The sequence below is a fragment of the Pagrus major genome, chromosome 3 (assembly GCF_040436345.1).
Source record: "Pagrus major chromosome 3, Pma_NU_1.0".
Classification (NCBI taxonomy): Eukaryota; Metazoa; Chordata; class Actinopteri; order Spariformes; family Sparidae; genus Pagrus; species Pagrus major.
Window position 1 is genome coordinate 2238865 of NC_133217.1, and position 71150 is coordinate 2310014.

General features: G+C 43.1%; 3 protein-coding genes across 9 annotated transcripts in view; 2 read left to right on the forward strand and 1 right to left on the reverse strand.

Annotated features, from left to right (window-relative positions):
* Window positions 1-5141: 5141 nt before the first annotated feature.
* On the forward strand, window positions 5142-21958 carry LOC140993488 (cell division control protein 42 homolog). Its single transcript, XM_073462942.1, has 6 exons — window positions 5142-5223; window positions 8833-8937; window positions 15718-15790; window positions 16037-16146; window positions 16743-16940; window positions 18289-21958. The coding sequence occupies exons 2-6, from the start codon at window positions 8833-8835 to the stop codon at window positions 18376-18378; spliced, it is 576 nt and encodes a 191-aa protein (XP_073319043.1). The 5' UTR covers window positions 5142-5223; the 3' UTR covers window positions 18379-21958.
* Window positions 21959-40399: 18441 nt separating this feature from the next.
* chd4a (chromodomain helicase DNA binding protein 4a) lies at window positions 40400-65393 on the forward strand. Of its 7 annotated transcripts, none has more exons than XM_073462837.1 (40): window positions 40400-40546; window positions 43736-43845; window positions 44221-44463; window positions 48420-48538; window positions 48796-49061; window positions 49356-49486; window positions 49592-49730; window positions 50682-50851; window positions 50969-51202; window positions 51288-51491; window positions 51586-51794; window positions 52522-52653; window positions 52747-52846; window positions 54348-54539; window positions 55833-56033; window positions 56143-56280; window positions 56459-56580; window positions 56733-56906; window positions 57021-57162; window positions 57346-57477; window positions 57626-57743; window positions 57964-58088; window positions 58212-58304; window positions 58570-58711; window positions 58794-58963; window positions 59192-59381; window positions 59541-59630; window positions 59881-59972; window positions 60091-60224; window positions 60417-60561; window positions 60724-60877; window positions 60985-61082; window positions 61174-61438; window positions 61989-62054; window positions 62143-62349; window positions 62451-62559; window positions 62698-62830; window positions 64083-64278; window positions 64760-64935; window positions 65052-65393. In XM_073462837.1, the coding sequence occupies exons 1-40, from the start codon at window positions 40486-40488 to the stop codon at window positions 65064-65066; spliced, it is 5937 nt and encodes a 1978-aa protein (XP_073318938.1). In that variant the 5' UTR covers window positions 40400-40485; the 3' UTR covers window positions 65067-65393. The 7 variants fall into 7 exon arrangements, with proteins under 7 accessions (XP_073318938.1, XP_073318940.1, XP_073318941.1 ...); XM_073462839.1 differs by having other exon boundaries at window positions 62146-62349; XM_073462840.1 differs by having other exon boundaries at window positions 59192-59369.
* A 2390-nt stretch (window positions 65394-67783) lies between these two features.
* LOC140994115 (uncharacterized) overlaps window positions 67784-71150 on the reverse strand; it is a 21818-nt gene continuing 18451 nt past the window's right edge. Inside the window, exons 4-5 of the mRNA XM_073463681.1 lie at window positions 69139-69211; window positions 67784-67944 (exon numbers count right to left, since the gene is read on the reverse strand). Of these exons, the coding sequence (XP_073319782.1) occupies window positions 67784-67944; window positions 69139-69211 (234 nt within the window). The remainder of the gene's footprint in view (window positions 67945-69138; window positions 69212-71150) is intronic.

A 71150-nucleotide genomic window follows, 5' to 3' on the forward strand; every position in this document is an offset into this window, starting at 1 on the left:
ACCGCTCGTCTCTCTCCGGTGCTGCAGTGGGGTTCAGCCGATGTATATACAGTTACATAATCCATCCTTCAGCACCACACTCAGACGTGATGATGCTCCACCAGTGTGTGTGTGTGTGTGTGTGTGTGAGCGCTGAAACAATGCAGCAGCAGAAACACATTTAAAAGCAGAGAAGACGCTGTGTTTTAACGTCTGTCTTGTTGGTCCCTTCACCTGTAGTCCATCCAGGTACAAGCTTCAGGGTTCATTTATTTATCATCCTATTCACAAAACTAAAAACAAGCTCGAGTGAAGGTGTCCGACAGCCCGAAGAGGCAAGATGGAAACTAGCATCAAGTCAACAATCAAACGTTAAGGCTGTAGTTTCAACATTTTTTGGAAATACGCTCTTTCAAATAGTGAGATAAGAAGACGGATATCAGTTTCATGTCTGTGTGTTCTGCAGTTGGGCGTGGTTAGCCTAGCTTAGCATAAAGCCTGGAGAAACGTGGGGCTACAGCGAGCCTGGCTCCTAAATATAAACCACCTCTGTAGCTCATCGATCAACACGTCTCCTGCGGTTCATTTGCGAAGAAACGACAAGAAATAAAAGTAAAGATGACAAATTCAGCTGCACACAGTGACTCAGCACAGAGGGGTTGCCAGGTTTTGTATCAGAGCACAAAACCAGCGTTCAGCGACCGTATCGGGTTATAAACACTGAAGCCAGAGACGGAACAAAGAGGTCACCTGATGGGTGTCAAAAACAAACCACACAGGAGCTGCAGCTGCTGCACGTTAGCAAAGTAATATGACAAAATGTAGCCTCACAGAGTGAATCGTAAATGTATTTCTTGCCTCAATCTATATGATGCAAAGTGAGATATTTGTCGCAATGTGATCGCAGCTTTTAGGACCAGTTGTTATTTGGGGAAGTTAAACCACAACCCGTCCACAGTTATGCCGATCTCACCGTGTATGTCATTTTTCTGTTGCCATCTTAACAATAATTATATTAATAAACTTTATTCATATAGCCTCTTTAAAAACAGAGTTTAGAAAGTGATTTGACAATCAAGCAAAAGCAGGAAACTCAGGACGACAGCAACACAGAATAAACACACAACAGTCGAGACAAACACAAGGAAGTTAAAACAAGAACGCAGAACTGAAAATGTAAAAACACAAAAAGTCATTATGAGTCATTACAAGTAAAAGGAATAAAAGAGTACAAAGGTATTAAATCAGTAAAGGATGACTTCACATCAGAGGAATTAAGACCAGATAAAAAGATTATGAGCTGTAAACAAAATAAAATAGATTAAAAATAAATAAAAGCTGTAAAGGACGATAAGAAAAAAGAAAAAAGACGAGGGAGGAATTAAAAACAGATAAATAGACTGAGAGCAGAAAAAGGAATGAAAGATGTCTTCAGATTAAAGAAGGTCTAAAAGTGGGTTTATGAAGTTATTTAAAATGTAGGTCAAAGCAGGTACAAATCAATCTATCTATCTATCTATGTAGGAAGATGGCGTCTGCTGAGAGACGACTGAAAACGGGCCACCAGAACTACTGAAACAAAATGGAAGATGTTAGCAAAGAGCAGAAGCACATCGACGCCGCACGGTCCAATGATCCACAGTTTCATGATCTGTGTTTGGGTCCAAATCCTAAAAACTGCTCATAAACCTGACCCCTAACCCCGGGAACATATAGGACCATGCGTCATGTAGCTAGGAGCTAGCTAGAAAAGGAAGCTAGCTCACTGTAACCCATGGAGAAGTTAGTCAGCGGCTAACATAGGTATGATTATGTGTAACTGTAGGTCAGCGTCAGGAGCAGGTATTTCTCTGCGGCCCCGTCTCATTGGATTACAGTAGTTTTACGTATATAAAGAATACCTGGGCTGAGCGATACGACCTTAAAATAAAAACGTGATATTAAAATAAAATAAAACGTATCCTGATGTTTTTGATTCCCTCAGAAGCACTGGGGCGACAGATACTGATACCACAGCACCACTGTGGGGCTGTAGGTGGAGCACAGCTGTGCCTGTATCATCCTGCACATTCACGGCGTTTGGCAGCTTCAGTAAACTGCGTTTCAGATGAGATTTCTCTTGCCTCCTTTTGTTCGCTGCAGCATCGTGTCGAGCTGCGTCCTCGCTGCTCTAAAAACAGGCTGGTGAAGTTGTTAATGCCGACTGGAGGGTGATACTGATACACATTGACAGGGCAACGGGGTGAAGCCGGTGTGTGTGTGTGTGTGTGTGTGTGTGTGTGTATGTGTGTGTGTGTGTGTGTTCATGTCTCTGCGTGTTACCTTTGTGTACGATAAAATATCTCTGCATGGGCGAGAGTATTATCCTGGTGCACCAGTTCCTGTATTTCTGTGTGTTTGCTGTGCACCTGCTTGTTTCTAGATCAATTTTTACGTGTGTGTGTGTGTGTGTGTGTGTGTGTGTGTGGGTGAGTGTGAGTGTGTGAGATAATCTATAATTAAATTCCTGAGTTTAATGGGATTATCTTTGGGAGACAAGCAGCACAACGTCCTTGACATCCATCCCCCCGGTTAGTCACGGGTGAGCGACTGATAGAGACACACACACATCCAGAGAGAGAGAGAGAGAGAGAGAGGAAGATGAAGAGGAGGGTGAGGGTGAGGGTGAGGGAGAGGAGAGGAGGGGGACCAGGAGAAGAAGAAGAAGAAGAAGAAGAAGAAGAAAGAGCAGCGAGCAGAGATCAAAGTGCGATGAAATGCTTGTGAAGCGGGGGAGCAGGAGAAGCCGTCCGGAGGGGAAGGCTAATGGAGGAAGTGCCACGCATCGTAATTATCTCATTTTCTGCCACGTTACCTCTGAAGGTCGACCGGCCTTCACCTCCAGCACAGAGCGGCCAAAACAAACACGTTCAGCCCCGTTAAAGAGATAATACACACAGGGTCTTTATTATGTAGCCCTCCATAGACCTCCATTGATTTGTTGTGGTTGAGCTCTCCACAGCTGCTCATGAGAAACTCTCACAATATGATGACATCTTTGATCGACTTTTACTTCCAGACAACTTGTTTTGATACAATCCAGACAAAATCCATCAGACGTGTTAGTGTTAAGACCGCTGATAAGACACAGCAAGGTGTGATACTAGACTGTTAATTTCAAAGGCTCGAGTGAAGAAAAGTCTCTGATGAATCAAGAACAAGATACGTTTTAGTTTTGTGACTTAAATCATCTTCTTTCTCCTGGTAGATTGGTGGGTCGTGGTAAATGCAAACACATCATTATGGATCTGAACCTGTCTCCCGCTATACCTTTAATAAAATAACATTTTTAGCGATGCAAACGTGTCCTAAAGCAATACCAGGTGTTCACGCTGTCTAATAAAGATGAGATATAAACTGGCACAAGTTGAGAAAGTCTCCTTTGGTCATCATTTGTCTTCCGTACATCTGAACACAGGAGTGTTTATCAGGTGAGGCCAGTTTTACAACGTACAAGGAACGCAAAACAATGTATTTCATAAAAAATGGAGCGTTGAGGAGTCTCACGGCCCGATGAACCCATCTTTACCTCACATTATGCACCAGTGTAGCCAAAATACTGCTCATTTTGATTTAAATTAACTCAATATATCATCCTTAAAAGCTCCAAGAGCATTTAGTTGCAATTATATGTTGAATGTCAGGACACATTTCAGGCTGAATGAACAGGATACAGTTTATCTTGAATGTAAACAATAATTATTATTATTAATCAAAGGGACGGATCGTGACGTATAGTTGATGTGTACTGAATGTGAGCTGTGTGCAAACATCACAGCTCACCACAGATCCATGTGAGGACGGATGTGGAGTTCACCGAGGACAGAGCTCATACGACAGGAATGCCGTGTCACCGCCCTTAGGTTGTGCTACAGCATCTAAAATGGCTTTGTGCTGTCGGTGATGCAGTGACCCTCACATCACTAACACTCTGCCCTTCACCTCCCTCTGCTGGCCACTGAGGAGCAGACACATGTTTCAGTCTTGAGTCATCCTCGACAGTCCGGATGGTGGTGGAAATACTTTGGATGCCACTTTTTGTTGTTTTGTTGTTCTCATAAATAGCTCGTTAATGTAATATGTTAATAAATTAAAGGTCGGTTTTAATGCAGATAACAGGTCAGATACTCAAAGAAACACAAACGTTTGGTTGAAACTAACGTGAACCTTCATCAAACCTTTAATTGATTAATCTACAGTCAAGTTCAACCTGGAAAACTGTCTTTATGGGCCTGTCTTTGTGTCTTTGAGTCCCAGATTGTTTAGATCGTGTGAAATATCATAGTCTGCTGCAGCATTATGTTTCAAAGAGGAGGCTCATTGGGAACAAACAGCTGTGACTCATCTTCTCAACTCAATGTTCACTTACCAGCTTTTTCCATATCGTACTTCCTTCTTCTGCTTTCTACCTGCTCAGGAACTTGTTTATTACATAAGGGGTTTGTTATTATATTATATTATATTATATTATATTATATTATATTATATTATATTATATTATATTATATTATATTATATATCCATGTCAATAACTGCCAAAAAATACTATATATTAATATTATTTCAGACTTTCACTGGGTTACATTTTTCAACCAACATCAGTCCTGATAATAACGACCAAATATTCATTCATTTTCAGGATTTTAACCCTTTAAATACCAGTTTGTTTACATGATGCCACTGTTTTTGTTTTTGTTTTATTATGAGGCAAAACCCTCTATAGGACACGAGACAAATATAAATTGCCCTGTCTAGTAGAAAATAGTTAAATAAAATTACAAAAACTCATCCAGGGACAGAGAATGAAAGCCTGATAACATGGGATGCATGATTTTATTCTGTAATGACAGTGGGATGAAAAATAGTTTTATTGGCACAGTTTAAGCTGTCTGTAAAAAAAAAAAAGACATAAACAGTTGCGTGAGGGTTAAAATAATCTGACTGTAAGATCTAATAGCATAAACATAAAGTCTGAAATCCTGTAAAACGTTTAAAAAGTGAAAATATTTGTTGTCGGAGTTGAGAAAAATTCGGAAACCGGAAATCACTAAATTATCGCATACATTTACAACAATACATCTAGAGGAACTTGAACACACCCCACGTCATATTTCCGACTTCCGCAGTGGACGAAGGTGGGGAGCACGGGAAGCACCTGAACGCGGCACAACATTACCAACACTCCGGCGGCTGAGAACAGACAAGGTAGTTTCTGTCACCGTGTTTACCTGCGATTTACTGTCGATTAATAGCGAAATACCAGCACGGAAACAGCATTTTACCTTAGAGTGACTCTTTTCATTGTAAAATATGTGACTGTTAGCCGGCTGACGGCTAGCTATGCTAACCGGCAGCTGTCAAAACAAACGATTTCCTTTAGCTAACTTTGCTAGCTCGGCTCTGAAATCTCTGCTAAAGTTTTACCGGTGTGACTGTGTTGGCTTTCAGTTTATCTCTTGGTTTAATACACATCCAGCTCCTAAAAGTGTTGTTTAGTCGTCGTATTCGTTTTAAACTTGTTCAAAATGGGCATTTTTGTTGTGGGTGGGGGTCTGGCGGATGTAACTTCATGCTAGCTACCGACTCGACTTAGCTAACGTTAGCTAGCCTCGCAGGAGCAGCCTAAACTTTTCAGCAAGGAGCTTTAGCTGCTTGTAAATGCTGTCAACAGGTTACAACATCACCCTTTCATAACTTTAGCTCTGCTTAAACAAACTAACTGACGAGCTGGCCCGTGATAAAGACTGTACATAGGTTTTAGCAAAGGTTTTTACCACAGTTTTCTATGCGGAAGTGACTAAAACAGTGTGAATATAATATAATTTGTAGCTCAAAACCTTAGTAGAGTCACATTTAATCCTTCTGTGGTGAGTTAACTGGGAGTTAACTGGGAGCTTTATTGAAGGAAAGATGTTATCTTGTTTACCCTGACAGAAAATTGATTTATTACAGCTTTGATAGTTGATTTCATGTTTGTTTTAGGATGATAAAGCGACCTAAAGGCCGGTGGTTTGCTCTCATTTCACATTATGAAGATTTACTTTCTGTTTACATGATGAATACTTTGAATTTTTTGGGCTGTATGTAAGAATAGCTTCCGGCTGGGATGAGTAGATGACTGATAATTGATTGAACACTAGTATTCTGCGGTTACAGCTTCTTGAACATATTGATTTGCTGTTTTTATTTGCTTTATGTCATCGTGATGTAAATATATTTGGGTTTTAAACAGGTGGTCTGGTCACATGAGGTTTCACAGCCTGCACATGTTCATGTCTTACAGGAGAAATGTGTGTCTCCGTATACATTCATCACAAACTTTAAAATTAACAAAAGAATATTTTAATTATTAAAATAAATCTGCTAATTATTGTCCTGCTCTGGTGATTCAACCGAGCCCAAGTTTAAGACGGTTTCTTCATTGGCCAAACAGTCTGTGTTTTGGGGAACTGGAGGAAATGATGACAAACATTTTTGCACATTAATTAATCGAGAAAACAATCCTCATGTTGAGACACGATATGTTTATATTGATTAACCTGTTAATTCATTTTTTAGTTTAACAGCAAGGTGTTGTGTTCTTAGTATCGTTATGAAGAAGCCTTTTTGTGACGTAACGTTTGCTTTCATTTCTCTCCGGTTTCATAATGAATGCTTTGAATGCTTTTGGCTGTAGGTGAGAATTAATTAGAGCTGAAATGGTTAATCGACTTAGTATTGATTACTCACTAACATCCCCTGGTTACAGCTTCTTAAACATTAATTGCTGTTTTATGTGATTTTAAAGCTTAATATAATTTGGTTTTAAATAAATAGTCTTGTCACAAGAGGGAAATTAGTTTTCACAGCCTGCTCATGTTCACATCTCAATAAAAGTCAAATGAATTCTGTCGTTCGACTAATTAAATCGCACAACTAGATGTGTTATTGACCGTTATATCCAACAACATGACAGACGCTGTGTTTAGACGAGTCGATCAATCATCGGTGTCAAAACCACAGCTCGTCAGTCTTCCTTAAACTTGACACTTGACTGTACTAGACTTTGTTCACCAACGCTCAAGTAAGGTCGAGTTTCTAGGAAGTCGAGTCTCAGAGGAGTCGAGTTCAAGTCACATTTCAATATTTCGTTTTTGTAACTTGTAAGATGAACTTGAGTCAAAGTTTCAAGTCCGCAGCTGCTTTGTTGTGATCAGAAATCTTCTTCCTGTTGTGGTAAACGTACAGACACGACGTTGTGGGTCTAAACGCAGAAAGTTACCCACATTATGAGACACGGCAACAATCAATCTGTTGATTTATGAGCCCAATTTGACATCTACAGATATTCTTGTTTTTCAAAACTCAAAGATACAAATAATAATTAGAGAAAAGCTGCAGATCCTCACATTTGAGAAGCTGAACATGGCAAATATGAGTCATCTTCTCTTGTTGAACGACTTGAAAGGATGATCATATTTGTTGTCTTTAGACAGATCGGTTGATCTCTTCAGCAGTAATCCTCTGGATGAAACCTCACAGAGTTAAATATAAACTGACCCATTCATGAAAATAATCAGCTGCTTCATCTGTGAAGGCCGCTGGTGTCAAAACAGGATCAACTGGATGCAGATAGCAGTGTGTACAAGAAACAGTGGAGCACTGAAAAGACGTTGTTGCTTCTCGACGCTCCATTTTTCCAGAACGATCTGCATGTGAATGTCTCCTGAGGAAGGAATTTCGGAGACATAACTGGTGTCGTGGTCCTCTGCAGATGACCAGTGAACTTGTGCCTGACTCAGCAGAGTTCAGCTGCCGCGGCCAAAAGGCCTAAACAAAGAGGCAGTGATGAAGTGGCGGCCCGTAGCCCTTCTGCCATTGTCCCCCTTAATGAAGTGGCAGCCTGGGTATGCGAGCTGCTCAGCGTCTGGATGGTCACAGGATCTCCAGCACAGTGTGTAGTAAACACGCTGCCTCACACAGCTGCCACTGTGTCTGCTCACCGACGCTCGACCTGTCACCTGATGGATGCAGGCTGCAGGCTGCAGGATGTTCACATGTGGCTCAAACACACAAGACCAGAAAAAGGGCAGAATTTGTATTTGTGTTTACAGGCTGCAGAAACCCTTTTACTACGCAGCTCTGTGTTGAGGATGTAATACGATCTTTAAATGACAGTTATTATCTTTAACACTATTTATATGTACTTTAGTGTTTTATTTTCATTATCAGTTCATCTGAAAGTTATCTTCTTGATTTATAAATCTATTGTTCAGTGCTTAAAGGTGCACTCTGACTGATTTTTATACCTGAACAAACTAAATAAACAAACTGACCTTAAAGGACAACACAATATCATACTGGCGGACCCTGCCACCTTTTTTCCAGCTTCAAACAGTGGTCTGGGGACCTTATTTTCCTCTGAGAACAGCTTGTTTATTCTGTCATTATTCCTGAGTTTTCTTTATTACCTCGTTAATATTGTAAACATTAAAATTCTGGGTTTGAAAAACTACACAGTGCTGCTTTAAGATGTCAGAAAATACAAAAAAAAATTGCTTATCCCTATTGTCAAACAAACAACACGTCAACAAGTCTTCAAATGACATGTTTTGTCCGACAGATATTTACTTTTAAAAAACCTGAAGCATCTTTGTTGGGGCGTTTGCACTAACATGGAACTGGTCCCTTTCCGGTCGGCACTTCGACCCAAAGATTAAAAATGTGAAGGTGTTCCAGTGATCCTGTCGATAACCAACGACGTTCTCCATCTCCCTCACCTCCCTTCTTACTCTGCTTCCTCCTCCTCCTCCTCCTCCTCCTCCTCCTCCTCAGATGCAGACTATAAAGTGTGTGGTGGTGGGTGATGGCGCCGTGGGTAAAACTTGCCTCCTCATCTCGTACACCACCAACAAGTTTCCCTCTGAATACGTCCCCACGGTGAGTAACTGACAACACAAACACTTTCTCCTTCCTGTTCACACAGGAAGTGACACTTGTTTGTTTATAGTTTGTTTGGATTAAAGTGACATGAAAAGACTGTGTAGTTTACATGAGCAGCGATCTGTCACCAAAACTTAGCTTCAAATAAAATGATAGTCTGTTTGAGCTGTTCTTAGTTACAACCTGTTGATAGTAAACACGACACTGTTGTCGTTGATCGGAGTGATTGCAATATATATATCTATATCTTTTATCAAGTTTACCTCAGTAAAAAAAAAATACGACCATACTTCAGACTCCCAGTCAGCGCAAGAGGTCGAATTTCTTACGCTGCTTTTCCACCAACATTAGCGGGTCTACAAGGGTTTTTTAAACGTGGGTCAACCTGCTAAAAATCACCTGTTGGCGTTCACTTTTGCTTTTTCCAGTAGGAGGTCAGAAATGTCTTGAAACAGCATTAGTCGTCTCCGGAGTGCCGTCACTCTTCTGCGTTTTCATTGATGCAAAACAAACCCACGTTGCAGGTCTTGTTAACTTTGGTTGATGCTGGACAGTATTTACCGAGAGGTTTTCAAACGCAGCAGTCAAATGAAATCAGAAGTCAAGTTTGAAACGTTTAAAACAAAAATAATTTCCCACAATGTCGAACTGTTCCTTTAATGTTATATTTTGATCATGTTTCTGAAATGATTCCAGCAGTTTGGAAAACAGAAGTTGTTGGTTGTTTGTTTGTTTGTTTGTTTGTTGGTGATGACGAAGACTCAAAGTATCTGCTGCTCGCTGTTTGGGTGGATTCTTCAGAGTGTGTGTGTGTGTGTGTGTGTGTGTGTGTGTGTGTGTGTGTGTGTGTTGAACAGATGTATACTGTATGTGTGTTGTTGCTCATTTTCCTGTACCTGCAGGTTTGACTATCAGAGTCCGTCTCCTACACTTCCTGTGCGATCAGTCGCTGTTTCAGAGCGTTGTGTCATGCTGAAGCAGCACGGTGTGGAAGTTTCCTCCCAGGTTCTGCAGTGTGATATAAAATGTGATGCTCAACTCCTCAATGATCCTGCACACTCTTGACTTTTTTGGGGGGGTTTTGTGACAGTCGGGAAACGGCTGACTGACGGTTGACTGGCAGGACTGTCCTGCTGGACATACCTTTAAAAAAAAAGCCTAATTGATGGGCAGCCTCGCTGACTGCTGACTGCAGTTTGATGAGTAATTCTCTACTGTTTTCTATCGGTACTCTCTCTGTCCGTCCGTCGCTCGTCAGCACAGTTTGATCAGAGCGTTGCAGAACCAACAGTGCTGACTCAGCTCTATCATCCTCTTCCTGTCTGACTATCTGTCGCTCACACCTCCCCCCCCCCCCCCGCCACGATATTAACCATTTACTATGAAATTATCAGAACTATCTCCCTTTTTCATCACGCATAGATATTTATTACGATGACGTGTTGTTGTAGCTAACCCCGAAGTTAGTGTCACCCTGGTTCCCTCGACAAAAAGCCTCTGGGATTTATGAATTGCAGTTTGGATTATTGCAGAAAAGTTTATGATACTGACACGTCTTGTTCATCGAGATAATCTTCACAGATGAACACCACTTCTGTGATTTTCAAAGCGTAAATTAAATCTCTAGCAGTAAAAAGCTAATGTTCGGCTATAAATAGACGACATCACGGTCACAAGACTTAAACGTCACCACCACTGAGCGTCTTACTACACAATTACTATCCAGGTTTTCTATAAACAAGTTGTAAAGTCAGAGTTAGAATAGTTTGTCGGCCTGTAAAGACGGACTAGTGATTGGATGAGTCTCCGTGTTCGCTGTGATGATGTTTAATCTCCATGACAACCTCTGTAGTCTCATTTAGACACTTGCTAGCAACCGCTAACCGTTTTTTAACACACATACGAGCTTTATAATTTAAACTGTGGGACATTTAATGATGTCGTAGAACAAAACATGTAAATATCTTTAGCCTGTGGTCACCACACACCTTATTTCACACATTTAACTGAAACCATTTTAAAAAACTCAGACTTTGAGTTGTGCACTGATTTCTGGGTTTTAGGACTACAGACTACACAACTCTACACAATGAGAAATATTAAAGGGAGCAATAATATCTCAGAGGGTGAACAAATTTCTATCTGATATACTCAGAAGTAGTTGAGGATATTTTAGTGTTTACGAGTGACGAGCAGATCCACAAACTAAAACTTTCAATTCGTCATATTTCGCACTGGACATTTTGTCTGTTGTTATTTTCATCTGCCGGTCATGTACATGTCATACAGCCACGTACGTAAACGCTGGGCGAGAGCCATTGTTTCTTGTCTGTGTTGGTGTAGATTCATCATCTGCTGTACTTGTGAGTCCCGTCACAAGGCTTTGATCACGCCTCGCTCATTTAACCCCGCCGCAGTTTCATTCACACTCGCTCTCGTCGTGGCTTTCAGTATGAAACGCAGCTTCTGCAGGGTGCGATGTACAACGGCAAACATGCACGAACTTCCTGTTTCATCTTTATCGTGTTGTGCGTCGAGCATTTTCCTGTCAGTCAGCTGAAAATCACCACAATAAGAAATCAGGAGAGAGGAAGTCTCCTGCAGGAAGTAATCTCTCAAGACACACGTCGCCTCGGTTTAATGTCACATCTGTAACTTTTTATCTGGAGTGTCTTGTGTTAGACGGGTCAGTTCAGGCTGAATATGAAACATCTTAATGCAGCATGTGTCGCACAATGACTGAGCAGGATGTAAATCAGTTATGCAGATTGGTAAATTTATTGTAATGCTGAATGACACAAGCAGTAACTGACCACTTCTCCATACAGCCACAGCTCTTCTCCACAGTAACCACTGTGCTGTGATCAGTCTGTTTCCAGCAGCTTCTGTAGTCTGAGCTCTGTCCAAACACATTATCCTCACAAACCTGCATATGCTTTCCTCTGTGTGTGTGTGTGTGTGTGTGTGTGTGTGTGTGTGTGTGTGTGTGTGTGTGTGTGTGTGTCTCTGTGTGTGTGTGTGTGTGTGGTTTGTATTTTATTGAAGTATTTCAGTCTGTCTCCATGGCTCACCCTCCACTCTGCCTCAGCGTATCACACTGTGTTTCAGTCTCAACTTGAATTGACGAGTACGACTTCCTGTGTGTGTGTGTGTGTGTGTGTGTGTGTGTGTGTGACATCCTCAACTGTTTTCTGTCTCTCAGTTCATGAAAAACAAAACAACACAAATTCGATGCAGTAAATTGACTTCATGCTGATAAACTACAATTTAAAAACGGTTAAGCAGCCTCTTCCCCATCGTTAGGGTGTTGTTGTATTATACAACAACAGCTTTACTTAATCCTGGTGCTATTTGCAGATTATTGTTGGACAAGTTCAAATAATATATTCCCCAAAAATAGAGACTACAGAGTTCAACAAAATACCTTCAGTGATTCAGAAATTCAGTTTGTTACAAAGTTCAGTTTCTCAAATCTGTCCCGAGTAAACCCTCCTCACAAGTAAATTAATCAAGGATCTTTGGCAGTGTTATCAGTTCAGTTTTTCCTCTACGAGTGAACCTTCTTCTCATCAATAAAGGATCTCATGGAGGGTATTGTCCATAGAGAGCCGAAGCCACGCCTCTTCCTGTGGACCCCGTGGGACCTTATTTCATAAAAGCTTTGTCTGGTAGTGAATGAAGAGAGACAAATGATTTATTGATCCCGCTTGAATTGTGTCCTGAATCACACAGATGATGTTTGTCAGTTTAAAAGATCATTTTCCAAATCAATAAAGTCTGGTAGTAGTTTTGTGTTAAAGCACTCAGTGAACTACATCGTCTCAGTCAACACACATCACCGACACCAACGTGGAGCCAGCTGGGCTCAGAAAAGGTCGTAAAATAATACGATCCTGTTTGTAGTCATTTTTATCAAACCAAGCACAGATTTGATGGCTGCTTTTAACAGTTGAAGGTTTGATTCCCGGTGCCACAGACGCATTTCAGTCAGTACCATGAAAGTAATCCAGCAGGAGGGATCATACGACGAGCACTTCCAGTCACCTGCTGTGAGCCTGCCTGTTTTAATATAGACCAAACAGACACAGGAGTAAACCCAGCTTGAGTCCATGTTTGTGCTACTTGCTGTAGCTTCCTCTGCTACAGGCTACATCCTCCAGTTTATCTGGAAACCTGTCTGTGCATACGGAGCTTCATTAAAAAACGAAACCGTGTCTGCAGGCTACAGCAGACCGCACGACGTGTCGAAGCCGTGCTGTGCATTCAAGCAGGCGCAGCGACTATAAAACACACCCCGCTTCAGCTCACTTCCACAGTCACAGAGCGGAGTTAGCAGGCATGTCGGGGCCTCGCTGCTTGTTGTTGTACAAGCCTGAAGGTACGAGAGTGATGAAACGGGAGGGAGGAGTGAACCGGAGAGCGTGTGTTCACCTGAACGGCAACAAAACAAAACTCTCTGCGCTCGTTTCTTGCTGGAGAAAAGGTTATGTCACCTCCCTCCACCTACAAATTATATTATATAACAGTAAAGCAACAAGAGTTGGGAGTTTGACAGTTGCTACGGAGACGGCGCCGTCAATAAAACGTGATCGGACTACACCTACACAGACCTGAAGAAGTATCCTGGCTCCAGACCTCTGACTCGCCGCCCACGTCTCTGACTCGCTCAGAGAAGGTCTGATGTTGTTGGTTTGAAACCGATCATATAGTCAGAGCTCTGTTGGCAGGATCACGACGATGTGTCATCGCCCCAACGTAGTAACTGAGAAATGTCAACAGACATGGCAACACGGGTGGATGAGATCCACACAGCTATTACATATAACATGCCAGCAAATGCTCATCACAGTTTCCCAGAGCTCAAAGTGACGTCTCCTCGTTCACTGTAAGAAATGACAAAGAAAAGCAGCAACCTCACATTTAAAAAGCTGAAACAAACAACTGTTTGACATTTTTGGCTTGAAAAATGACTGAAACTATTAATCGATTGTCAGCTGTTGTTCTGGCTCAGTCGGCGAACAACAAAGATAACAGAGCCTAGCAGACGTAAACTCGGTGCTGACAGCGTGCAGGCATTCAGCCTTTTCTTCTGTACAGCGAACGACATCCTCTGTCCCCGATTTGAGTGAGGAAAAACTTACCACATTGAAAAAAACAAACTTTTAACAGGGAAGAAAAAGGTGGAAGAAACCTCAGGAAGAGCCACAGAGGAGGGATCCCTCTACCAGGACGGACAGACAGGAAATAGATGTCGCGTTTACAGAACAGAACAACAAAATCACAGTTTAAAAATGTCAGACCACACAAGATAATTAGCAAGAGAGCGAGTCTCTTCAGTTCCTGAAACACTCTTGAAGAAGATCCAGAGGGAACAAACGACAGTGAAACGAATTGATTGTGATGCTGAGCAGGATGGATGTGTGAATACCTTGTTTGATCAATATCGCTTCCACAAGTCTCTACCAGGTGTTCGTTAGACAAGTTAACTGCTCCAAGTCGTGTCGACTTTAAACACTTGAACACAACATCTGGCTGAATCCAGTAAAATGAAATGATTACAAGGCTACCAAAGAGGCAGATTTGATGTGAAACTTTTCCTACTTTGAAACTTTTTAGTGAAATATTTAAGGTCTGAAAAGTTTGAGTCGAGGTCAGTTGAAGGTTTAGGTCGAGGTCTATATTTCTATTCAGTCTCTCCGTCTTGTGTGATAGGATCGGCCAGACCTTTTTCCCTCGGAGGACCAGAACTGAAACTTAATGGTGACTAAAAACATGCACCTATTGTAGCCTCTTCTGTTGTTAAGATGCTAAATGTTTCTGGGATGTCACGTTCCCTTAATTGTCTTGTTAGGCGCAGTGTCCCTGATGATGACTAATTAGGAAGCCTACTCATTTAAAGAGCATCGACCTCACTAAAAGTTTAACGGCACAAACGGTGAAGCATCTGAAAGAAAAGAAACCTCTGGCAGGACGACTTCTCCCTCCTGTAGGCCGTGGAAAGTCTTGTTTTTTGGGTCTCACTTTGTAAAGAGCTGCGTCAGGCTGTCGGCTGTTAATGAAATTGCTTATGAAATGTGCACAGACGTGGGATGTCTGAGACGTTTTGTAAATGTGTAATCAAAACATTGCTGTAAGCAGATTACTGCCGTGCGTCAGAGTCTTTGTGTGCTGTTGAACTTAACAACCAGCTTCTCCAACACTTCATGTCCTTTCTTGTTTAAGCCCTCCAACCTTCTGACATGTGCAGGGTGAGGGGGGGAAAAAAAAGAAACGTGGCCTGAGTTTTGACCCTGAGAGCCAAATTTAACTAAACTGCGTACTAAAGAAATGCCCACTCCCTCTGCTCAGCGAGAAAACATCGTCCTTAAATCACTGGAAGGGCTGAGATGATGTGAAACCTTTTATTTTGCTCTGGTGTGACTTTCAGACTTTGTCAGCGAGGACATTTTTAGACACAGATTGGAAACCGAAGACGTTTCTGTCTGGTTGTCACTTCTTCAAAGGGCTGTTCGGTGGCAGGATTAGTTTTAAGGTTGCAGGCCAGAGAATGTGCATCGTTAAAGTTCAGGACAAAACGTGAGTGTGTCTCTGTCGGACACTCACCGGCCTCGTAAAGATGAGTTTTAATACTTCCTGTTTTGTTCTAAAGACTGTGTGAGATCATCTGTCCTTCTGACGTTTTTTTTAACTTCCTATTTTCACCTTCCTTTGTGCTCCCTCTCTGCCTCCCCTCCTCACCCCTCTCTCCTCACCCCTCTCTCCTCACCCCTCTCTCAGGTTTTTGATAACTATGCAGTGACAGTGATGATCGGCGGGGAGCCGTACACTCTGGGACTGTTTGACACAGCAGGTAAAAATAGTCTGCATGAAGTCTGTAAAGTACTCTGCAGCTTCATGTTTGTAGTTCCTGGAGCAGCAACAGGACGTTGCTGCTCCAGGAACTACAAACATCACGCTGCAGAGTACTTTACAGCGTCCTGCGTGTCGACTTTCAGAGGACGACTGGCTTTATTTTATCTTTACCTTTTTACATTGTGTAGATAATGTTTGTTGTTTTTTTCTGTTGATCACAGTGTTTGTGTGTCTCCCCCTGCAGGTCAGGAGGACTACGACAGACTGCGACCCCTCAGCTACCCTCAGACCGACGTCTTCCTCGTCTGTTTCTCTGTCGTATCGCCTTCTTCTTTTGAGAACGTCAGAGAGAAGGTGAGTTCAGGGTTTCCAGCTTGAGGTTTAGTTTTGTTTGGCTTTGGTTCAATATATAAAAGCCCAAATTCTCTGATTCCAGCTTCTTAAATGTGAATACTTTCTGGTTTCTTTCCTCCTCCATGACCGTAAACTGGATGTCTTTGGGTCATCTTGGGCTTTGGGAAACACTGATCAACAATTTTTACCATTTTCTAAAATTTAATAGACCAACGATGAATGAATTTATAAGGAAAATAATCTACAGATTAATCGACAATGAAAAAACAGAATAAAATCCCAGATTTAAGAGATCTTTGCAGTTTTTTCCCCCTAAACTTAAAATAAACATCACGATGGAAACTTTCCTATCCTCAACACTCAATTTCCAAGATTTTGGAGGATTTATTTAAGTATTACTGACATATAAAGGGGTCAAACGGGTAAAAAAAAAAAAAAGTGATCCTCCTCAAACAAATGTGAAAACATGCATCGAACACTCAAACTCAGATGTACGACTCATTTGTATTCAACAAAAGTGGATTTAACTGTGACTTTCAGCTGATCGGGTGTTTGTCCCACACTCCTCACTCTTCTCTGGCTGTGCTTCTTCACAGTGGGTGCCGGAGATCACGCACCACTGCCCGCGGACGCCCTTCCTGCTGGTCGGGACTCAGGTGGATCTGAGAGACGACAGCAACACTCTGGAGAAACTGGCCAAGAACAAACAGCGAGCCCTGACCTGTGAGAGCGGAGAGAAACTGGCCCGGGAGCTCAAGGCCGTCAAATATGTGGAGTGTTCAGCTCTGACGCAGGTACGCAGAGAGCAGGAAGTCCCAGGTTTTATAGTGAGGAACAAAAGAAATGTGCTCCGACACTGATGCTGTCACAAGAAATTGTTACACTTTTGTGACATAAATTAGCAGATAAGTCGGATTTAGGAGGCTTGTTTTTACACGTCCAGATGTGGCTGAGTAAGGACACCAGAGGACCGTGATTAAACTGTCATATCTTACATTTTGCTTTGCTCAGTGTCGGGATAAACAGGAAGTGGCCTGGATTCTTCTTCTTTATTAATTTGGAAAAGGATTCTGAAAAATGACTAAAATTAGCTCAGGACATGTGAGGAATAAACGCACGAACACAAAGTGTGTAAGCAGGATGTTTTTGTGTTTTCAGACTCTTTTGAGGATTTGCTGATTTTTTTTTTTTTTCTTTGTCTGACATTGCAGTGAATTTAATATATTTTGGTTTTGAGCTGTTGGATTGGACTCTGGTTTCTGTTTATTGACTGGATGAAATTGGAAATTGCCCCGAAATGCCTAGAGATGCATCGATCGACCGGCCAGGGGCTGGGATTGGCCGGGCAGTGTCGGATATATGCGATTCAGGGGGCCACCAGCCCAAACTGAAGGAAAGAAACTAAATATTTTATGTTATTTACCCAAAATATGAGACGTTCCTCGTGTTGACGACAGGATGTGTTGTGATCTGTTGTTTTCTTTTGGAAAAGTAAAACATTGTAGCCGAGGGTTATAAACTGAACGTTTACTTGCAGGGTAAAGGATCCGTTGTCTGAACCAGAGCAGCAAACTTTTTATCCTGCTCACATGTCAGTTGCAGCGAATTACAGACCGACTCCTGACATGTTTACCTTTCACAATCCCGGTTATACCAGTAAACACTGCCAGAATGTGTCAGTCAGGGTTTTATTACAAACATACAATAGACTTTTCCGTTAAAAGGTTACCAGGCTGTTGTCGCACACAATAGTTGGATACATAAAAAACTTTGCCTCGTCTTCGGGGGTCTTCTGACGTGGTGAAAACGCAGAAAACAACATGCTGAAGGAAGCTTGTAGTTGCTGGGTTCTCTGGGTGGAACCGCAGCTGTAGAGTTAAGAGTTATAATTGTACTTGACACAAAGCCTGTGCAACCAGGACTGGCACAGCTACATACACTCCTCCTGACACATCTGCTCCTTTTTATACTTAATTTTATCATCTTGTCACGGAGGCATGTGACGATCAGTGGCAGTGTGACTCTACTCTCTTATTATTTCTGGTGTTTCTGCTCAGTTTGTTTTTGTTTCTCTAACTGAGCAAACACACCGACTGAAGATGGAAACTCACAGGTTGTTTTCTCTTTGTGTCTCTTCCTCAGAGAGGACTGAAGAACGTGTTTGACGAGGCCATCCTGGCCGCTCTGGAGCCTCCAGACAACAAACCCAAGAAGCGCTGCGTCCTGCTATAGACGACGCCACGAGAGGAAGAGGAGGTGGACGGGAAGAGAGGGCGGGAGTACTGGGAGGAGGGGGGGAGGGCGTGAAGGTGGACGAGTTAGACACATGTTGAAACAGTGCCTTCAGCCGTAGAGACCTAACGTGGGTGTGGTGTTGGAACAGACGGGCTTTATTTTCATCATAGATACGTGTCGATATAATCTGACTAACACATGTGAACAACACTCCTCATTAACCAGGAAACGGGGTTTAAACTGTGGGAGGAGGCCGGTGGAGCAGTCGAGAGGAGGAGGCCTACAGTCACAGCTGAGACAGAAAAGTTTCAATCTTTCTTGCATCAGGAAAATAAAGTCCAGTCAGAAAAAAACTGATGCAACATTAATGACGTTAGCCACAAAAAAAAACAACAAACTCCTCCAGCAAAACTAAAAGTCACAGACGTGAAAACATGACCCAGTTGGTGAGCAGCACTCCCTGCAGCTCTGAGGTTCATCTGGAGTTCAGCAGTCGTGTTTACTCCAGGATTTTGAGTGTTGTTGCTAAAAAAAAATAAAAGCGGTGACTGTAACCGGACTTCATCCGACCACTGGAAAGATTCAGGTGACTCAGCAGAACTGGCAAATTTAGAGCTTCGGTCGAGCTTAACTGACCTTTGTTTTGCAGTCAAGAGGAAATACAAACATACGAACACATACAAACACACAGGCTGTAGTTTAAAGGGACAGTTCACCCCAAAATACAAACATATTTTCTTACCTGTTGTGCTGTTTATCCATGTAGATAGTTTTGGTGTGAGTTGCAGAGATCTGGAGATATCAGCTGCCTTCTCTCGAATATCATGAAACTACATGACGCTCTAGTACATTACGTAAAAAAGTACATTTGAAAACTTAAAAGCAATCCAGAAATCACAACCCGGTTTCTCAAGATAATCCGCAGACCTCGTGGTGCAAAGTTTCATGTCGGAACTATTTTCTTTCTACTGAACTACAGCCACCGTGTGGGATCACTGCACAGAAGAAATCCTGCAGCTACTGCGCGGGATGTAAACATTAATGCCGTCCTCCTTGGCTGAGCTGTACTGTAAGCTAGCTTAGTAAGTTAGCCTCTATGCTGCATTATGCTGAGGAACCAGGTCATGATATCTGGAAAGAGACATTAAAGAGAAAAGTCGACATCTCAACTCTGCAACTCACACCAAAACAATCCTGATGAGTAAACAGCGGGAGAGGGAAATGTGTAGTTTTGATTTTGGGGTAAACTGTCCCTTTAAAAAATGCCAAAATGCATATGTGCAACATAAACAACACGGAAAAAACCACCAAATTTGGACGTAATAAAACATTTCATTGTTATTCTATCTTCGCTAAAGTCTTTTCTCTGCAGTCGCGCTGCTCTTTTTCTCTCTGGACGACACAACACGTCCCGAACGCTCAGACTCTGCTGTCGGTGGCTGAAACTGAAAACTCTTCACTACCATCTAAAATAAAGTGTTGGAGATTTTATCATCAGTAAATCAATTCAACATTCATTTTGAGACGATAACATGCTGGTATCAAACTAACGGACTGTCACAGAGACAAATGGAGGGCTGGGTATCGAATGGCGATACTTTTATGGCTCCGAACTAACTGTCTTGTTACTGTCGAGTATTGAAAAATGTCTCATCATTCTTCATTCGTTTCAGTATCTAAGGAGTTGATCTCATCACCGGCAGCATGCAGCATGCTTGTTGTGCCAAGATCTAAAAGTGCTGTTGATTGGCTACAGAGCTGAGTCTGTCAGATTATCTGCTGATGAAGATGAGTGAAAGCCTGGAATGAAACTTTTCTCCAAAAATAGAAAAACAAACATTGAAATTGAAAGTTAAGATCTCAGTTAAAAGGACATTGATTGAAACTCTGCTGTAGTCCAGTGAAGACTGACAGAAATACTGTTTAAAGTGGCTTCATGTTGCACAAAAACCTTCAGACGCCTTAATTTCACTGCAGCATCGCTGCTCGACTTCACCTGGCTTATTAAACGTTGTGTGTGTTGAATCAAAACCTCCAGCTGCTGCAGTCGTCGACTTTAACTGCCTTAGAATATTTAGTTTTCTTACTCGAGAACGTTGCTGCCTTATCGCTTAAAGCCGGTCTAAGTCTGCATGGTGAAAGGTTTTAGGGTGAAGGCTCGAGTCAAACTGTTGTCACCACGGTGTGTCCAGAGCCGTTGTGTAGAGAGTCGCGACAACTGAAGTTCAAAATGGCGATCGTCACGTGATTCACGGACTATTAACAGGCTCCACCAGCCATCAGTGCTTTAAAAAAAATGGAGTGAACACAGATGACGCGACTCTCTACTCAACTATCCTAAATATGGTCACTTCAGTTCTCAAAATACCAAGATGGCAACGACCGTGACGCTGAAATTAAACCCCTCACTGTGAGTTTAGACAGTCAGGCTAGCTGTTTCCCCCTGTTTCCAGTCTTTATGCTAAGCTAAGCTAACCAGCCGATTGTTCCAGCTTCGTATTCACCCCCGTGTTGACCTTCACAGTTCAACTATTTCATGAAGCGGTCCAGGGATCTGACTCCGTGGCCTCAGTTCCTCCACACAAAGCATCATGTAAACACCAGACCTCAGTGTCTCTCCCTCGTTGAATCAACACTGAGATCCGTGTGGACTAAAACCTTTTATTAAACTGTAAAATGGGATCTAAACTTTGATGACTGCTGCTGTTACAGCAGAGCAAACATTTCACACACGACCTCCTCTTATTGTCCTCTCCTGCGTCTCCTCCGGTCCTGACTGGAACCTCAAGTGCTCGACGGTGTGTTAGCACCTCCTGGAGGCCTTAAAGGGGAATACCGCGCAGTTTAAAGGTTCATTGGTGTTGTTACTGCGGCCAGCAGCAGATTCATTAAAAAGTCTCAACTGAACCCCAGAAATTTGACCTATAATGTCATCTTTAAAACAAAAGAAAATCATGAGGTGTTTGACTCCCCTCTCTTCTTTTTTCCTAAGTTATCTGTAACAAACAATCCCTGAACTTAGTTTCACTGTTTAATGATGATATATGATACATGTGTATAATATTTTATAGTTTCTGAGTGTTTAATACTGATGTTGGACGCAGGAAGAACAATTTAAATCATTAAACTGAAGGTATTCCCCATTAAAATGAACTAAAAATTCCACTTTGCTTATTTTTTTTCCCAGTGTTTTTGGAGATTACAGTTTATTCTGATAATGTATGGATGATTACAAGTATTATATATATTTTCTTTGCTCCCATATTGTTTCCTGGGGAACATTATATTTTAGCAGATTTGTTTTTGGACACTTGAGTTTTTATTTTTCTTTTCTTTTTAGATATTTGTACTATTACTTGACGGTTGAGTGCCAACAGTGTGAGACAGGATCGGCCTCGCTCGGCCGGCTCTGACAAACTTTTACGATCCTCATGATAAGCTTCTAGTGGCAGAAACAAAACAACAACAACACGATAACAGCTGGAGCAATAAATACAGACGTGGACAACTGCTCTGTATCAGAAGATGAATGTTGGAACTGGTGGGTGTTTGGAAAATAATAAAAACAGTACTTGAACGTTGTTTCACTTTGACTTGATTTTATTTTTCTTCCTCTGCTCGGCTCATTCATCCTCCTGTTGTTCTTTATTTTGAATAAAGTCGCTTTGTCTTGAATAAAAAATGCATAAAATAATAAAATGAAAATAAAAAAATTACAACTATCCTGTGATTCATGGGAAACATCTGCAGATTCAAGTGATGGATTCAGGGAAATTTAGCATGTTCAAGAAGTATTTTCATCAGCAGTCAAATGGAAAAATATTCTAGATGTGAGTTTTCCAAATAAGTTTTCGAACTTTAATTTTGACTTTGCAAAACAACTCCTGTGGACAAGACGTCAAAATTAAAGAGGTTTTTATGGAAATTAATAGATTAGTAGATGGGATTCAACGAAAATACCTTTATTTAATGGAAACATTGAACTTGGAGCTTTATGAAACATAGAACATAAGATTTAACATCAAATAAAGGGGCAATCTGTAAAATATGGCCACAATCTTAGTTACAGCATTGACTTTATGACAAAGATGTCTATGTATAGCCCCCATAGTTTCAGCTAGGACATGTAAAAGCTGTGAGTTGACTACTTAGTCTAAGAAATAAACAAACAAACATCGCAAAATATCAAGAAAGAAACAACCTTTTTCCTTATTAAACAACAGAAACACAACTGCACATCGTCTGAATGCAAGTTTCGTGAAACACACTTCACTCAAACTCGACAGAAACTGAATAAAACTCATCAGTCTTGCTTTTGTGTCGATGAAGGTAATCAAGGTAATACTAAGTGCTGTATCGTAGGCAACTGGACGTGTTTCAGTCACGTACCATCTTTGAACAACCATTCACACCTGGGCTCACCTAGCAACCCACATGAGGCCGGTTGGGTCAACGACTCACAAGTGACTCTGACGACTCTGAAACTCAGAGCTTGTCCTTAACGACTCTGTGAGGACACTCCCACACAAAAAAATAATCAGATATCATTATGATATAATAAATATCTTAAAGCCAAAGATAGCTACAGTGAAGAATACTGTGGGCAGCAGTTAGCGGTCACGCTGCCCTCTATAGTTTTGAAGCAACCTTCGATTTACGGCCTTTTCTTATTGATTACACCTTTAATAATAATAGAAAATTTAAAATACATAATAAAAACTAAACAAAATAAAGTCAACTGACACAGATAAAATCAGAAAGTAATAATAGGAGACTGTACATTCAATACTCCTGTTATTTCATCCCTATTTGTGTATTTATATTATAAATATTTTAAATAGTTGCTTATTTCTACTCCAGATATTAAAGACTTCACATAATTAATTAAAAAATAAATAGATAAATCTCAGAAGCTTCCACCGACACTATGTAACAATATTTTATTTTGGAAGGTTAAATCCTTGTCTGATTTATATTAATTAAAAAAATAATTAATCTTTCAGTGTTTAAAAACATTATAATTGAATAGAAATATAACTTGCACATTTAAAAACTTTTTTTTTTAACTAAAGCTCCTTTAATAGCACCATAAACATATAATTTCAACTACATTGTTTGCATCATAAGAACAAAACATATAAATATTTAATCATTACCAGATTATAATTATTAAATTTAAAGTATAAATGTATTCCAGCGGCACATTTGGGACTCCGTACCTGCTCTGCTGTCTGCAGACATGCTTGGTAACCAGAGGGTTAATGCAGTTCCTCTCAGTGGACGCTAGGGGGAGCTGCTCCCCTGGTTTTCAGAGGGCCTGGGTGAATCCAGTATATGTAAATGACCCGGGTTCATTTTGATTGGCAGACTAAAATGGATCCTCCAGACCGACGTGTCATGGAGGCTCAGAGCCACTCGATCCTTTTGTCTGACTGACGGCAGCGAGACGCAAAAACACAACAAAGGAAACTGTTCACTGTTCAATCCCATCATGCCTCTGTGCTCCTCTGCTGCTCTGCACTGTGAAGCCTTCGGTCCCCTCAGCTGAGGTCTTCACTCAAACACTTGAGCCGTTTCACAACAGACTGTAACCACAGAGAAGATATTGTGAGCAGGGAGTGATCCTCATTGCGACATGTTCGGCTGGCTTCTTATTTTAACTTCTCCCACTGTTGTTGTCTGGGTTTTTTTGGGGAAAGTGTCTGTTAAACCCAAACAGCCGTGTGACCTGCAGGTCCTGGTTCTGATACACAACACATAAACCTTTGAACGGGTTGAGTTTAATGCACTGATTTCACCTGAATGAAAGACAAAAGCAGCTGTGTGTTGTATTTGTTCACCTCGGGGCCTTGAACGGGATATTTCCCCCCAGTTTAACCTCATCTGTGGAAACATTTACATTTAATGTAGTTTATCTGTTTAACTGTGATCTTAATGTTTTTACAAAGCCGTCTCCACCCTGCCAGGTGTGCAGTTCTGTTAAAACGCACCAAATCCCATTCATTTTATAGTCATTTTTAGTTTTTACACATAAAAAAATCCTATCTTTAGTTTCATCAAATTGCCACAAATTAAACGGTCTTGAACTTGATGAGAAATCAGTTTGTCTTTAGGTTTCATGCTGGTTTAGGTTTGTTTGTCCAGATAATTAAATGTGCATTTTCAGGAATATCTCCTTTTAGATCAGGATGTTTTTACATTAAATGTTAAATCAGCATCTCCACGAGTCAGAAGGCCTCATGAATGATCTCTAAAAGCTGTTTCGGGTCTAAATCTCTTAATCTGTCTGAGTTTATTGAGTATAATTTTCTTATTTCCAGGCATCTATTGACTTCCATTCACTTGCTTCATGGCTTAAAAATCACTTATCAGACTCTGGGAACTAAACTAAAGTCAAAACGGGACCTTTCAACCTTCTGCGTTACCTTTTTAATAAAATACTTCATCTATAAGTACAATTTTAAAGATACTTCTACCATTTCATGCAACTTTAGATGAATATATTTTACTTTTTACCTATTTTCAGTGTTGTTCGACAGTTAGTGCCACTCAAGATGAAATATTTTGGCCCAAAATATGTGATTTTAGAAAATAAAATGCACAATTATTGATTAAATCCAACACTATGAAAATAGTTAGAATTCAACCAATGTTGTAAAAAAAGTACCCAATAGTCATACTTGAGTAAAAGATATTGTATTTAAATATTTCTTTGGTAAACGTGATATTATTAATTAAATGTACTTCAGTATCAAAAGTAAAAGTAAAATTATACATATATTTATGTACATGTACTATATTCAGCACTTTTCTGATTATCAGAATTAGAAAAAAATATCCGATTGACCATAAAATACTTGAAACATGAGCTGCTGTGGCTCTGATGCAGCATGTAATCTGCAAAGTAACTAGTAACTAAAGTAATCAAAAGACTGTAGTGGAGTAAAAAGTGAAACATTTGCCTCCAAACTGTAGTAGAGTGGAAGTATAAGGTAGCAGAAAACTGAAGTACTCCAGTGAAAAGTACAAGTACCTCAAAATTGTACTTAAGTACAGTACTTGAGTAAATGTACTCAGTTACATTTATCACTGGTGACAACATTAAAATGCTGCTGATATCTTCATGTGTCAGAAACAGGCGACTCAGCATTATAAGTACTTTTACTTTTCATACTTTAAGTACTTTTCTCTGATAAACTTTTTTAACTAAAGTTAAATGTTGAACTTGTAATAGAGTATTTTTCATTGTGGTATCGGTACTTTTCCTTCAGTAATGGATCAAAGTATTGCTTTCACTTCATGTAACGCATCAAAACGCCCTCTGAGTTGAGTTACTGTGACCGTGTGATGAGATTAAAAACATTTTTAAACTGAATGAATGATTTCCACATCAGCTCTGATCAGATCACATCAGAAGAATTAGAAAGATATTTTAATTCTGTGAGTTTCTTCATTTTATAAACATTTTATAAACATTTCAGAACTTCTGAATGAGGTTTTCTGTTTGAATCCTGCCTTTGAACCCGCCGGGTCAAACTTCTCGACATCCACGCTCACCTGACGGCCAGGTAAATAACAGCGAGCTGGACAGAGCCTGAACTGACTCGAGCTCACTTTCAGTCTGACGCTGTGTGACCTGATGAATCAGTGCCAACTTCTTGTGTTTACGTGGCGGCCATCTTGTCTCGTTGCTGATTCAGCCTCTGACACTTTGACTGCTGTCTGTCCCAACACGCCTCGCTCGCTGCTGCTTGCTGGTTTGGCTGGTGAATATTATTGGATGTCCATCTGACCTCATTATAAGTGCGTTGCCACTGGCAACCAGCTTGGAGAAGAAGGAGGGGAGGGAGGAGAGGGGAGGAGGAGGGGGGGGGACAAGAGAACAGTTGCATCATGGGATAGAAACCTGACCTCTCTTTTTTTCTTCTTTTTTTTTTTTCCTCCTCGTCCCTTCGGAGGACGCACACGTGCACAAATGCACATGTGTACACGTGCACACACGCAGCACACGCACCCGCGGCCACATGCACGGTTTGCCTCAACACAGATACATGAGAGGAGGCGAGGCAGAGCAACAATACCACGTCTGTTTACTGCTGAATGTAAAGAACAACACGACAACAACTCGCACACATGGACTCACACACCGAACACTGTTGTTGAAGATAACAAACACTGTGTGTGTGTGTGTGTGTGTGTGTGCGTGTCAGTGTTTGTGTGTCTTTACGTGTCTGTTCACGTTCCTGTTGAGTGTTGATTTAAAGTTCATTTGAAACTAGGAAAAAGAGAGTTTTGTTTACTGTTTATTCTCATTCACGTTAGCTTCCTGAGGTCCAGATGAAACTACAAACACTGACGACACACGCACACACAACAAACAGACACACAAACAACAACAAACACCCGTCAGCAGCCACGAATTACATAAATAATCAAGATAACTTCAACCGAAGATTGATCGATATTCTCACTCGGTGCAACACAACGTCTCCAGTTTGTCCGACACGAACTCCAAATTATATCCGTGTTTGTGTTTGTGTGATGAATTTTGTTGAATCCAGACATTTTATTTACGTGTGCGTTTTTTCAGTTTGTGCGTTTCTGTTTTTACTTGTATTTACTGTTTGTGTAATGTTGTGTGTCTGTGATGTGTGTGGTTCATTGTGTGTTCTCGTGATGACCTTGTGTGTGTATAACGTGAAAATCTGATTCGTGTGTCAACACGTTTATCATTTTGAGTGTCCGCCTTAATCGTCATACATGTGTGTGTGTGTGTGTGTGTGTGTGTGTGTGTGTGTGTGTGTCGGGCTTAGTTTTGTATTTTCATGTTGGATGTTGTGTTCGTATCATGACTAGTGTGTGAAAGTGTGTGATGAGATCAGATTTATGTCTTTCAGTTACGTTGTGTGTCTTTAATTTAGCATTTTTGACTTCCTGTGTGTTGTGTTTGTTGTCTTTCCTGTTGCGTGTCGACCTTCAGTCTGTTTGTGTCCGCATGTTGCACACAGTAGATTTTATTTTGTGTGTCTGTGATCCTTTATGTTGTTGTAGTTTTGTGTCCATGTTTGAGTGATGACTTGTGTACAGTGTGTGTTTGACATTGTGTCTCTGTTTATGTCACTTTTTTGTATTTCCGTGTCACTAACGTCGTGTTTGTATCATGAGTTTTGTGTATTAGTGTGTGATGATGTGTTGAATTCAGAACAGTTGTGTGTTTATGTGTGTATGTGTGAACTTTAAAGTGGCTGTGTGCTTCTGTCTCCTACAGTACGTGTTGTGTTTCAGTTTGTGTGTCCACCCTCAGTTTGTGTTTGTGTCCGTAAATAGCAAACGTAGCACGCAGTGTGTTTCACTTTGTGTGCGTCTGTGTTCACAAGTATATTTTGAGTGTGTACCTTGTGTATGTGTATTTTTGAGTTGGCACTTTTGTATCTAGATGTTGTGTTACTACCTTTTTTTGCGTCCACCTCCTGTCTGTGTGTGTACTCTTCCGTCTGTGTTGTCTTCATGTCTTTTGTTTCACTTTTTGTGTCCGATTTTGTGCGTTAAATCTTTTGTTCGTGCTCGTTTTTCATTTCGTGTGTGTGTTGTGTTGATATCTTTCACCTCATGTAAGTGCACTTTTGACTTTTGTGTTGACAGATTGTGTTTGTACCTTTTATTTTGTGGGTTTGTTTGCATGTTTTATATGCATATTTTAAGTGTGTTTGTCTTTGCGTTGTCTTCATGTCTTTTGTGTTTGTGTGTTAAATCTTTTTGTGCTCCTTTTCCATTTTTCGTCTGTTTGTGTCCGTGTGTTTCATTTTGTGTTCATCTTTCACCTCGTGAAAGTGTGTTTTTGAGTTTGCACTTGTGTCTTTTGTGTCTACATATTGTGTTTGTACCTTTTTGCATGTCCACCTCCTGTCTGTGTGTGTTTTTAAGTGTGTACTTTTATGTTTCCTGATATCTTTTGTGTGACTTTTTGTGTTTCTTTTGTTCAAGCTCCTTTTTCATTTCGTGTGTGTATTGTGTTCGTATCTTTCACCTCACGTTGTGTCTTTTGTGTCGACATAATGTGTTTGTTCCTTTTTATTTAGAGAGTGTGTGTGCATTATGTGTGTACTTTTGTGTCTCTGTGTTGTCTTCATGTGTTTTGTGTTACTTTTTGTGTCCATGATTGTTCCTTTTAATCTTTTGTTCTTCTTTTCCATTTTTCGTGTCTGTTTGTGTCCGTGTGTTTCATTTTGTGTTCATATCTGTTTTGTCTTTGAGTTTGCACTTTTGTCTTTTGTGTCTCCATATTACGTTTGTATTTTGTGCGCGTGCACGTTTTTCATGCATATTTTAAGTGTACGTCTTTGTGTTGTCTTCATTTCTTTCATTCGTATCTTTTCTGTCACTTTCTGTTCGTGTTCGTGGTTTAATCTCTGCTCCTTTTTAATTTTTCATGCCTCTGTTTGTGTGTGTCTGTTTAGTGTGTGTGTGTGTGTGTGTTGTGTGCTCCTCTCTGCCTCGATGTTCTTGTACATGAACATCATTAATTATATTGACTTTTTCGTGTGTGTGGCTTCATGCACTCTTGTGTTTTTGGTGTGTGTTTGTGTGTGTGTGTGTGTGTCTGGATGTATACCAGTTAGCCTGTAATTTTGTGTGTCTGTGTATGTTCTCGTGTGTGTGTGTGGGAGGTGTGCATACATGTGGGTTTGTGGAATGTTTGTGTGTAATTTTGTGCGTCCTCATTGTGTGTGTTTATTTATGTATGAAGCAAGCATTATCTGCACACACGCACACACACACAGCTGTATGAACGTGTGTGTTCATATATACAGTGAAACACACAACACACACACACACGCTCACAATGCCTTCATCTCTGACATAACTGGTTACCATGCATACTGTGCGACTCTGACTATTATGGGGTGTTCTTTGTTTTGTCACGATGTGCCCTGGTATGGAATGGGAGGGGGGAGGGGAACAGGGTGTGTGTGTGTGTTAGCGTGCACGAGTCTGTGTGTGTGTGTGTGTGTACTTGAAGGGGGGTGGGGGGGGGGATATACGTGTGTGTGAGGGGGAGGTATGTGTGTTTTGGTGTGTGTGTGTGTAGGTGGGTGGTGGGGGGGGCAGGGAAAAGGGTGTGTGCGTCGAGCGGAGGATTGGGTGGGGGTTGGGCGTGCGTGTCTGCGCGGACGTGCGAGCACATAATGTGTGCATGAGGGAGAGTGAGCGAGTGCATGCATGTGTTTTTGAGAAGGTAAGAGGGTAAGATAAAATGGCGGCCGGCTGGTGTGTGCGTGCAGTCGGGCCTCAGAGGTGGAACTTTGTCTCCTTCTGCTCTCATCATCATCCACTCCTCACCAAACATCTGCTCACTGGGTTTCAACGTGTCGAGGTTTGATTTGTTGTCGGTTTAAATCCAAGATGAGACGAATAACACGGCGACACAAAACTTAAAGACACTCAGAGAGCAAAAAACTTCCCGAACACCTGAACACATCACTTCCTGTAACTTCAGTCTGAGGTCGAAGTCAGTGTTCGGTCCATTTAAAGAACCTGTCTGATGATTCTGTTTGTTTCAGACTGACGTTTATTCAACTGGACCAGATTTCAAAACCAGGAAATGGTTTGAAGACAATTTTAGTTAGTGGCCAAACTGTGTAATTAATTTTTTGAGCGTCACAACCTTCCGCACAATGACTCGTTCCTCCTACAGAATTTGATTAATTCGGTCCGATAACGTTTAAAAAGTCTAGACGAGTCCTGCACGATGTCCCGAGTCTGAATCAAGTCTCTGTTTTAACAAAATCGGTGAACCCGCTAAAAGTATGTGGTCGACTTCTTTCCCAGTGTCCCGCATGAGTTTGCCTTTTTGTGTTTTTTCCTGGTGTCTTGTTCGACGTCACAAACGCTCAAGAAACAGTAAAAAGCAGCGACTCCATTAACGACAGCAGAGAGAGAAAAGTCCTCATCAGACACCGGACGTCTCCCTCGGCTGCTGCACAGCGTCACCGCTCTGACACAACTTCCCATCAGCCACTCTGCCATTGATTTCTTCAGCGATCAGTATGTACAGCTCTGTACGTCCTTGTACCACGACTTTGGCATATTGATGCAGCTGCAGACACACGATGAAGTTACAGTGACTGCACCTGATGAAGACTACGGGTTGATTTCAGGCACAATCAGAAATGTTCTGTTTCTAGAAACATCAGGTGTGATCGAGTCATCTCCGTCCAAAGACAGCGATAACGTAACCAAAGAGGCCACAGCTCAGAACTTTTACTCCTTTAATTTGGTCGTATGAGGGTCGATTTAAAAGGGCCTGTTCTCTGTATACAGGTCAAACTGCAACCAGGAAAGTATCCGGTGTTTCCTGGGCTCTTGGGACTGAATCACTGGACCCACATGAGGACCAAGATGATCTGAGAAGGACAAATCACAGATCAATCTCAGATCCACAGGCCAGAGGGGTCACGAACTTGTGGGAACCCCCTGCGTTTGGATCAAGACTGTCTGATTGTCTGATTGTATGTAAGCTTATGAGAAAATGAGCCTACTTCTCACTTGATTTACTAACTCGATCCACAGTTTCCTGATGAGTTTATGGTCTCAATCTCTAGTTTCGAGTCTTCTTCAACACAGCTTGATGTTCAATTGTTTTTTTAGGATGTGGCTACCTCGCTACCACAGCCACCTCAGCGCTAGCACCAGCCAAGAACCAGCACTTGGTTCACTTGGTTGAAAACCATTGATTTGTTTACTGCTTGTTTAAAGAGTCGAGTTGGGCGTTACGGTCGTCACCACCTTGTTTTTTTTTTGTGGAACCAGAAGGGACCATATTTGGATGAGAGGGTGGAGCAGGTTAAACCAACTCTGAACCAGCACCAGCACCAGCACCAGCACCAGCCCGGAGAACCTGAGGACACTTGACTCTAAATGGGACGACAATTTACAAAATAAACATCATGCTGTGTTGAAGGAGACTGAGACCATAAACTCATTAGGAGACTGTTTACTGAGGTGGTAAATCAAGTGAGAAGTAGGTTTGTGCTTCACTTTTCAGACCTGGACGTATTTTATACAGTCTTGATCCAAACACAGGAGCTCCCATCCAGCCCGTGACCCGACTGCACGGCCTGTGGATTTGAGTTGAAAGCATTTTAAAACCAGAAAGTGACTTTTCCTCCTCAGGTTATCTCAGTGAGATGATTTGTAGAAGCCTGAAATCTGTCAAAAAGAGTCCGTCTAACAGATTTTCGTCCCCTTCATCGTCTCGTGACCTCTCCGGTTTATCTCGGGGACCCGCATCAATCCCGTATCGAACACCTGTAGCGACCTTATTAAGTGGAGCCGGTGTCTGGATTGAGTTTGTAATAACCGAGCCGTGGCAGCACAACGAGATGAAATGAACTCCCCTCTGTGGTTCACAGCGAATAAACAGGCTGTATATCTCATATCTATTTGTATCCGCGATGATCTGTACTACTGCGAGTCTGTGGGAGAGCGAGAGAGAGGAACTCCTGGGTTGACGAAGTGCGATGAAGACGTCACAGATAGGAAGGCTGGGTATTTTGAGCCTCTTTAAGTGGCTGCTGTTTGGAGAGACATACTGTACTCTGCACTTCAGGAACCTATAAGACAGGAAATGATGATGGCGGCGGTGGCGTAGAGGGAGGAGGCGGTCTGGGGGGGGCGAGAGAGAGAGAGAGAGAGAGAGAGAGAGAGAGAGGAGGCGAATTAGCAGTGTGATTATTATGGAGTGGCAGGCCAAGAAGAAGAAAGGAGGAGGGGGAGGACGAGGAGGTGGTGGTGGTGGTGGTGGGGGGGGAGGCAAATGCTTATTATGGGATGTCTGTGTTGTCAGGCGGGGGGAGGGGCAGAGGCGGTGAAGTAAGGCGGGGGGTGGGGGGGGTGAATATTATGGTCTGGCCTAGGCCTGTTTTTGTGTGCGGTGGCTCCCCCACCTCCCTCCCTCCCCCCCGGTCCACACACAAGCTTTGTGTGTGTGTGTGTGTGCGTGCATATCGCGGCTCGTCGTGCGCAGACTGTGATGTGTATCAGGGAAGTGTAGTATCTATCTTCAGGTGCAGAGTGACTCACATACAAGGGAGGTATAGTGAGACCCGAGAGACGCAGGCGGCACAAAGACACAGAGGCAGAGTGGCAGCTGGGAATTCATCAGAAAAACTTCCCCGGCAAAAGTATCTGAGCGGCACGGCGAGCACAATACACTCCCTGTCCCCTGTAATGTAAATTATTGAGGCAGCGGTGGAGACGTGAACGTGTTTATGTGGCGGGGTGTTTGCCTTCTTTACTGCCCAAACTACTGGACGTTTACAGCCTGAGAGACATCAGTTGCTCTTCAAATTCATTATATTCGCTGCAGTTTCACGCTTTACATAAAGGTCCTTGTAATGAGCTTTAGTTGATAAGTAATAAAGTCTTATTAACGTTAATATGATTATAGAACAGCAAAATTAGCATGTACAGGTTTTAATAATCAGCAATTAAGTCATTGGACGAGTTTTCCTTTCTGTTTTTTTTCCCCCGTTACAGGAACGCAGCAGATAAACAGGAACAGTAAAGGACAGCAGATCATTTATCTCACCAGAAAACATCCAGAAGACGTTAAACCTGGTAAAAAAAAGTCTTTATCAAAAATATTCTGAATGAGACACATCAATTTTTCCGCAGTACCGATCAGGCACAGAAGCCACTAACAGCTACTTTTTAAATATCTTTTACTTCAGTCTCTCTTTTAAACTGAGCGATGTTAAAGCGCTGCTCGACAGAGACGGATGTAAAGATATTAACAAGCCAAAGGCCTTCACTTCATCTCATAACGCCGCGCCTGAAAAGGGGAGGAAATTAGCGTGTCCACCCGGGTGTTGTGTTCACATCACAGCTGAGTCGACCTGGAGGCGATAAAAACCCTCGATGTGAACCAACATTTTGTTGTTGTTGTTCTGACTGTTCGACGTTTTCCCTTTAATTCTGACAGCACGAGTTCAGAGTCATATAAAACATTTCTGGAGCTTCACAGCAAAACAGCGTTGCAGCGAAACCGCTGAAGCAACTGAGGGATCTTGTGGCTTCCAGAGACTTGGATCATGTCGGATGAGCTGTATGGACCATTTTGTGTTTTTTCTGCCTCCAGCCGTGGCCGGATGCATTATGTTTGTATGTCTGTCCCGTTCTGGTGAACGCGATATCTCCTTCAGGGCACAAATGTCCACTTGGACTCGAGGATGAACTGATTAGATTTTGATGGGCGCAGATCGAAGGTTCGCTGTGTCCTCGCAAAACACATTTATGGCCATAACTCAAGAATTCATTCGATAACTACGACAATTTTCCACAAATGATCTATATCCAGAAGGTCAAAGGTCAACTTCACTGTTCACAGCAAAAAACGTCCTGGCCTTTTTGCGGACTACAACACTTCACTCGAGTCTCAGCATGGAGGTGAGTATAATGACTGAATTTTCCTTTTTGAGTGAACTGTTCCTTTAAACATGTTGATAAAAGCCTTATGAATCTCTGAATATGTTCTTAACAACATTGCAAACACATCTAGTGAAACTGACCCTAACCCTAACTTAGCTATTAATGCTTCTCGCAGCTACGGGATCTAAAGTCAGAACAGTTAATAAATCCTTTACACACATTACAAGAACCTTAACATGACGTGTTATCATGAGTTTTAATGCGACCTGGTACGGAAGCTCGATCGGTATCAACTCAAAACTGGATTTTGGCTTTTCGGCTCGGCTGACTCGTCCTCTGTACGGGACCAGTCAGATTGTGACCAGAAGGGACAGCGGCGCTCCAGCCGTGACAGAAAAACATTACAACAGACTGCCGAGTCGGAAAATTTCCATCTCTGTGTAATTAAGCAACAAATGCCTGGAGATCTAATTTGCAGATATTCAGTTTGTAATTATAGGACACAAAGAAAAGCAGCAAATCCTCATATTTGAGAAGCCGGAACGAGTAAATGTTGTGAATTTTTTAGCGTCGTCCTTCGGGTCTGCCACAGATTAATCTTTGTAACTTCTGTGATCCCCAGACTTTTTCATTTAATGCCAGCAGCAGGTCAAAGTTTTCACTTAATCCAGTGAAATGTCTCAACATCCCGCCCACAGAACGGCACAACATTTTATACAGACATTCAGAATGAGTCTTCCAGACTTCGGTGATCCCCTGACATTTCCTCTAATGCCACCATGAGGTTGGCATTTGTGGTTTTTAGCTAAGATGAGATTAAATAAGCCTTTAGCCTATTGATTCCCTGAAAACAAATTCAGGTGTCGTAGCAGCACGAGGACAGAAACAAGGACACTTAAATAGAGACAAGTAAAAAACATTTGTACATTTGTGCAACACTGTGATTTAATAACTCATGTTTAATGCTAATTAGCAAACATTAGCATCTTCAACAAAACCAGGAGCAGCTGCCGAGCAAAAGAGTACTCTGTAGTATTTTAACTGGATTTTTAAGGGGTCAACAATGACAATTGATTCGTACAGTTTGAGCAAATAAATCACAGGTCAAACCGAGACGTGTTGCTAGAAACGGGACGCCAATAAAACCATTGTTATCCTATGGTTTGGCGTACCTGGTGCGCGTTGCATTCTTCCAGCGGTTTGTCAGGTGAAAATACTCTCATCTTTTAGGCGTGGAGTCAAACTATCTTTTATCTTTTACTACTTTTGATCATCCGGTTGCACGTGAAGCCCCGCAGGCTCCACAGGCGCATCACGCTGAGGTGTTTTTGAAGGGGCTGTAGCGACGAGTCTCCGTGTGATTCTCGTCCAGCTTATATCTTGTTGTTTCTTGATAAATGACAAACAATTTTCAAAATGTCCTATTCTTTTGTGTCAATTAACAAATTATTTTAGTATTACTGTAACGATGACACAGTTAGGAAGGATGACGGGATGAAAAGTTCACCGGGCAGATTTGACCTCAGCGTCGCCGGCACATCTGAGCCGTCTGGGACATCCGGGGCGACCTCGATCTAATTTTCTTCTTTTCTTTTTTTTGTTTTGTGGTGTTTTCTCCATCTGTCAGCCGCCGCTGTGTGTCTGTGTGTGTCTGTGTGTTATCTGGCGTGGCAGACATGTTGGGTCTGATCGAATCCATATGCACTTTGTTATCTGCTGCAGCTTCAGAGCGAGCGCTGTGGGGCAGGATAGGTGGAGCGGAGATGGTGTCTGTCTGAGCGAGGAGAGAGGAGGTGGGTGGGTGTGGGGGGGGAGAGAGAGAGAGCAGTCAAGAAGTATTATGGTATGCATTTTGACTTACATGATAATCTGACCCCGCCTGTAACCCTCCTCCACCACCGCCACCCTTCTGCTTATCTCCATGGCGACCAGCAGCACAGGAGCACTATTATGGTCTGTAGCTCCCCCCCTCCACCTCCTCCTTTTTTTTCCTTTTTGCCTCAGAAATGATATTATTATCATTATGTGATATGCAATTCTGCGAGTGTGGTGGGAGGGGCGTCGAGAGCCGTGCACGAGGTTTCTATGACAACTGCCCCCAGTTTCCTTCTGATTGGTGATTATGGGATGTCCCCCCACCAACACCACCACCTCCCAACCCCTCATCCTACACCCCCCCACCTCCTCCTCCTCCCCAAATGCACACATGAACACTGTGTCCATAGTCAAGGAAAAGGAGACGAGTGGGGGAGGGGGGGAAGATGCAAACCGAGGTTGGAGAGAAAGAAGAAGAAATGAAGAGAAAATAAAAAAAAAAAACAGAAGTTTAAAGTCGTTCTTTGTGGCGGCCGGTCTGAGAGGAGATCCACCGAGGGGAAGCCGCCGGGACAAAGGAAAAAAAGGCCAGGGGGGACAAGAAAGAGTCAAAATAAAAAGGTGTGCTGAGTCAGAGGCGACTGTAGATCCACTGTAAGGAAAGAGGCCAGAGGGAGAGAGGCCTTTAGCCTAACACCGGCAGAGAGCGAGGACGGGAGGTAACAGCTTGCAGCGGGTTAAAAGCCGAAATGTCAGGGCGCTGCAACAATATGCTGACATGAATAATTTGTAAGCACGTTCGTAAATCCTCCGCAGATTGAAACAATCTCACCGTGGCACAAATTTTCCCAGTTTTTCGCAGGAAAAATGATGCAATGGGGTTCGTGAGCATTGCAATATAATGATTAATCTGTTATTGTGGTGGTCACCGCTGCACAAGAGACTGCTTTACTGCACAATCAGTCACTCGTAATGAGCGAACGAGGAACACTCACCTCAGGAAATTACCACCAGCTGTCGTCTTCTGCTTCGCGAGTTCTCCAAACCAGATCCTCTAGATGCTGAAACATACATTAAAGAGTAAAAACTATGTATATATATATATATATTATGTTCTTTTACTGATTCAACATGACACAATGCCCCGTGCGCACAAAGGCAGCTGCATAAAGACGGCTTTTGTTTCCAGGTTTGGTCTGGAAGAACTTGACTGGGCTGAACCTCGACCTCGCTGAACACCTCTGGGACGAAGCTCTATTGTGACGTCTGAACACGACCTTTTTCTGGTGAAGTCGGCCACTGATGTCGGCCGATAAGGTCCGGCTCGTGTTTCAGTTCGTCCCAAAAGGTGCTGGTCGGTCAGTAAGACCAACACAACGTCCTCAAATGTCTTTTTTTCTGTCCACAACCCAAAAGATATTAAGTTTACTGTCATAGAGGAGGAAAAAACAAGAAGATATTCACATTTAAGAAGCTGGAAACAGAGAATTTTGACTCAAAACGATTAATCGTTTATCAGAATAGTTATTAATACAATAAATTTAGTACTTGACAACTAATCGATACATTGATTAACCGATGCAGCTCTGCGAAGAGAAAACACTTCTTTACAGGACCGGCTTTGTGCCTGGAGCAGTGTCAAGATGAAACTGGAAGAAAAGGTCAATCAGAAATAATCAGAAGTGTGCGATGAAAGCTGTGTTGATGTATTATTGTCTTCGGGGCTCCCATGTTTCGGGATTGATGAAGTTTTTATTGCGTATTGTGCGTTTTGAGATGATTATTTACCGCACCTGTCAACATTACAAGCTGATACATGAATCTGGATCGATGAATCAATTCAATGTTTTGTTTTTAAATGTCTTTTAATGTAATTTTGTGCCCCTGCTTTGGCCTTTAACGTATCACTCTGAGGTAAATACTGACGCACAGTGTAGCGGCTGTAGATAAATGACAGAAAAGGTCGCACAAAGGAAGCACGTCCGCCACGGCACGACCGAAACAGGAAGAGGCGTCGTTCTCCCCGGCCTCCATCCCCAGGTATCGGTGGATCAACTGGAAAAACTGGAAAAGAAAAGGAGCCCGCTGATGGAGGAGGCAGAGAAGGAGAAGAGAGGTGAAACAAGAGTGAACAGACGGGCATCAACTCGACGGAGGGCGCTCCGGTGTTGTGTCAAAGTCTGTTCCCTCGTCGATATGTGTTTCCTCTCACCACCTGGACTTAAGACGGTTCAAAACCTGCCTACTTCTAAACACAACCGGCTGTTTTACTCTGATTTTCGCAGCGCTGAGATCAGGATGTCAGGGTCAAAATGGGAATGGGAAATGGCTTTAATATTAGAATATGCATTTATTATGAAATTCATTTTGTTTTGGCAGGAAGTCTGCTTTGTTTTTGTGTTAAATGTCTCTATAATTTCATCTCGTATCGATCGCAGGACCCTGAATTTGTCGTATCAGCAAACATCGGATCGTTTTCCCAATGAATCTATACAACGCTGCATCACGATGAAGCTTGTGATCTACACGCCCTCGTCGACACGAAGCCCATCATCCAGCATTTTGATTTCTGACCTCAGATGCGTCCGCATACTTTTGGCTACACGGCATTTCTCCGGCTGTCGATTCGGGAGCTTCTCCGCAGACCCGCGTGCGACTCCGGCAGCGTCAGGAGAGCAGATTCGTCCCGCGGCGCTGCAACAACAACACATAACTCATCCTGATGCTTCGCGGGCCTCGAATACGCGACTCCCCATTAGCCGACACGTTCGCTGTCGATCCCCCCCCCCCACACACACACACACACGTGCTGAAACGTCACTCAGAAGCTTGTCCGCCGCGCTGAACACGAGCAGTTCTGCTTTTTTACCCCTCAGTCTGAATGTACTGCAGACAGTCAATGGTGGGAAAAAACTGTCTAGGACCCAGACGTTTTTCCCACCATTGACTGCAATGCATTTCCAAGGCAGCCTGTGGAGCGAGCCTGTGTGTGTGTGTGTGTGTGTGTGTGTGTGTGTGTGTGTGTGTGCAGACAGCTTAACTCAGCTGTTGGCTTGGCTCTTGTAGTTCTGGGCTCCCTGGTTCTTGTTTTTGAGGGGTGGTGGTGGGTGGTGGTGGGGGGGCCCTCGAAGCTGCAACACTTGAAGGTTTTGACTACAGTTTGACCTCCGTGACCTCCTCCCCTGGAGGGGCCACGCGTGCACCCCTGACTTTTTCTCTTTCTCTTTTTTTTTTTTTTTTTGCAAACCGACCGAAAAACTTTTCACTCCCGGAGTCGAGATATAATAATTTTTTTTTTTGTGGGGGCGCCGGAACATTTCACCTGCCGGCGAGTGGTGCATATAAAGCAGACGTATATATATATATATATTTCAGGGGGGGTTACACCTGGGTCACCTGCTGCCCCCCCCCCCCCACCCTACTTTGTGGTGACCTCTGAGGTGCCGCTCAGCCTTTTGCACCGCAGCTAACGCGTCATGCAGCCGGGCTCACATACAGTACGCTGCCTGCGCATACATGCAAACATGCACGCTCAAGTTAAGCAGTCATGTGGCAACACACAGTTGCCATGTGACGCTTTTTCCTTTCTCCCCCCCCCCCTCCTCCCCTCCTCCCTCCTTCCTCCTATCTCTCTCTTTTTGGAGTTATGCTCATTGAGGGATGTCAGTGACTGCGCTCATTACTATTATGGGATGCCGCACGGGGGTGGGAGGGGGGGGTGAGCGTCTCCATGGTAACCCCGGTTGCTAAGGGAGGGGGTGGAGGTGCAAGGGGGGGGGGGGGGGGGTGCATGGAGGAATGGGGAAGAGACTGTAGGAGAGGGAGGGGTGAGTTGACTATTATGGTCTGTACGTTGCAAGGTAACTATGCAGAGTGGGGGAGGGGTGACTGAAGTGTGAGTGAGTGTGTGTGTGTGTGTGTGTGTGTCTCTGTATGAGGGGGGGATATTATGGGATGCCTGCCCCCTGATCTCTTTGTGTGTGTGTGTGGACGCGCGCGCGGGGTGTGTGTAGTGTGCGAGGGAGAGAAAGAGGAGACGGCGTCGTCGTGCGCACACGCTGCCACAAAAACACGGAAATATATTTAAATTGTATGTATACCGTTAGCTTAAAACAACAAACAGCCTCCAAGTGTTGCCTGCTAGACAAAGTGAGCCTGGAGTTACTGGTGTTTTTTTTGTTTTTTTTTTGTTTGTTTGGGGGTTTTTTTTTGTTTTTTTTTTGGGTGAATCTCAAGTTGTGAGTATCCTCCAGTTTCTTTCATTGTTTGTTAATTTACTCGAGGTGGTCCGGGGAGGAGGGGAGGGGGAGAGATGGCCTCGGATGCCGGGTGGTTAGCGCAGATATTTTCACGATTAACGCCAGATAATGTGTGTTTTTTTGTGTGTGTGTGTGTGAGCGGCTCAAATCTGAACCTGGCCGCCGGTCAAGCTCGGCTAGCACGCATGCTAATGGCACGGAAACTAACGATAGTGGGCAAGATGGCATGTCAGCTGAACGCAGAGACGGAGGCGAGCGTAGGGCTGCTAATCTTTGCGAGCCGTCCAACTTAATAACAGGCAGATAAAGTTAAGATTCATCGTCCATGCGGTGAGTGTCGAGGCGGCTCGGTGTCTCACCGGGTTGCTGTGTGTTTGAATGCTGTTTGCTGCTAAATATTCACTTCCGTTTTCTTTTTCTTTTTTTGTTCTTATTTCCCTTGTCGAAACCTGGCCCGGCTGCCCCTCTCCTAATTACACGACTTGGACCGACTCAAGACCGGGTCAGAACTCTGGATTACCCCCCACAAACGAATAACTTTTTTATTTAGTTAGCTAAACTGCTAAGCTAACTAAATAGAAAGTTTTCTTGCTCGTCCGCTATGTCTGGAAGCGAGGACGACAGAGACGACTATGGAGCCGCGGACGACCGGTTGATGCACGGTAAGACAAGGCTCATTTGTTAGCTGAACATTGCTAATGTTCACGCCGCTCGCAGGGGCTAGCATGAGCAGATGTTTTCTGACATTCACATCAATCATGTTTCGTTAGCAAAGCGCCCGCTAAGTCAACGCTGCTAACTACCGGCTAGCTAACGTTAGCGGCAACATTTAGCACAAAAAAAAACACTTGCACTGCTGTTCGGTATCTTTTTTATATATATATAAAAAAAAAACACCCACTTTTTTTTTTTTTTTTTTTTACCTAAACCACAACCAGAAGCGGTGTGGCCGATGGATGTATTGTGGCGAAGTCACGCCGACCGACCGGCATGTTTCCCGGGGCCTAACGTTAGCCAGCTACCGGTGTCTTCTTTACGTGTCGATGACAAGATGGAGGCAGCCAGTTAGCGGAGGGAGCTGGCGGATGACGTGCAGCGGCTCTCCCCCTTCCTCATGGCCGGTTTGAGTGTGTGTGTGGGGGGGGGGGGGGAGAAAAAAAAGTGCAAATAATACCGCGTAGCTGAAATACATCCACACATCTCAGCTACGCGTTTCATCCGATCAATTAATCGAGCTTATCGATCGCTCGGGCTCGCGCGGACCGAAGCACGCATTTGTTTACAGTTTGTGTGATTCCGACGAGCACGTTGGAACCATTGAGAACAAATAGTCCTACAAGTTAGCTGCGAGGGCTAAAAAACCCCGACCAGAAACTGGGTTTTACCCGTCCAGAACAGCCCAGTTCGTCCCAGTTCTGACAGGTGATGCCGTGTAAACAAACCGTTGTGCGAACGGGAGCAGAAAAATACCGAAAAGTGTAGAAAACGGGGGACATTTTTGGGTGTGAATGCAGGTTATTGTTCCCCTGAACAGGCACTTTAATTGGATTTGTTAGCCGTGACATTATATTTCATGTTTGTTTTCTGTCCTGTTACGATATCAGACTCCAGAAAAATGCCTGTGAACTTGGTTTGAGCTGCAGTTAATGATTTTATATTTCATAACTGCATATTTGCTGCATAAATTGTCAGAAATTAATGATTAGAGTCCTTTTGCGAGATGTCTTCAGGTGTTTTTGTTTTGTCCAAGCCAACGATACAAAAGCCAAAATCAAATCGGTTCAATCACGTCGCCTCAGTCGGCTTTAAAATATGAACGATAAGCGACATCCTCCGTTATTAGACCTTCGATTCGAGTGAGGAAAACTCAACATGTTGGAAGAAAAATACCTTTAACAGGTAAAAAAAAAGATGTAAGAAACCTCAGGAGGAGCCACAGAGGAGGGATCCTCTCCCAGGACAGACACACAACACAATCACAGCTCACTAATATCATCCATCGACTGTCTGATGCAAGGAAATTTATATTAGGAATGTTAAACTACTCAAAATTAGTGAGGAATATTTTGGTGTTTCACTTCATTGTTTATTCTGTGACATATCTGAATACTTATTTTGTGTTTCGTGAATATTTCTGCTCCCTGACTTTCATTTGACCCCTGTCCCAATAACCCTGACTAATACTGAGTAGTACTTAAACTGAGAAAAGTGTCAAAATCTCTCAGTGGAGAAGCTAAAACCAGGACGTGATTGATATCGCTTAAAACCTAAATCATTATACATAATATGAACAATCACAGATTAATTTTCTGTTGCCTTAAATTTAATTGTTTCAGCTCTAATTGCAAGTCTTCTCCGTGCTGCTGACGCTAAGATGACACAGTGTTTTCCTTTAGTAGTGTTGTTAATAGTGTCTGTCACTCTTTTAGCTGTTAATGTTCTGAGACTTGAATGAAGTGTCAAGTCTCTGGAAACTCATCTCACAGTTTCACTTTGGCTGAGATGATCCTACATCTGCTTTAAGTTTATGGACGAAGATCATTTTAGCCTTTTAAGAGGCTTTTGGGGAAACTACAGAATCATCATCGTGTCAGAAACGTCGTCGTACTGCGTTAAAAGATGATTTTTAAACCTGCTTGAGTTTACAGCTGTGCAGCCGCCCGCCCACCCGCAGACGCACAGCTCGGTCTCCTTTAGATGACCTAAAATCTCATCACATTAAAGCGTCTTCCTTACCAGGTGCGTCTTCATGGCAGCTTGCCATTTACTTTTTACCATAGTCAATTACATTAATAGGATCTGAGTGCCGAGCCACTGATGCAACACTGGACTGTGCTCCCCTCCGTCAGAAGGCCTGCAGCGCTGTGTAGTAAATCATAATGACTAATCAGCTGTAAACGACAGTTTTAACCACTAGAGCAAAACTGATTCGAATCACCCCCCTAGGGGCAACTTGTTAAATGGGTTAGGAACCCAGACCACTAGCTTGTCCTCTACTAGTCCTGGTTCTCAGGCCCTCCTTTAATCACAGACCACTTTCATATCATTTGGCACAAGGTGGATGTGGTTGCAGCCTCACAGTGGTGTAATTATCCTGCTCCAGTAAGAACTTCTTTCCTTGGAAACCAAAAAGTAGTTTGTTGGAAATTTGGCCTCCTGATACTGATAATTACAACATTAGCTCTGTTAATCAATACCTCACATATTCAGTGATGATTTAAAGAGTGAAGACAGTCTGTGAAAAGCAATTTTAAATGGAAAATCCTCCTGATTGAGCCGTAACATCATGCAATGAGTAATTTGAATTTTGTAGTACTTCACCCAAAATATAGATGAGCGAAAGGCAAGGCAGATTTATTTATATATCACATTTCATACCCAAATTGTCATACAGATTACACAGATGAAAGCACAGGGAGGAAATGATGAAAATAATAAAATGCAAAAAGAATAAAACAAAAACTCTAAAAGCACACAGATGAAAAGAATAAGAAGCACACAGAATAAAGCACAACAAGACAAACTTAACAAATACATTTGACATGAGAGAAAACTCATTCAAAGCCGTGGTAAACGGTTCGGTCTTAAACTTTTTAAATCCACGAGAGAAGCTGCTCAGTGACTCAGTTATTCACCTGCTGGATCGACGGATTAAGTAACCAAACTAAGCCACGTTCAGAATTCACCGCCGTGTCGCTCGTGTTTTGGTTACCGCCCGATATGCAAGTGTCTGCTGATGTACGCGCTATGGTCACGACTCTTTCTTCAGTATTGTTATCACACTTGCACATTCAGTCTCTCCTCTGTGTGTCTAAAACCTGAAATGTCTCCGCTGGTCCCGATTTTTGTAGACGATGAGGAAGAGGAGCTCTCGGAGACCGAGACTCCGAAGGTGAAGAAGAAGAAGAAGGCCAAGAAGAGCAAAGAGAGCAAAGGCAGCAAGAGGCGGTCACGCAGAGAGGTGAGGATGCAGGTCATTGTGTGTGTGTGTGTGTGTGTGTGTGTGTGGTCGCTTAACTGTAGAATAAATATCAAAAGAATAAAAACTTTGAATAAAACAACTCAAAGCCAGACGCGACTCATGAAGCTTCACACTCAGTGAAAAGCATGACTGTCTGCAGGCTTGATAATCTTCTCATGCAGGCAAAACAGCTGATAAGGTCAAATTTGCTGGGGAGTAGTTAAGATTGTAATAGACGGCCTGACCCCGTCTGCTAATGGTTAATAGACAAAACTTTTTACTCGCTTGCTTGTTTTGCAGAACATGTTTGGCATTTCAAACCTGTTTTAGTCTAAAGCTTCTTCTGCTGACATGTCTTTGCTCTCCTTGTTCCAGGAGCTTCCCATCAGCTCCCCGGAGCCCATGGACATGGGCCCGGTGGAGGAGGCCGAGGACGGCGGCCCTGCCCAGCGCTCCGACAGCGAGGGCAGCGACTACACTCCGGGACGCAAAAAGAAGAAGAGAGCGAGCAGCGGCAAAGAAAAGAAGAGGAGCAGCGCCGGCGCCGAAAGGAGCACCTCCAGGAAGAAGGAACCGGAGCCCGAGGAAGATGAGGACGATGATGATGACGATGGCTCGGTGAGGAAAACCGGGGAGGGTGTTTGAGGGACAGATCTGTGATGTTTTATTCCTTTTCATTGGCCAGAAAAGTCTGTGAACCTCAGAAAACTGGAGCAGAAGTTGAAAGGAGAGCTTTAGGACATGAGGAGGAGGAGGAGGAGGAAGATTAATTTCAGATTGTGGGGTGAAAAAAGGGATTCCCCTCGTGCACACTGAATCTGCTCAACTTTGATTCTGTGTGTGGAAATAATCTCAGATACCAGTCTTACAAGTGTGCACAGGACACATTATGCACACTGAATGTTTCGTTGACCATTCAGGGTTCAGCAGTGATGTGTGTGTCAGAAACCTGCCCTCAGTACACTTTTAATTGTCCCTAATACGAGTGGTTTGGTTAATTATGTTGACGCCTTGCTCTAAAACTTGCGGTAAACCGCACAATAAATAGTTTGAGTTTCGCCCATACCCTCAAACACCATCCAGCTAAACCTGTTCCCAGGATAATTGTACCATTTGCTGGTATTAAGCTCATAAACTTCTATACTCGCTGCCATTTTCTCCATGTGCGCTGTGCAGGTGCCACACTCAACAGATGTAAAGGAAGCGAGATTATTGGGGTCACTAGATTAACTTGCCGTACGTGGCCCTTTACTTGCCCAGGACGATCCTAAATGTCGAACCCTGCCCTCTGTATCGTTCCCATATAGCCATTTGTCCCTGTTCATCACACAAAGTCAAATCTGCAGACTCTTAAACTTCATTTACGTCGGTGTAAATGTGTTTAAGAACAGGCTGAATTGAAAAGTCTGCACTATATTAAATAATCAAGGAAAACTGCTGGATTACACCTCTTGTGCACGTTTAAAGCCTCTGCTGATAGATGTTCACGACACACAGAAATGAAATATACAGGTAAAAAAGTGCATTCAAATTTAAAGGACACAGCAGCGTCATCTGCTAAATAATTAACTGTTATGTAAAGTATATGTAAGATGTAGTTAATGTGCCAAACCACCGTGATGACCCCTTTTTTAAAGTGTGCAGAAACAACATTTGACTGCGGTATTGAACTAAAACTGTGACCTTTGTTGGGCTAAAATGTTCAGCAGCTTTGTTGTCCTGTTAATTCCTTTCTTTTTTTGGGGACATAACTTTAGTAGCAGCCTTTGTTTGCTCCGTGACGAGCACATATTGACTGTGTACCTGTAATGGAGTCTATGTGATATGAGAGGTGCTTAAACAAAGAGCTGCGCCTGGTGGACTCACAATCCGGCGGCCAATAGGGGGCCTTGTAGTTAATGACACTTATGCAAGGGGTGGTGTTGGGATGTGTAAGTGTGTGTGTGTGTGTGTGTCTGGGACGGGGGTGTGTAAGGCATATATGCTGTTACCATGGTAACCCCGCCTAGCGCCGCTCTGCACTGCGCTCTTGACCCTTTTTTCTTTTTGGTTAGATAAACACATTTTAATTCATCGGCTGCGCCGCCCTCAATCCTTTTTCTGCAGCGCGTTCTGGAAGACGACGAGATGGGAAGCGTTTTTTGGTGAAAGGCTGGAAGAGGAAGGTGTAGTTTACCTGGCTGAAATTACTGCTCACCTGCTCAGGGCCTTTTTTTTAAACTTCAATCAGCAAGAAATTAATTTTTATTGGCCAGAAGTAAAATATTTTCAGGGAAATCAGCAGTTTATAGAAGAAAACCACTCTGAAGTCTGTTTACCGAACTAAAATTAATACTTTAACCATTACCATTGACAAAATAATCATAATGGTAGGCATCTAGATACGATTATTTTCATTATCGATTCATCTGCAAATTATTTTTTGATTTGTCTGAAACATTAAAAATGAAATTCTAGATTCTCATCACAGTTTCCCAAAGTGACGTCTTTAGGTCGCTTCTTTTGTCCAACCAACAGTCCAAAAAACTCTTAATTTACCGTCATAAATGACAAAGAAAAGCAACAAATTTTCACTTTTAAGAAGCTCAAACCAGCAAACGTTTGATATTTTTGCTTGAAAATTACTTCAACAATTCGTCAATTATCCAAAAAACTGGCAGCTAATTTCTTTCAATCCACTAATCAGTTAAACGACTAATCATTACAGCTCCAAAGCATCCATTTTGACAATTAATTTAATTGTTAAAATAATTTTTCTAGCAAATATACCTCTTTTATATTTTGTGGTTTTGCTGCTTTTCTTTGTCTTTCTGTGATGGTAACCTGAATGTTTTTGGTTTTTAACTATTAGTCGTACAAAACAAGCAATCTGGAGAGAATAATGATCGGGAACATTGTGACTTTTTGTTCTCATATAAATCTATAAAGATGCATCATTAATTATAATAATCGTTAGTTGCAGCCCAAGTTTAAGCCTTTAGTCATATAAGAAATGAAAGTTTGACAGCTTGGACAGAGTTTAGAAAACTTTTTAAGCCTCCAACTAATGTGTTTCATTAATATTAAACATATCTATATTATTTTAATTCATCATTTACTCTATTGAACAACACATTTGACATTTCTGTCAGTTTCCTGTAGCCTGACAGGATGTTTACATGTTTTCACTGACGAAAAGTGACGTCAAAACTTTCAATCACCAATCACATGAAACTAAACTTGACAAATGACTTAAATCACTTACCGCAATCTCATGTGGTGGTTAATGCACTCACAAATTAACCAAACCATTCAGTGCAATTATCTTTTTAAAAACTAAGTGGTCAGTCAGGCAGGTAAATCCTAATGGACTTATTTTTTTTCAGCATCCGTTTTCTAATTTCAGATCCTCTTCACCGGCCACTTAAACCTCATGACCACGCAAATGTCATCATCATTTCTGAATTAACAAAAAATCACCATCAATTCCAAATGAAGTTGTCGTGTTTAGGGCAGATAACGTCAGCACCTGTGGCACAATAATTCAGTTTATTGTGGGTAAAATAATGGCTGCTGCTGACGCGCAGGGAGGGGAAACGATGTTTTTGTGAGAGGTTGAAGGTTTGGCTTTTGTGATGTACAAGGACGCAGCAGCAACAGCTTTTTGAAAACTTTTAAAAAACAAAAAGCTCACAGTTGTTCTCGCGTGTTCGTCACTCAGAGTGTGATCAGCTGTAATCATCCTGCAGGAGCTTCTTACATCACATAAGTTTGTTGTGACTAATAACGTTGAGGCGTCTTGTCTCATTAGCACATATTGAATTATGAGCAGAACAGCTTTACACATGTTGGGGCTCGTCTGTAAACCAGGTTCTCCTCCACATTCTGGTTATCTAATAAATTGATCAGATTAGTATTGATGAGTCTTAACTTAAGTGGCTGTGAGACATCAGACGATGCAGTGTTCACATCCTGACACTGAAAGTTGTTTATTTTTTCTCTAAAGACGTCGACTGGATCTTCCAGCTGCCGTCTGATATGTAAAGTTTTTACTCGTGAGGAGGGGTGTAAATCAAAAGTTTGATTACAATATCATGTTGATTCGTTGCACAACGATGCAATATATGATATCTCAAAGTCTGCCATGACGCATTTTCGATTCAGATCAGGGACCTGCGGTTGAAATGCCGATTTTTACCACCCGCTTTCTATTCTGCTTCTGGCCATTAAGAAGAAAACAACACAAAAATACAGGGAAACAAATGATGGCATTTCACATTGCATAAATTAGCCTGGCAGCTAGCAGACTTTTCCTCTACTTAACAAAGTAAATCTATCACTTGTACTTTTTCTTACTCACCGTTGGTTCAAATGGCTGCATCTCCTGACAGAACCTCAGGTTAAGTTTCAGCCTGCATGTAGCTTTTTTCAACCTAACTTTGTTGAAACAGACTTATCAGACTACTCAGTGAGATGCTCTGTTGATCATTTAATTGATGTATCGACCCCTACCCGTAAGTCTTTTTTTGACGTTGTTGTATATTTTTGTCACTCTGATGTTAATGAAGGTTGTTGTTGTTGTTTGTTTTCTGTAGGAGCCCAAGTCGTCGTCCCAGCTGCTCGATGACTGGGGCATGGAGGATATCGACCACGTCTTCACCGAGGAAGACTACCGCTCTCTGACCAACTACAAGGCCTTCAGCCAGTTCGTCAGGTAGATACACAAACAGATTTGCAATAGAGATTAACTGATACACTGATATACATTGGTGGTAAAAAATAAAACTATTGATGTGAAAAATTTAAAGTCGCCACAGATGGAATATAAGTAAGCACAATTTGGAGGTACTTCTACCGAATGAGTCAAATCAAATCAAAGATTCACTGCAACCCAGTTTGATTCATGCAGAACAAAAGACATGTTGAAAACTTGACTCGGACCATATTTGAATTTGACTTCCTTCCCTCCAGGCCCCTCATCGCAGCCAAGAACCCCAAGATCGCCGTGTCCAAGATGATGATGGTTCTGGGCGCCAAGTGGCGTGAGTTCAGCACCAACAACCCCCTGCGAGGAGCCGCTGCTGCCAACGCAGCGCTGGCAACCGCAAATGTACCGGCCGCCGTCGACAACATGGTGGCGGAGGTCGCCCCGGCCGCTGCAGCGCCGGCGCCCCCAGCAGAGCCTCAGCAGCCCCCTGCACCGCCGCTGCGCAAGGCTAAGACAAAGGAAGGCAAAGGTACAGTGAGGAGGAGACATCACTCATAGTTCAACTGGAAGGATAAAAGGATTGTAATGATTGAGAACAAAAAGGATATTTGAGGACGTCATCTCGGATTTTCTGACATCAACAATAAACGATGTGATTGATCTGGAAAATAAGTTTCAGTCAAAGACGTGTTGGTTTTAGCCCCGTCCCTTGTATCCATTGTTTCGTTAGTCACCTAGTTTGTGCTTTTAAGGCAGCTCTTTGTTCTGTTTCTCCTCGGCTCTGTGCGTGACTAACTCCCACCTTTCTTTATTGTGTTGGCAGGTCCCAACGCCCGCAAGAAGTCAAAGACCACACCTAAACCACAAGAGAAGAAGAATAACGCCAAGACCAAGAAAGTGGCTCCTCTTAAAATCAAACTGGGAGGCTTCAACAGCAAGCGGAAACGTTCATCGGTACGATCCGTCTTTCCTGTCCGATTTCTTCTTGTGCACGCATTGCTTGTGTGTCTACATACAGTTGAGTTTTTATATAATGAGTTTGTCTCTCATGTTGCACAGAGCGAGGAGGATGAGCCTGACGTGGACAGTGATTTCGAGGATGGCAGCATGAACAGCGTCTCAGTCTCAGAGGGATCCAACAGCCGCAGCAGCCGCAGCAAAAAGAAGCCGTCCAAGAGCAAACCCAAGAAAAAGAAAGGTACGTCTGACACCCTTTTAGCCTCTCAAAGTCAATTTTACTTCTGTTCCTCTTGTTTAATTCCTTAACTTGAATTCACAGTAGCTGTTGTGTAAACTCCGGGAGTTGAACCGATCACTGAGTCAGAGCTCTGCATGCTCTGTGAACGGCCTCAGATAAAGCCTGCAGATTGTAGGTTAAGCAAACAGCGGTGAATGGTAATAACTGCATGCAGGGTGAAGCCTTAAACGTCTTAAGAACGAACAACAACATGAGGAGGTGTATGCACACACATACAAACACACACACATTAGTCACTGTGACTGAGTCAGCACAGTTGGGTATATTTAGAAGGACGACATCTTGGTCGTTGCTGACTGACGCATCCCCTGGAGCTGCTGTCACAAGACCGAAGTGCTGTTTGGATGCGTCACCGGTGAATTTAAATCGGCAACTGGAAGAGGCCGCTAAGTCCACATGGAGCCAATACACAGCTGATTCAGAGTCCTTCTAACTGTCGTGATGTTTTGTTTCTTCTCTGAGGATCTGAGGTGAAAGGTTCGGGTTAGCTGCTGAACATTTAGCTCCTGAAACCAGCCGAGACACACACGTTTAGTTCGTTTCCAAAAAGTCAAACACATTCTTGAGAAATGCTAAGACTTTGCTGAAAAAATGTAAAAACTCTTAGGAAATATTGAGAAATTAGCAGTAGAGATCAGTTTCACCCGCCAAAACTAATATTTATATTTTCCCTGTGAAAACCTCCCGCTGAAGCTGTTGGTGTTGCTGTTGTTGAGGGGAAAAAATGAGTCAGCGAGTGGGTTTTCCTCCGACAAAACAACATAAACACGCAGCAGCAGAATGTCACAAATGCCGAGCCTGGATCTGAGCACATATCACACATCCTGTGTTTCAGTTTAATGTGAAAATGTCAGGAGGCGTTTTGGTCAAAGTGTTTTCTGTTGCAACCAGAAGCAGAGGAGGGGGACGGCTATGAGACGGACCACCAGGACTACTGTGAGGTTTGTCAGCAGGGTGGAGAGATCATCCTGTGTGACACCTGTCCCAGAGCGTACCACATGGTCTGCCTGGACCCCGACATGGAGAAGGCCCCCGAGGGCACCTGGAGCTGCCCGCACTGTGTAAGTAACACACACACAATCTTAAATTATAACACTCACACATTAAACGCAGGTCAGTTTAGTTGAACAGGAGCAACAGTGGAAGTATAAAACCTGAATTATTCCTCCTGATTCCAGGAGAAGGAGGGCATCCAGTGGGAAGCCAGGGAGGAGGGCTCAGAGGCCGAGGAGGACAACGGCGAGACTGGAGAGATGGAGGAGGACGACCACCACATGGAGTTCTGCAGGGTGTGTAAAGATGGAGGAGAGCTCCTCTGCTGTGACTCGTGCCCCTCGTCCTACCACATCCACTGCCTCAACCCGCCGCTACCTGAGATCCCCAACGGAGAGTGGATCTGCCCCCGCTGCACGGTGAGCTGGAAGTGTTATAGTTTTTTTAGAAGGGATGAGATGGAAAGAAAAACATTGTTCTAATATTTCTTTTGTTCCCCTGCAGTGTCCCCCCATGAAGGGGAAGACCCAGAAGATCCTGACCTGGCGGTGGGGCGATGCTCCTGCTCCCACACCTGTCCCTCGCCCTCCAGACCTTGCAGCCGACGCCCCCGATCCCGCCCCGCTGGCAGGGCGGCCGGAGAGGGAGTTCTTCGTCAAGTGGTCCAACATGTCGTACTGGCACTGCTCCTGGGTCACAGAGCTCCAGGTGTGTGTGGAGTACGCAGAGAAATGAGAAATAAACTGTTTTACTTCATAAGTCGACTTTCTCCTTTAACATCTTCGCTCTTTCGTCCGTCCAGCTCGAGCTCCACTGTCAGGTGATGTTCAGAAACTACCAGAGGAAGAACGACATGGACGACCCGCCGCCCATCGACTTCGGCGAGGGAGAGGAGGACAAGAGCGTCAAGAGGAAGAACAAGGACCCCATGTACGCACAGCTGGAGGAGCAATACCTCCGCTTTGGAATCAAGATGGAGTGGCTGATGATCCACCGCATCCTCAACCACAGGTCGGCACACACACACACACACACACACATCTTACAAATAAGTTTTGATGCTCCAACTTTACCTGTTAGAAGAAGCAAAGTTTTTTAATTAACAGTACATTCTTTAAAAAGACATCGCCGCATTTATATGAAGTATATATATTCAGGTCACTGCAGAGGAGGTGTATCAGAATAAAACGTCTCCTCTCTTCATGAAATGTTCTTCGTTACTTCTATTCATAATATTGAAAGTCTCTCTGCTTGTAAGATGTTCCCTTGAGAAGATGCACCACTCAATCTAATTATATGTAATAATCTAATCTAATTATATAAAATTTCTTTAATTGCATTATTTATTCAACCTTTTATTTAACGAGGATGGTCTCTTGAGTTTGGCCTTTCCCTCTTTGTAAGAATCTACAAGCACTCTGAAGTTGAAATCCCTCCAAGGTCGGATGTGATATCCAAACTTGCTGGAGCTGCAGTTTTTCTGATAAAAGTAACATGTGGCGCAAAATACCGAGATAAACGAAGCTCTGTGGTGCTGCAGAGATGCTTGTTTGGTCGCAAAAATCACATCATCCTTCCCATTAAAATCGTGACTCATTGCAATCTCAATATCTGTCAACAATGATTAGAGTCTTTAAGAAATCAAGTGATATAAACTAGTCATAACATTAAGTTTAGCAGCATCTTTCAGTCAAATCAAACAAAAAGTGAATGTTTCCGTCTCTGCTGTGTTTCTCAGCGTGGACAGGAAGAACAACGTGCACTACCTGATCAAGTGGAGAGAGCTGCAGTACGACCAGGCCACCTGGGAGTCCGAGGACATGGACTTTCAGGAGTTTGACGTCTTCAAGGTGCAGTACTGGAACCACAGGTGAGATAGAGACGTTTAATCTGCTGCGTGATACAGAAACACACTCACACACAACACTTCCTGCTTTACTGACTGTGTGTGTGTTTGTTTCAGAGAGCTGATGATGGGAGAGGAGGGGAAACCAGGGAAGAAGATCAAGGTGAAAGGACGAGTGAAGCGGCCCGACAGACCTCCTGAGAACCCCGTGGTCGACGTGAGTAAAGATTTACTGAGAGTTACTGAGGAAAAAGCTGCAACCACAGATGTCCAAAACTCAGGATTCAGACCAGAACTGAACCATTCCTGGTTTGAACGATAGTCAAGTTCAGAAGACGGAGAAACTCTCCCTTTAAAACCAAAACTGAAGACATTTCTGCTGGATCGGTTTGCAGCTCTTACACTTGTTTACTGAGCAAAAATAGGATTATATTCATTCACATAATTAATCACCGAGACCGTTAAACTCTGTTAACCCCAAACATGTTTTCTTTTAAGAAAGTTACCATTTATCACCAGAAACTATAAATACAGAAATGATCGTCAGATTTTTACATTTCGACCGTCCTTGAACAAATTATCTGTGACGAACACCTCCATCACTGATATAATGGAATGAATAACATTATTTTTACAAGTTTAATTTAAAACGTTGCCAAAAATAAACCGTTTGCAGGAAGCAGGTCCTGTTAGAAATGTTAAATTCTGCGCTCCTCAGTGCAACTTAGAAACTTTGAACGACTGAGAAAACTTCACTGAACTGCAGGGTGTTTGCAGAGAGCAGATAAGAGACGACCAGAGAGGTTGTCAGAGGTTGTAAAAATGTAAATAGTTCAGTGTGTGTAGCATGTGGAACCTGCTTTCCTTCAGTAGTGGTAACATTTGTTGGTGCGTCAAAAAATGTTGTTTGTGTATCTGCAGATTCCTTTCTTGTCAATTTTTGTCAAATGTTTTAGGAAAGAAATTCAGCTTCCCTTTTCAATGATTTCTGACATTTTAACTGTCAGTTGTTATTTTTGGGTTCTCCCTACTTCTAGCCATGATTGTGTTGTTTCAATAGAGGGAATGCAATTTGAAAACAAGCCCACATGAGTAAAAATACAAATTTTGACAACTCTCACTTCAGATTTCATGAACCGTTTCCGTGCAGTTGTGGCTGAGAAGGAGCCGACTGACCGTATATTCAACTATATGCAATATATTCTTTTAAGACTAATATTTACAGTATTCCTCTCTAGTTTTGCTTATTTTGACCTTTTCCATTCCTTGCTGATGTTGATTGGATTAAAAGCTGAATGAATAATGATATAATTGGCCGCTGTGCAATAAATTGTCCGTTTTAGTTTTAAGATCTTCATGATTTCTCTATTTTCAGGGTTCGTAAAAAAGTCTTGAAAGTTCAAAAAGGAATTAATCTTAAACGGTCGTGTTTTTCAAGGTTAGGAAGATGCTGGAATTGGAATATAACACTGACAATATGCTTGATTTTGGGCATCATTTTCATCTACGCAATCACTCATGTAAAGAAAAATCTTCTAGTATTTTAATTAAATTGTGTTGTCACATTTGTTTGTCTCCGTGCTTCAAAATTAGCGAGCATTAAATAAATAAAGTGACAGTTTGCAGCTGCATTTATTGTAACAATTAAAATGATAAAAGCTTCAAGAGTCTCGTCTTCATGTGACTCAGTTTCTGTCCCGTCTCTTTTCTCCTCCCAGCCGACGATAAAGTTCGAGCGTCAGCCGGAGTACCTGGACAGCACGGGCGGGACGCTGCATCCCTACCAGCTGGAGGGTCTCAACTGGCTGCGCTTCTCCTGGGCTCAGGGCACCGACACCATCCTGGCCGACGAGATGGGTCTGGGAAAGACGGTGCAGACCGCCGTCTTCCTGTACTCGCTCTATAAAGAGGTGTGTGCTGTGAGATACTGTGTGTCTGTTGTGTAGATGTGTGTGTTACACTCCCTCTGAGGCCACACACACTGAAACTGTGTACACTGGTTTTGTGGTGAACTGCTTCTTCTGAACTGGTTTGTTTGAAACAGGAGCTCAGCACAGAAAGTTGTTTTGACTTTGAAGTTTGTCCTCTTCATGATCATTATTAAATTAGTTTCATTATTAGTTTACAACTAATTAATTTGATCTGTTTTCATGAGTTTTGGCCGAGCCTCCCTGCCTGTGACTGTCTTTAGATAGCCGTCATCCCATTGGCTGGCAGCCATTCAGCCATTTTGTATTAGTCAGGTGAAATCTGACGACATTAAGTTCGATCTCAGACAGTAAACATTCACACACCAGACATGTGTGCAGCTGCTGCCACCTAAAGGCGGGAGGCCAGAATACACTTCCTGCCAGAGCAGCAGGAGCTCTGTCCCTGTTTTTAAACCTAATTTGATGACTTATTTTTAAACCACTGGTACTAATTGATCCCTCTTAACGATATGTTTTGTTATATAAACATTTCTTAGATGTAGAGAAGCTCAGAGCCGGGGGAGGTGTGGCGTTCATGAGACAGCAGCTGTAGCAGGATGTTTGTCAACAGGTTCAGTCTTTTATTTGCAAAAACTAGACCAAAATTAGCCAAGAAGACAGTGGTCTGATTAATTCCTATTAATCCTAATTAGCGGGGCTGCATATAACGATTGTTTTCATTATTAATCGTCCACAAAGTGACGTATTCAGATTGCTTCTTTTGTCCAACCAACAGTCCAAAACCCCCAAACTCTTCATTTGCTGTCAGAAATGAGAACGAAAAGCAGTAAATACTCACATTTAAGACGCTGGAACCAGAAAATGTTTGACAGCTTTGCTTGAAGTTTAGTTAGCATTTATGACAAGTATTTATTAGGTCTTAAAGTCTGTTTGGAGCCATAAATATTTAACTGCAAATTCTTATTGTGATTTTTACGGGTGCTGATGTTTCGTACTTTTCATTTGTAAAGTTCTGCTCTCCTAATTTAATTTGACATCGTTTTGAAAACAAGGAAAAATTGCTTTTAAATCTCCTGGGATCATAATTTGGTGCCTCGAAGGTCTGAGTCAGCCGCAAGATGAAACTCACAAAAGAATTCAATTTAGAGTAATTTGTCTTGTGACAGTGATGCTAACTTGCATAATGCGGTCCATGCAAAACTTCCAGTTGCAAGTCAAACAACTGTCTGATCTGTAGGACGTGTTGAACTGACTTCCTGTCTCCCCCCTCAGGGCCACTCCAAGGGGCCGTTCCTGGTCAGCGCCCCGCTCTCCACCATCATCAACTGGGAGAGAGAGTTTGAGATGTGGGCGCCCGACATGTACGTGGTGACGTACGTCGGAGACAAAGACAGCAGAGCCGTCATCAGAGAGAACGAGTTCTCCTTCGAGGACAACGCCATCCGAGGAGGGAAGAAGGCGTCCAGGATGAAGGTGAGAGGAGGCGGGACAGAAAAAAAATAAGTCCCAGATGAGTTGAGCGACAGAATGAAGTGGGTTTAAACTTGCTTTAACTCGTTTTTATGTTGATTTCATCCAACAGAAAGATTCGTCGATCAAGTTCCACGTCCTGCTGACCTCCTACGAGCTGATCACCATCGACATGGCGATCCTGGGCTCCATAGACTGGGCCTGCCTGGTGGTGGACGAGGCCCACAGACTGAAGAACAACCAGTCAAAGGTACAGACACACATATACACACACACCTAGGTTCACTTCATCAAGAATCAGCATGAGTTTTCAGCTGTAACAAAAGTATCATAACACGTCTGGATTGAAATTCTCTGCAGTCTGCTGTTACTAAAGTTTAACTGAAGCTCCTGTTAACATGTTTTTCTTTGTTTCTGCTGTTTTGTAGTTTTTCCGGGTATTGAACAACTACCCTCTGCAGCACAAACTGCTGCTGACTGGAACTCCTCTGCAGAACAACCTGGAGGAGCTTTTCCACCTGCTCAACTTCCTCACACCTGAGAGGTTCAGGTAGGAGAACATCTGTGTTTAAAACCCAGAATGATTTCAGCAGTCGAAGCAACCGTAATACAAAACAAAATCACGGTTGTCAATCAGCAGTGCGAAGATCCCACCTGACAGTAACTCACCTGTCCGTGTCGTGTCGTCCTCTCTGTTCGCAGTAAACTGGAGATCTTCTTGGAGGAGTTCGCCGACATCGCGAAGGAGGACCAGATCAAGAAGCTGCACGACATGCTGGGTCCGCACATGCTCAGGAGGCTGAAGGCCGACGTCTTCAAACACATGCCCTCCAAGACCGAGCTCATCGTCAGAGTGGAGCTCAGCCCCATGCAGAAGTGAGTCAGGAGGAGGGAATGAAGGCGACGGTGCCTCGAGATTAAAGCCGTGTAGTTTGAGAATGGTACAGTGGATAAAGAAAAGGGTAAACGTTTGTTGTCGTCCTTTTGCAGGAAGTACTACAAATTTATCCTGACGAAAAACTTTGAGGCTCTGAACACGAAAGGAGGAGGAAACCAGGTGTCTCTGCTCAACGTCGTCATGGACCTCAAGAAATGCTGCAACCACCCCTACCTCTTCCCCGCGGCTGCTATTGTAAGACACGAACATCAGATCATTTGTTTTGGTGAAATGTTAAAGTTTAGATTTTATTTCAAGGCACTTTTGAAGAATTATGTTAAAGAAGATCTCTAATTATTGTATTAAAGGAAGTGTTAAATTACTGCAGAGGAAGAGAGTCTACAAACCTAAATGTTTTTGATTGTTCGCCCCAAACAGGAAGCTCCAAAGATGCCCAACGGGATGTACGACGGCAGCGCTCTCACAAAGGCTGCTGGGAAACTGCTGTTACTGCAGAAGATGATGAGGAAGCTGAAGGAGGGAGGACACAGAGTGCTCGTCTTCTCTCAGGTGAGAGACGACTCATAAAAAATATCCGACCAAACTCCAGAAAACTTACAAAAGAGTTTGAAGCATTTCCAGTTTGAGCTGCAGCAAGAGAAATCCAGAAATCTCAGTGTTTCCTAACAAACCGTCTCTTCTGTGTGTTTTGCTGCAGATGACGAAGATGTTGGACTTGCTCGAGGACTTCCTGGAGAACGAGGGCTACAAATACGAGAGGATTGACGGAGGCATCACAGGAGGGATGAGACAGGAAGCTATCGATCGCTTCAACGGTGAGACGGAGAGCACAAACTCCACCTTTCATCCTCCGTCTTTGAGTCCTACTTTCCTTTTCATCTCCCTTTCTTTTCAACTTCAACTTTTAATTTCACAATGTAAACTTGATTCGTCAATAGTGTTTAAATGGCTATGTACAATCATTAAACTTTCATGGAAGCTGGTGATTAAAACGTTCTGTAAAGTGACCGTTCTTTCCTCTCTTCTCTCCCTCAGCTCCTGGTGCTCAGCAGTTTGCTTTCCTGCTGTCAACGAGGGCCGGAGGTCTGGGTATCAACCTGGCCACCGCCGACACCGTCATCATCTACGACTCTGACTGGAACCCCCACAACGACATCCAGGTACAGCAGGATTACTCCGACACCATTGAAACATCTACTTTTGAGCTTGTTGAAAAGTTCAGCTGATGTTGTAAAGATCTTATTTCCTCTGTTCATGACTCATCTTCCTTCCTCTGCGTCCAGGCCTTCAGCAGAGCTCATCGTATCGGTCAGAACAAGAAGGTGATGATCTACCGCTTCGTCACCAAGGCCTCAGTGGAGGAGAGGATTACTCAGGTAAGGAGGACAGGAGCAACACGTATCTGTCGAGCAAGTGTTGCTTAAAAGACGTTTCAGTCTGGCAACTATTTTTATGACCAGCAAAGAGGAACAATCAGGCTTCATACAAAGTCTTGAAAGTTTGGAAAATTCTTATTTTATTTGCACGACCGGGTCAAAACCCTACAAACATCTGCCCGGAGCTACATTTAACAAACAGTTTTAGATAAAAAAAGTGAAAGCAGTCTGTGATAAATACATTTTCTTGTGTTCTTCTGTCCAGGTTGCCAAGAAAAAGATGATGCTGACTCACCTGGTGGTCCGACCCGGTCTCGGATCCAAGACGGGCTCCATGTCCAAACAAGAACTGGACGACATCCTCAAGTTTGGAACGGAGCAGCTCTTCAAGGACGAGATGTCAGAACGTAAGAAACGGCACCGATGCGCTGTTCACTGCTGCACGAAGACGCCGAGAAACGACTTGTGTTAACCGGCGTGTGTTTTCAGGTGAGAACAAGGAGGAGGACAGCAGCATCATTCACTACGACGACAAGGCCATCGACCGTCTGCTGGACAGGAACCAGGACGCCACGGACGACACGGAGCTGCAGAGCATGAACGAGTACCTGAGCTCCTTCAAGGTGGCTCAGTATGTGGTCAAAGACGAGGAGGAGGAGGTGAGTGGATCCAGATGTGAAGCACAGCAACAATTAGTTGTCAACTATGACGAGACTTTTGAGGACGTTGCAACCCTTATGTGAGGATGTGCAACAGCTTCCTGACTTCCCAGAGTGTAAAACTGACATTTCTTCATGTAATAATGATGTCTGCTTCGCTTACTCAACTGGTCTCAGTAGTCACGCTGTTCTTCTTCACCCTCTGACTCTTTCTTTCCCTCGGCTCAGGAGGAGGAGGTTCAGCGGGAGATCATCAAGCAGGAGGAGAGCGTGGATCCAGACTACTGGGAGAAGCTGCTGCGTCACCACTACGAGCAGCAGCAGGAAGATCTCGCTCGCAACCTCGGCAAAGGCAAACGTATCCGAAAGCAGGTCAATTACAACGACGGCTCGCAAGAAGACAGAGGTACGAGGAGAGGTGATATTTGCCGTCCAATTTTGGAAATTTTCTCTCTCTTCGTGGTGTTTGTGGATGTTGGACTTGTGGAGATCAATTTATGCTTCATCGTGTTGTAAACACTTTCTCTGCTGGAGGACATTCATCGTTTGTTTCCGGGGTTTTTTTTTTCTCTCACAGCTGATTGGCAGGATGACCAGTCTGATGGCCAGTCAGATTACTCTGTGGCGTCTGAGGAGGGAGACGAGGACTTTGATGAGCGAACAGAAGGTAAGAACCACCGTATAGACCACTAGACAATACTGATTTCAAGCTGTCCCTCACTTGTTCTAAAACCATAAAACATCTGAAAATAGGGCAAATACAATGAACAAGAACTAAAATGTCCAGATAAAGACGAGGCAGCAGCTTCGTCACGTTTATACACAAGAAATAAAGATATAATTGATGCAGCTCACTTGCCTCCCTGCAGAGCATCGCTTATTATCTGTGTAATCACCATCTGTCTTCCTCTCTGCAGCCAACTCTCGCAGGCCGAACAGGAAGGGCCTGAGGAACGACAAAGACAAACCGCTGCCCCCCCTGCTGGCCAGGGTGGGAGGCAACATCGAGGTGAGCAGCTCAACACCAGCCGGGACCGTTTGTTTAAAAATCCACTGGGTTGTCATGGGTCAGATGTGTTGTGCTGTTTGGTTTCTGTTTGTGAAGTCCGACGCTTGCTGTCTCCCAGGTGTTGGGTTTCAACTCTCGGCAGAGGAAGGCCTTCCTGAACGCAGTGATGCGTTATGGGATGCCTCCCCAGGATGCCTTCACCACCCAGTGGCTGGTCCGAGACCTGCGAGGGAAATCTGAGAAAGAGTTCAAGTAAGAAACAAAATATGATCGATCGAACGCTGAAAACAAGTGGTTGGACTTTCTTAAATATCAGGACATCAGAGTTCCTTCACTGATATTAGATGAAATAAACCTTTAATTCTCTTCTTGTATTATTTCAGTACCTCTCGTATGTTTTTCCTCGTCTCACGTGTCCTTCATCAACTCTTGTCTCTCTTTCAGGGCCTACGTCTCTCTGTTCATGCGTCACCTCTGTGAGCCCGGAGCCGACGGAGCCGAGACCTTCGCAGACGGCGTCCCCAGAGAAGGGTTGTCACGGCAACACGTCCTCACCCGTATCGGTGTCATGTCGCTTATTCGCAAGAAGGTAACAAACGGCAGCTTCTGCTTTGTCTTAACTCAAACTTTTGTTGGTAGAATAACAAAGAAAGCAGCGATGGCGGTAAAAGACCTGACGAATTATTAGAGTTTTGACCCTTTCTGACAGCAGTGTTGTGTTCACTGACCACGTCTTCTTCGTGTTTTCCAGGTCCAGGAGTTCGAGCACGTGAACGGTCAGTGGTCGATGCCCTGGATGGCCGAGCTGGAGGAGAGCAAGAAGGCCGCCGCTCAGCCGGACTCCCCCGGAAAAACCCCGTCCACCGGCACCCCCGCCGACACACAGCCCAACACACCCGCTCCAGGTAACACATACACACACAAACACACACACTGCTCAGGTCTGAGTGCACGAGACGATCTTCACAAACCACATTAAAACAACATGATGAATGAACGTGTTTCTTTGCAGTTGACGACTCAACAAAGACTGAAGAGGCAGAGAAGGAGGTGAAGAAGGAGGGCGAGCCGGAGAAGAACGGCAAAGAGCTGGCAAAGACCAGCAACGAGGTAAAGACACGATGTGTTCATGTGACGTGAATAAAAGTAGGATCTTTAGACTCTGAACGTGTTAATTAAAAAAACTGACTTTGCCCTCCAGGTGATCGCCATCCCAGATGACGACGAGAAGAGTCCACCGGCGGAGCAGGAAGACAAGAAGAACGGAGAAGAGCCGATGGAGACGGACAAACCGAGCAACGGAGAAACGGAGAGCGTCAAAGAGAAGGAGGGAGAGAAGGAGAAAGAGAAGGAGAAGGAGGCGGAGGGCGAGAAGAAGAGTCCAGAGGGAGGAGAGGAGACCAAGTCACCTGCAGAGGCCAAGACGGAGGGGTCAGAGGTCAAACCTGAAGACCCCGAAGTCAAAGGTAAAACTCTAAAACTGTTTTTATCGCCTGTTATCAGTCAATATTTTCCATTTTTATTTTCACAAGACGAAGGTTAACAACTTCCTCACGGTGCACAGCACTTAGTCAGAGAAGCTACTGAAGATATAAACACCAATGACCAGAACCAAAACCAGTGGAATAAAGGTTTTGAAGATGTGATGACATTTAAATTACTCAGAACAGAAACGCTCACAGCCACAACAGAACAGTTAAAGCAATAATCGACACTGTATGGAGGTGTATCGGTTCTGAAACTGAGACTGAAGCTGTGATTCAAACGTCTGCAGTGTCGAGTCACAGTCCTCCGAACCTTCATCTTTTACCTTCACTTTTAAAATGACTCACATTGACACATCTCTGACACAAACTCGACTGCAGTGGACTTTTGTGTCGGGCTGTAATCTGCAAAAGTCGCCGTTAAAAGTGATATTGTCTTCTTTTTTTTTTATGAGTCTGTTATGATCTTTAAAATCTTGTCTGTCTTTATTTTCTTTTAATATTTCTTCTTCATGTTTCCCTCTTTTTGTAGCAGAAGAAAAGAAAGAAGAAAAGACAGAAAAGATGGACACCACGCCTCCCGCTGACGAAAAGAAAGGTACCAAACTCAATAACAAGGTTTATTCTCTCCTGTCTTCGCACTCTGTCGCCTGGCCGTTAATCGTGTCTCCTTTCACCTCCTGCAGCAGATCTGAAGGAGGAGAAGGAGGCGCCGAAGACGGAGGAGGCGACCAAACTGCAGAACGGAGACAGCAGCAAAGAGAGCGCAGCGTCGGCCGCCGCTGCCACCGCCGCTCCTCCCGCTGCCGCCGCCGCCGCCGGAGCTGCCAGTGAGGAGAAGAAGAAGGCGAAGACCAGGTTCATGTTCAACATCGCTGACGGAGGATTCACAGGTACACACACACACACACACACACACACACACACACACACACAGGTAGTTTAAATTCGTTTTCATGTAATAATGGACGTCTTTCTCTTCTCTCTCTCTCAGAGCTTCACTCCTTGTGGCAGAACGAGGAGCGCGCCGCCACCGTCACCAAGAAGACCAATGAGATCTGGCACCGTCGCCATGACTACTGGCTGCTGGCTGGCATCATACAGTATCCTTTTATACCGCCTGTGATTGGCTCGCTGCTCTCCATGAGGAGAATTAAGGGGTGTAAACGGAGGATTGTTGTTTTCGATGAGTCTTTGTCCGCTCAGAGAAGTTGTTCCTCTTAACCCGCTGCTCTCTTCAGACACGGTTACGCTCGCTGGCAGGACATCCAGAACGACGTGAAGTTCGCCATCCTCAACGAGCCCTTTAAAGGAGAGATGAACCGAGGGAACTTCCTGGAGATCAAGAACAAGTTCCTCGCCAGGAGGTTCAAGGTACAGATGGAAACGCCACAAGCTCCTCTGGCTCCGTGTTTTCTGTTTGATTTGATGACGTTTCAACTGTTCGGATTCAAAATCAGCAACCTTCTTGAAGACTTGAGAGCCGAAACGTCAGTAAATAATTCAAAAAATGTGCGAGCCAGAGTGTTCAACACTTTATCTACTTATAGTCTACTTTCCAGTGGTATGCGTTACCTTTCTATGATACAGATGGGAAGAGAAAGCATTCACATTAAGTCACCAGATTTTAGTCTCCGCATTAGTTTGTGTCTTCCTGGCACTTCTTCTGTCATTGCAGCTCTTTACATGTTCATTCATGTTGATTTAAGGGTTATAATCACAGGAATCAAGGAGTCAATAATACATTTTGAGACATCAATGAAAATAACTTGGCTCTTTAGCACCAGGACTGTATTTTTCTGACTTATCTCAGGGGACTCATTTGTATCGGCGCATATTTCTGTTTTCTTTGAGATTTGTACAAGCGTATCGATTTTATCTGACCTCTCAACAAGTGAAGCTCTTCCGCTGTAAATACAGCGATCGGTTTCCTCTTCAAGCAGGAGACGATGACATGAGGGAGAAACAACATAAAATCTAAGATGAATTAACTTCATCTTAAAAGTTCTGCTGAAGCTCACAGCCTTCCTGCAGAACATCAGCCTGTCACAACTGCAAAACGAAGGGCGATAAATGACCTAATGATGTCATGTTTACTAGGGACAGACTCGTTATGGCTGATTGTCTGCGCTGATATTCTGCATTTTTCCATTTTATTGAGCCCAATATTCTGTATTTTCTGTTTTATCAGGGCCGATTTTCTGCAGTGTTCCTGTTTATCGGCGCTTATGAAAATCTAATTTTAGAATAACCAAAACTTTATTTTTAATTCAAAGTATATCGGCTCCAGATATCAGTTATTGGTCTCCTTCGTTACTAATAATCTGTGTCCATGTCGGTCCTGTAAAACCACATCAGTCGATCCCTGTTGTTGACACGATAGTGAAGGATGACGGACTTTGACCGGTGACGTCGTCTCTGATTTTTGGTAAATGAAGCCGTATATCACAGAACAAAGACAGCGAGGAGACTCCGATGTTCAGAATTAATATAATATAAATCCTACTGACACTTTACAATTATCTTTATACGTCTGGTAAACAAGAATCCAGTGCAGACTCGGATGTTTACTGATGATAAAGTTGTTTTTCCGGTGATGCTGACGCTCTCCCTCCTCCTCCTCCAGCTGTTGGAGCAGGCGCTTGTGATCGAGGAGCAGCTGCGTCGCGCCGCCTACCTCAACATGTCGGAGGACCCCTCCCACCCCTCCATGGCCCTCAACACCCGCTTCAGCGAGGTGGAGTGTCTGGCCGAGTCCCACCAGCACCTCAGCAAGGAGTCCATGTCCGGCAACAAACCGGCCAACGCCGTCCTGCACAAAGGTGAGACACGGACACGCTGTCGGCCGCTGTGATCAAGGCTCTGGTTTAAGTTATGACTTCCTGTTAGCATCTTAGCATCTTAGCATCCAGGTTGTTTTGAAGGCTTTTAGAGATGCTTTTAATTTGATAAGCGGCGACTATTTTATAAAGTTTTTTGTATGTTTTGGTCTCGTTTATTACAGCTTTTTAATCGTTATTCAAAAACACATTTTTCTTCTAGTTTCTATGTTCTGTTGAGAATATATACGTACCTCAGCTTGTCCTTTAAAATAATGTTACTACGTTCGCAAATAATGTGAACTTTAGGTTGTGAAATCTGTCGTCACACTGAGATCAGAGTATGAAACCTGGAGGTAAAAATCTAACGTGAAGAAAGGAAATAAATCGCTTTAGAAAATAAAATGTAGCGTAAAACAAACATAAACCATGAATCTGTCGTGACTTCAGCTCCTCATCTGTTTTTCTTCTTCTTCTCTCTCAGTGTTGAAGCAGTTGGAGGAGCTGCTGAGCGACATGAAGGCGGACGTCACCCGCCTCCCGGCAACCATCGCCCGGATACCGCCGGTTGCCGTGCGACTCCAGATGTCTGAGAGGAACATCCTGAGCCGGCTGGCGAGCCGAGGACCCGAGACACAGACACAGGCACAGACACAACAGGTACGGAGCTGAAGCTATCGATCGTCAGTCGATAAGTTAAGAGTTTAATAATAAATAAATAAATGATTATTTAAAAACGTGTTTCTAACGTTCTTGTCTCCGTTCTCCTCCTCCAGATGTCGCAGCAGTAGACTGAAACTCTGCTCTTTACCTCGAAAACCACCCCCTGCCTCACCTCGACATTCCTGATTGGTGCACAGCAGAAATAACGGACAGCGCGCTCCAGCTTGAAGCCACGCCCACTTCACTTCCCCCCCCTAAAAACAGACTTTACAGAGTTTTTCTGGAGGATCGAATCCTTTCCCCCCCCCGATAACCCAAGTTTGAGGCTGTGGACAGAAAAGCTATTTTATTTTATTTTTTTTCCTCCTTTTTTTTCAATTTCTGTATTAATATTATTGATATAATGTTATTATGATGGTTTTTTGGGACCTAAATAAAAAAATGTAATAAAAGAAGTTGTTTGTGGTCCGTTGGGCAGAAGGTCGGCGACGACGGCGTCAAAACACACGAGAGCGTTCACGCCGCTTATTGGTCACGTGTGTCTGAGGCGGGAACAAGAACGTAAATACAGGAAGTCGGTCGAATGCACTCACAAAAACTACACTGCTTTACACCCGCTAGCTGCTACTACTGCCAACTGTTTGCGTGCTCTCCGGCATCCCAGAATGCAAAGCACACCTGGCTTCAGTACACCTGTAGTTGTATCAGATCACGTTACCTCCACAAACGAGCCGGTCCAGAGTTAATTTGGGTCCAGATCACATCCTCTCAAAGGTCGTAGTGAAGTTGTTTTGGTCCAGAGTCTGATTCAACCGGACTGAAAGGCTCAGGGGTGAAAACTATAAAGAAATTTTCTGTTTTTTTGTTGTTGTTTTGTTTTTAAAGGTTTTGATTTAGTCGTTCAGTGATTAACGATTCATTTTATGTTTGTTTTTCTTTTTAAACATTCTAACATTCGGAAAAATGGCGTCAATTTTGAAACGAAGCTTTGATAAATGTGTGAAACTAAAATCATGAGGTCGTTTAATCACTGATTTTGTTACTGAGTTTATCCAGAAGAATCTGTGCGTGTGCTTTTATGCAACAACCATCAAACTGACTTCACAGAGAGAAAAAGCTTTTTTCCCAAAGTTTAAATGAATGTTTTGTGCTCGCTGGTCCGTCTGCAGCTGTCTGAACATTTAACTGTAATGGATTTAAAAATGGCCGATGGCCGTGGCCAAACGTATTACGTTATCGGGTTGTCTGTCCCGTTCTCGTGAACGAGGTCTCTCGAGTGCTGTGAGGGAATCTCTTCAAATTCAGAACAAAAGTCCACCATGACGTGAGGGGTCAAAGGTCACTGTGACCTCACTAAACACATTTCACATGAAGATTATGAGAAAACATTTTTACACAAATGTCTAAAAGGTTAAAATGATGAAGTGATGACTAAAGGTCAAAGGTTAAACTCACTGTGACGTCGTCATATTTTGGCCGTTATTCAGCCGCACAGCTCAGGAACAAGTTGACTGGTGCACGATGTGGTGAGTCGAGTGTTTAATGTAAGTTAATGTCAATTTTTTATTTTAAAACAATCATTCTGATGTTCAGAAAAATGGCAGCAGGTGTTTGAATTTTGGGTCAAACGACTGTCGACACAAATTTAAAGTTGTGATAAATCTGTGACGTGAAATTAAAATGTTGAGGTTTTATATCAGTTTGAAATCATCGAGACCTCAAACTGAGAAAATGTCTGTCTGCAGCGTCTCAACATTTACTGCAATGGTTTTAAATGTTTTGCAGTCTTGAGCAGCTCCTCAGTTCACTCTTTGTAGGCGTGTTAAATGAAAGATCTTTAAATCAGAGCACAAACACCACATTTCTGTTGCAAACATGAATTTATTTGAAATCTCAGGCCACAGTCAGAATAACGCCGCCTGTAATCTTTTTTAAATGTCAAATGTAAAGTTCAACATCCAGCAGGATTAATGCTTCACACGTTCACAGTTTTAAATCTTTATGTTTAAAATCAAACCTTTCTAACCCACACACTCGCTCAGAAACCCTTCACACAGCGGATTCACATTCAAGCACGTTCAGAACAAAAAAAAGACATTCAAGACGACAGAAACACGAGTCGGGTCGGTTCACGAGACGACGAGAATTAAGAAACGGGACTGATTCTGCATCACAAGAACTCAAACTGAGGCGGGCCGGACAAACGAGACAGAAAGAAAAAGTCTAAAATGTTTTTTCCTGTTGAGTTTTTCTGCTTCAAGTGGAAACACATCAGCAGCAGCAGCAGTACCGATACTGACAGCAAGGGGGCAGCGTTCCTCAATAATACTGCACAAGTAGAGGGAGACGGCAGGATCCATTAACCCAGGTTTAAAATACTGATCATCATCAGTGATCGATTAAGAAACAGATTCATGTACAAATGAAAGAAACAAGTTATCTAACACACGTTCACTGGATTATTTGTAGAAGTTGGGTGAGAATAAAGTCTGAAACTGTCGTCATGACTTTCTACGTCTTTACAGTCTTAATTTGAAACAGGAAACTGACCCGGAGCGATGACAGATCACCTGATTAATACCTTTAAATCAACTGAACCTGGGTTAATGGATTTTATGTTGATGCTTCACAGGACAACACAGCAGGTACCAGGAGGAAAAAGTCAGTTTAGTTCACATTTCTGATAAATTTAAAGTGTCCTGATGCTGTAAAACCATCTGCTGCTTCCAGCAGGTCAAAGAAAATACAAAACTTTTCATCCACTTGTTGTTTAACTCAGGATTTCTGCCTGGAGAGGTCTTTCCTGGAGGAGCAGAGAGAGTGAAGGAGGCACTGGAGCACAGTGTTACAGATCATGCATGGAAGGATCTGAGGAAGGCATCAGTGAGGAAGAGGAGGAGGATGAAGAGCAGGCGGAGCGCTGAGGAGAGGCTGGATTCGGCTCGGTGGTGTCGGTGGTGTCGGTGGTGTCGGTGCAGACTCGTCCTGCGACTTGTGTGTCGATTCCTGAAGAGCAGCTCAGTAGAAGAAATACACTGAGGAAGAGGAAGAGGAGGAAGAAGAGAGGAGGAGAGCAGGAGGGAACGGGTGAGGATCAAAAAACAACTTAAACCAACACGGACGAGAACATCTGACATGCTAAACTCTTCTACGAAGCTTCTCACATTGAATGAAACAGATTTAATTTGCTCAGTAATCTTGTTCTGCAGTTCATTATCTCTAAACACACTGAGGTGAAGCTCAAATACAAATATAAAACTAATATCTCCCTCAGACAGGAATAAAAGCCTGAAGCTTTGCCTACAAACTTCATGTACATCTCAGTCAACGTGTTTTATTCATGCACATTTCTGTAAATGTTGTTATTAATTCTGCACATTGCTCAGTCAGAATGTTTGCATCTTTTATCCTCCTATAAAAAACATATTTTACATATTTCTTATTGTAAAGTTACATTGAACATCTGTGATTGTTGGATTATTCCTTAGTTTTTTCTTTTCTCTCACTATTTTTATTGTGATCGTTGTGAAACAAAGCATGAAGTTAAACTCCTTGTTTGTGAAAACTTGATTCTGATCTAGATTTTGTTTTATTTCTGAGAGCACAAGAGGAAGACTCAGAGGAAAAATCTTCCTGTACCTCTTTTCCACTGGTCCACTTAAACCCGCTAGCATCGGGCTTTAGTGTGCAATGGGAATGTGTAAACTCTGCACTTACACTCGGGTCAGCTGACTCTGCAGTACCCAGGTTTTTGATAAATGTGAGACCCAGTTGGCGCGTAAATAAAGCCGAGCCGGTTACTTTCCGGATAAGCGCCCGGCTAACTTGAAGGTGGTATAAAATAATTTGATCGTGCGGCTTCTAGACTTTCCAAATGTTATTGGACCGAATGGCTCAAATTGTGACGGTGAAACGAGTCATAAATAAAATAATTTATCTCTATTTTTCTCTTCTGTTACAACACTTTTCCGGCGCATTCCTGACGTGACCGGTGATGTCGGTGACGTACAACGAGACGCTTCAGAAAGAAAATCCCAGACAGGCTAACTCGCCTGCAGGAAGTGGGAATGGAGTCAACAGGGGATTTTTAGCGGGTTGATTTGCGTTTAAATAACCTGCAAAAAGTCAGTGTGTGTGTGTGTGTGTGTGTGTGTGTGTGTGTGTGTGTGTGTGTGTGTGTGTGTGTGTGTGTGTGTGTGTGTGTGATGTTTGATGACTTACAGAAGACGACTCCAACACATATAATTCCTATAATTGCCATCATGATCATCATCTGGAAGAAACAGAAATCACAAAGGTCAGAACAAAAGCTTCACGTGAAGGGAGAAATAAACCTGTAAATAAAAACCTGTTGTTTCTCAAATCAGCAAAAAAACAACAACACAACATAGAAGTTAAAGTGTCTCTGTGTTTTAATCGATCAGATGTTTTGTTTGCAACATGGAAGTATAAAGTGTGTTCAGATGTAGAGAGGGAAAGTCACAGAGATACTCGAGTACAGTACAGATACATGAAGTATTTGTACTTCTGGGGACAAATTTCAGACTTAATTTGGGACAACTGGGGACAAAAGCTGCGTCATCCGATTGGAAAACAGCTGATTTTGGGGTGGTTAGAGTGTAAGACGATGTGATGTGTGTGTGTGTGTGTGTGTGTGTGTGTGTGTGTGTGTGTGTGTGTGTGTGTGTGTGTGTGTGTGTGACCAAAAATAGTCCACTAATAAATCCACACGATGACACGAGAATCTGACGGACAGGAAATCACATCACATCTGATGAGGGGGGAGGGCGAGAGAGATTAACAAGAACAAGGGGATAGAGAGAGAGAGAGTGTGTGTGTGTGTGTGTGTGTGTGTGTGTGTGTGTGTGTGTGTGTGTGTGTGTGTGTGTGTGTGCACAGAGAGAAATCAGATTGATTATTTGCTTGTTCATGTTTGTAAATCAATAAAAGAGAATTAAAGGATCATTCTACATTTTTATTAACGTCACAAAGTCTCGGACACAATTTCCTGTTTTAAAAAAAGCTTCAGTCAAACCAACAACGGGAGGGAAGAGTGGATTTAATTGAGACTATTTTCAGCGGCGGATTAATCCACTTTCGGTGCTCAGGTGAGTAAACAAAGCCAACACAAACAGCAGCAGGGTCCTCACAGGTACAGAGCAAACAAGTGTGTGCGTTTGTGTGTGTTTTTTGGGGGAGGGGAGGGGTTACATCACGAATCACAGCTGTCTCTCTAATCCCCGACCGTCACTGTAATCCAGATTGGGATTTCTCTCCCTCACTTCCTGGTCAGTCTAATGTAATCCTACACGGCGGTTTCTGATTGGGCGATCTGAAACAGGAGCGTCGAGGGGGGCGGGGCTGCTGGATGAAGCGATGCTGAGATCAAGATGGATTGGCAGCGGAGGTCGGATGGATGGATGGATGGATGGATGGAGGAGGGGGGGGGGTGTGATGAGGTGATGGAGATGAGTGAGGATGAAGATGGCGGACAGACTGACATGCAGCCGCAGCTTCAGCTCATTGACGCTACGTTTCTACGACTTTAGCTGCTTTCAGTAAAAATAAAGATTAAAGAACAGAAAGAAAAAGCATGAACACTCGCTTTCATTCACAACTTCACGCCATCGATCACGTCATCAAATATTAAACAACACTGCTTCGTTACCTGGACACTAACGTTAGCGATGCTTAGCGGCTAACATTAGCAACCTGTGCTCCTCCCCTGTCAGCCTGCACTGCTGTTAAAGAAACTTCACTTTGGTTAAAGGCGTCATATGAAGGTGGATCCTCCAATGAAATACGTAAAAATGTGGGACTGTCGTGCAAAAATCAATAATAACAATGTAACGTAAGCTAGCCAGCTAGTTAGCTAGTTAGCTACGGAACAATGACTGCTCTTATCACCAGCCCTTTTCACACAGAGGCTCCGGATTATCAACGCAACGAAGGCTCGCCGCTCCAGTGTGTCGTTTCATACAGCACGCCCGCACTAACACAAACCGCCTCCACCCCAAAAAGAAAGAAGCTCTTTAAAAAAACAGACAAATCTAAAAAGAAACTTGAAAAAATGAGCCTATTTTCAGTGTAACAGTGAGTTCATACGTTCATGTGAGGTGAGAGTTTAGTTTTCAGGCGCAGCAGCTTCACCTCTGATGTAGGTGAATGAACCAAAGTCTAAAATAAAACAGGAATAAATACAAATATAAGTG

What these genes read in the sequence shown, in the direction of transcription:
- LOC140993488 (XM_073462942.1), top strand. Translation starts at nt 8,833, where the DNA reads ATGCAGACTATAAAGTGTGTGGTGGTGGGTGATGGCGCCGTGGGTAAA. An exon ending in CCTCTGAATACGTCCCCACG is followed by an intron (nt 8,938 to 15,717) that starts GTGAGTAACTGA and finishes CCCCTCTCTCAG; the next exon opens with GTTTTTGATAACTATGCAGT. An exon ending in GGGACTGTTTGACACAGCAG is followed by an intron (nt 15,791 to 16,036) that starts GTAAAAATAGTC and finishes CTCCCCCTGCAG; the next exon opens with GTCAGGAGGACTACGACAGA.
- chd4a (XM_073462837.1), top strand. Translation starts at nt 40,486, where the DNA reads ATGTCTGGAAGCGAGGACGACAGAGACGACTATGGAGCCGCGGACGAC. An exon ending in CACCGCATCCTCAACCACAG is followed by an intron (nt 51,795 to 52,521) that starts GTCGGCACACAC and finishes TGTGTTTCTCAG; the next exon opens with CGTGGACAGGAAGAACAACG. An exon ending in TCAAAGACGAGGAGGAGGAG is followed by an intron (nt 58,964 to 59,191) that starts GTGAGTGGATCC and finishes CCCTCGGCTCAG; the next exon opens with GAGGAGGAGGTTCAGCGGGA.